At 45.1% G+C, this 68,457-nt stretch overlaps 5 protein-coding genes and 1 long non-coding RNA gene across 13 annotated transcripts in view; all 6 read right to left on the bottom strand.

The window, feature by feature from the left end:
• LOC306817093 overlaps positions 1–2,795 on the bottom strand; it is a 160,747-nt gene extending 157,952 nt beyond the window's left edge. Inside the window, exons 1-4 of one of the 2 annotated variants that reach the window (XR_013777974.1) lie at positions 2,386–2,783; positions 1,496–1,635; positions 1,180–1,253; positions 732–976 (exon numbers count right to left, since the gene is read on the bottom strand). This is a non-coding gene — a long non-coding RNA (uncharacterized lncRNA). Of the gene's footprint in view, positions 1–731; positions 977–1,179; positions 1,254–1,495; positions 1,636–2,385 lie in introns of those variants that run through there. The other variant, XR_013777973.1, reaches the window with a different exon arrangement.
• A 763-nt stretch (positions 2,796–3,558) lies between these two features.
• On the bottom strand, positions 3,559–15,002 carry grb7 (growth factor receptor bound protein 7). 2 transcript variants are annotated; one of them, XM_079333681.1, is made up of 15 exons: positions 14,758–15,002; positions 12,624–12,801; positions 11,924–12,053; positions 10,504–10,660; positions 10,238–10,359; positions 9,583–9,657; positions 9,125–9,262; positions 8,908–9,018; positions 6,551–6,649; positions 6,331–6,414; positions 6,096–6,212; positions 5,816–5,873; positions 5,623–5,710; positions 5,405–5,498; positions 3,559–5,161 (listed from the first exon to the last, which is right to left on the bottom strand). In XM_079333681.1, the coding sequence occupies exons 1-15, from the start codon at positions 14,768–14,770 to the stop codon at positions 5,015–5,017; spliced, it is 1,611 nt and encodes a 536-aa protein (XP_079189807.1). In that variant the 5' UTR covers positions 14,771–15,002; the 3' UTR covers positions 3,559–5,014. The 2 variants fall into 2 exon arrangements, with proteins under 2 accessions (XP_079189807.1, XP_079189808.1); XM_079333682.1 differs by lacking the exon at positions 14,758–15,002 and adding an exon at positions 14,253–14,274.
• A 2,021-nt stretch (positions 15,003–17,023) lies between these two features.
• Positions 17,024–23,439, bottom strand: arf2b (ARF GTPase 2b). 2 transcript variants are annotated; one of them, XM_079372592.1, is made up of 5 exons: positions 23,303–23,439; positions 21,393–21,550; positions 20,508–20,618; positions 18,060–18,184; positions 17,024–17,976 (listed from the first exon to the last, which is right to left on the bottom strand). In XM_079372592.1, the coding sequence occupies exons 2-5, from the start codon at positions 21,538–21,540 to the stop codon at positions 17,815–17,817; spliced, it is 546 nt and encodes a 181-aa protein (XP_079228718.1). In that variant the 5' UTR covers positions 21,541–21,550; positions 23,303–23,439; the 3' UTR covers positions 17,024–17,814. The 2 variants fall into 2 exon arrangements, with proteins under 2 accessions (XP_079228718.1, XP_079228719.1); XM_079372593.1 differs by lacking the exon at positions 23,303–23,439 and adding an exon at positions 22,888–23,168.
• Positions 23,440–24,085: 646 nt separating this feature from the next.
• map3k14b (mitogen-activated protein kinase kinase kinase 14b) lies at positions 24,086–35,264 on the bottom strand. 2 transcript variants are annotated; one of them, XM_079372504.1, is made up of 15 exons: positions 35,079–35,264; positions 32,435–32,721; positions 31,757–31,832; positions 30,780–31,569; positions 29,938–30,072; positions 29,689–29,818; positions 29,486–29,614; positions 28,446–28,550; positions 28,020–28,183; positions 27,772–27,922; positions 26,909–27,472; positions 25,103–25,209; positions 24,906–25,020; positions 24,716–24,816; positions 24,086–24,602 (listed from the first exon to the last, which is right to left on the bottom strand). In XM_079372504.1, the coding sequence occupies exons 1-15, from the start codon at positions 35,261–35,263 to the stop codon at positions 24,438–24,440; spliced, it is 3,204 nt and encodes a 1,067-aa protein (XP_079228630.1). In that variant the 5' UTR covers position 35,264; the 3' UTR covers positions 24,086–24,437. The 2 variants fall into 2 exon arrangements, with proteins under 2 accessions (XP_079228630.1, XP_079228631.1); XM_079372505.1 differs by lacking the exons at positions 24,086–24,602; positions 24,716–24,816; positions 24,906–25,020 and adding an exon at positions 26,197–26,302 and having other exon boundaries at positions 25,137–25,209.
• A 2,557-nt stretch (positions 35,265–37,821) lies between these two features.
• Positions 37,822–47,103, bottom strand: grnb (granulin b). Of its 3 annotated transcripts, XM_079333654.1 has the most exons (17): positions 46,907–47,100; positions 46,573–46,644; positions 45,227–45,367; positions 44,459–44,599; positions 44,088–44,201; positions 43,689–43,830; positions 43,500–43,609; positions 42,672–42,801; positions 42,466–42,557; positions 42,156–42,288; positions 41,791–41,888; positions 41,409–41,642; positions 41,089–41,325; positions 40,354–40,617; positions 40,025–40,258; positions 39,302–39,562; positions 37,822–39,009 (listed from the first exon to the last, which is right to left on the bottom strand). In XM_079333654.1, exons 2-17 carry the CDS (start codon positions 46,573–46,575, stop codon positions 38,863–38,865), a joined length of 2,481 nt encoding a protein of 826 aa, XP_079189780.1. In that variant the 5' UTR covers positions 46,576–46,644; positions 46,907–47,100; the 3' UTR covers positions 37,822–38,862. The 3 variants fall into 3 exon arrangements, with proteins under 3 accessions (XP_079189780.1, XP_079189781.1, XP_079189782.1); XM_079333655.1 differs by lacking the exon at positions 41,409–41,642 and having other exon boundaries at positions 46,907–47,103; XM_079333656.1 differs by lacking the exons at positions 41,089–41,325; positions 41,409–41,642 and having other exon boundaries at positions 46,907–47,101.
• A 295-nt stretch (positions 47,104–47,398) lies between these two features.
• On the bottom strand, positions 47,399–58,319 carry fam171a2b (family with sequence similarity 171 member A2b). Of its 2 annotated transcripts, none has more exons than XM_079333652.1 (8): positions 57,995–58,319; positions 54,455–54,682; positions 54,056–54,148; positions 53,486–53,644; positions 52,376–52,555; positions 52,174–52,287; positions 51,300–51,447; positions 47,399–51,142 (listed from the first exon to the last, which is right to left on the bottom strand). In XM_079333652.1, exons 1-8 carry the CDS (start codon positions 58,089–58,091, stop codon positions 49,648–49,650), a joined length of 2,514 nt encoding a protein of 837 aa, XP_079189778.1. In that variant the 5' UTR covers positions 58,092–58,319; the 3' UTR covers positions 47,399–49,647. The 2 variants fall into 2 exon arrangements, with proteins under 2 accessions (XP_079189778.1, XP_079189779.1); XM_079333653.1 differs by having other exon boundaries at positions 51,321–51,447; positions 57,995–58,317.
• Positions 58,320–68,457: the final 10,138 nt, after the last annotated feature.

The raw sequence follows: 68,457 nt of genomic DNA, 5'->3' as shown, positions 1-68,457 counted from the left end.
TTTAATTGAGCCCATTTTATTTTTAGACTCCACAACAATCACGGCGCCGCACTTTGATCGCTGCCTGAATGTGGGTCGAGTAAACACTCGCCTTTGTTATTGTAATGAAGCTGCAGCCGGAGTGGACGCACTTTCTGATTGACTCTGCTGGACGTCATGGTAAACATATATATCTAATAATAATAATCTATAAACACAAGCATGAAAGCAAAGACAGAGGAACGTGTGCAGACGGATACGAGACTTGAGGGCTCGCCTGCTGACCCGTAAAGATTGAAAAATTGCTTTAGTGGATGTCGTTTTTTGCCTTATGGAGCTCTGCCAAACTGTCATGAATAATAAACAACATAACCAGAGTGCACGCAACATCTCCACAGCCTAACACGGGCTCTTTAGTTGGAGCTGCTGGCACCAGAATTAAACGGAGAAAAGTCCAAATTCACAAGAGAGAAATTAATCTTCTGTTCTAAAATTAATTAGCCTGCGAAGCGTCGTCCCCGATGTCGCCTCTTCCCTCCCTGCAGCAGCTCGAATGATTGTGATGCTCGAACGTATACTTCATTTATCATTCATGTTCCACTTCCTGTTCAAAGGGTCCTTTATGTTTCTGTTAAATATTTAAGATTATTGTTTGTAAATATTCACATTTTTACTCCTATAGCTGAACACTTGTAAATATAAATCTCGACACGTCGACATTTCACGGGATAAATCATCGGGTTTGCTTCCGTTGTGTTGGAAAACCGCAGCGAGCACTTGGTTAGTAAAATCGTCCAATGACAGCACAGGGCTCAAAAGGTCTGGCTCGTGGTCGGTGGTGTCGTGACGCCTGAAGAAACTCTGAACCATTACAACCAATGTGTACGCTTTTTCAAACTCTCGCATAATCTGGAAACTTCCCTCAGAATCAGTAACATCCGTGTGCACATGTTGTCCTTCTGCTTCCTCTTCACTACTTTCCAGGAACTGACGTCGCCTTGACGATGAAGAATGGCTTTGATATTTATATGCAGATTTAAGCAGCAGGTCCGTGTTGTTCAGAAGTTTGTTTCATGAGCACTTATTAAACTTTATTAAGGTTTTTATGGAGCTCAGACACATAAAAGGGAAAAGTTTCACTTCGTAGAGTTTTGTTTTATAAGACTGATAAGTGTTTCATGTTTATAAAAGTGAGTATACCTCCTTGTGTGAATCCAGAAGCGGCGTCCAGGATGCTGCACAGAATGACGGAGGCGTTTCTCGTGACTCTCGTGCTGTTAATGAGAAAGAAAATCTATTCAATAAAGTCTACATTTCATTCAAAACAGACTTCAGCAGTTGCATGAATTTCCCTCGGGATCAATGAAGTATCTATCTATCTATCTATCTATCTATCTATCTATCTATCTATCTATCTATCTCAGCTAAGTGCTATCAAAATAAAAGCATCTAAATATATCAGTGGCTTTTGCATGTTTTTTTTTCATGGTGAAAAGTAAAGAAAAAACTTACTAACCTGACAAGAAGTTAAAGGGAACATTTTCTCCTTTAAGGAGGTTTCAGACTGCACTCCACCACAGAGATACTTGTCCTTCTTTTTTTTCCTGTGAAAGGAAACTGGAGAGCCTGGAGGAAGCCACCGCAACAAGGTGAAAACTATGAAGAAGCATTGAAGAGAAAAGAGCGAGGTCACGATTCACAGCAGGAGAACGAGACGGTTCATGAAATAAAAGGAAGGCTGAAGAGTGTTTAAGTAGGATCACACTCCGCTGAGTGTCTGCCTGAAGCTGATCACATAAAATCACACAGAGACCAGCGATGTGTGTGTGTGTGTGTGTGTGTGTGTGTGTGTGGGGGGGGGGGGGGGGGGGGGGGGCGGGGGCTGGAGAAGTGCATGTACTCTCAATAAATGTCTTTTTTAAGGGACCGGTCCAGCAGAGGTATTATCAGTCACTGTTGGTGTCATGGAAGACTATTCTATTATTATAAAAACAGCTTCTTTCCTGAGTTCCTGGAACTGGCCAAAAGTGGACACTCAAAATACTGCAGGATGTTTTTGCACTTTCTTCAACATCGGCTTCATTATTAAAGACCAGAGGAGGCTGTTTGGTCCAGAACAGAGTCCTGTACCACTCTAGGTGGCAAAACTTAAGAATAGTTTTCGAAAGTGTCCATGTCAGTAGATGATATTTTAGAATGATAGACTGCGTCACAATAACCACTTGAACAGCACCTCTGATACAGATGGGGGGGGTGTTAGGCTCTGGCCTACTTCAGATGCTAAAAATAACTTTAAAAACTCAAAAGAATATTCCAAAAACTCACTGACAAATACAATTAAAATAACATTAAAGACAATGATACTTATCAAACTGTTAGCAACCAACTCGAGAGAATCCAACTTACTCTTAACACCTTTTTGGTTCCTCCTTTCCTTCCTTTGATTACGTCAGGGAGGGGGGGTCAATCATTACTTGAATAGTGAAAACTTTCAGCTTCTTTTTCCTTTCTATTTTGATCATAAGATGTCGAATTTATGATTTAAAAACCGCGCAATTTTAATCGTTTTTTTTTTTTTTTTTTGCCAAACGCTTTCATCCTCGCGCACCTGTTGTGATAACGAACATTCGATTCGTGACGTGGTCGTGTCACGTGACGGACCATTGTTCGAATTATGCCTCGTACACGTGCTCTTCGAAAATATCGTACTTCCTAGTTTGTTTGTTTTTTATTTAGTTTTCTGCCACAAAAAAAATCTTGTAAGCTACATTTTTTATAAACTTCAAGGTAAACTCCCGGATAATGTCTAACTTACAAAAAAAAGTTACCTTTCGGTCGTAGACTTTCATCAGACTCTTTCCTAATTAATTTCTCCTGTTCCAAAAAGTCTCATGAGGACAAATCAACGATGGCAGAAATGTATTGCACTCTTATCAGCTTTCTTTAAGCCTTCCTGACCAGAACGTCTCTATTTATTTATTTTTGGTCGGTCTTTTTTGTACCCTTTAATTCACCTGACGATCGAGACCAAAAAAAACATTGTTTCCATAGCAACCGGCTCTACTAAGAGGAGAGGGGTTTATCCGAGCAGACCGGTGTTTAACGACACACGGTAACATGGAGAGCAGGTCTGCAGAGAGACTCCTGCAGGCAGAGAGAGGATCTGGGATCTGCTCAAACCTCCAGGCTCACTTTCATGTCGACCCACGCCAGCTTTTTTATTTTTCATAATTATTTGAAAGTCATTCTAGTTTGGTGCTGATAATGGATTCATAAGAGACTGGGCTGAATGTCCTCTTCTGAACTTCTGCAGGAAATTTAACAACCAGTTAACACATTTACTGCAAAACTTATGGTCGGGTTCGCTCTGGCTTTTATTTCCAGTGTATAAAACGACCCCACATTAATATGGGACATTTTCTTCAAAAATGTCTGAAATGAGTTGGGAACTGGTGCCTTGCTCAAGGGCAGTACCTCGGCAGTGCTCAGGAAGCAGATACTGATTCACAACCACATATTACTTATTTTAGTCAAGTGAAACTTAATCTTTTCTGGTCAAACGTTCCCAAATAGTTCAGATTCAAAATCAAAGAACATCCACGTTTAATATGAATCAATAGATAATTATTTATTCAGCATATAAAACAATATGAAAAGGGCACAGAACATAGAGTAAGTATAAAACCCTCTGATTTAAAAGAAATGTGGATATGAATGATGTATGACATTATTTGTAAAGACGAGATGACATTTTCAGATCTCACGGATATAAAAAGCTATCAGGAAGTGCAAACATTCAAAGTAAAAGAAAAAAAAAAAAGATAAATATGACTTTAACAAACAGCTATGACAAAAAGGGCTTTATTTCACAGGGGGGGTTCATTAGCTTTTTTGAAAAGAAACAATGAGAATTTCTCGTATTTATGGGAAAAGTGGAAATTGCTGCGTCTAAATTCAAAGTAAACCTACTGAAGAATTCATTCTGCATGTTGGACTGTCAAGAAATAAAACGCACAGCCCTGTAAATCATCACCAAGAAGTCTTAAAAGCGCTTTTTTTCCTGAGCTTTTACATCGTCCTTCCGTCTTCTCTGCCGACTTAAAAACCTTTGCATGGGTCGACAACGTCTTCTCCGTCTCTACACCGACAGCAGGCTTTCAAACACGCAGATAAACCTTTGTTATGTTTGATATTTGGTCCTTTAAATATCACATGATCATGCAGTTCCCCGTCACCATCGTAGTGCAAAAGCAGCCCTGAGAGAGTTCTTTATATTAAAGCTCAGATTAACATACGAGATTGTTTTTAAAGGCACTTAAACATCAAACAGTCTCGAGTGAGGATGTAAACGCTACATGTCTGCAACCTGGGGCATTTTTCATTATGATAATAACACAATTCTCTTCATTAATAACAACCTAACAGGCTGGGGGGGAGGAAACCCTGTAAACTCCTCTGTCTCAGCTTTGACTCACGGCGCCCTCTGGTGGCCACATGCGAGGAGTTCTTCAGTGAAATCTGCAGCAGCCACAATCAAACACGTCCTCCTGCTGCCCCTCATCACAGTGCACTCATGGCCGTGTGAATCTGAATCAAAGAGCACATTAACAGATCCCCAAAGCGCTAAAAAGTCTGTCCAGCATGGACTAATTAAGTCAGCTCCACGGGAGGGGGGGGGGGGGGGGGGGGGGGCGGCGTCGGCTCATTAATTAAAACATAAAAACCAAACCTCTGTCTGGAGCTGCACATGTACTCCGAATAATTAAAACGGCTAAAGAGACGAGGGGCGGACAATATGCTTCATATCTGACTCGCACTTCCCAGGAGTCCACGTCTTCCGGCGTTGATAACATTATCACGCACCTTTGAACCACTCGGGCACAGAGTCCAGTAATTGCTCTTTATCAGAGGCGCTTAATAGATATCAATACAATCCGAGAAGGGGGGGGGGGGGGGCTCGTGCTTCACAGACAGAGACTTGAAGGTCCCGGAGCAGCAGGGCAGAGGTCACACGCGGTGCTGAGTTGCAGAGGCCTCAAAGAGCGACGCAGACGCACGGGTGTTTGAGGCACACGGGGAGGATGCCCTTGTTGATTTGGTGAAACTCCACCAGCTGGAGGAGATCGATGAAGAGCGTCAGGCCGTCATCCATGGTGAAGTACTTCCTGCCTCCGTCTTCACACTGCAGAGGCAAAGAGTCACATCAGTCACGATGTTTGGCGTCACTGTCGTCATCACAGTGTAGCTTTAAAAACGTCAAAGTTAGCAACATGGCTAATTGCTAGTTTCCCCTCATCCTTCTCCCTCCGTCACATTCTTCAAACCCAACGCAGACGGCTGCTCGTCCTGAGTTTGGTTTTTATCCCAGTGTGACGGAGACAAACACAGACTGAAGGGATTTAAGGACAATCAGAGGTAAACTCACGGGGATGACGAGGTAATGTTTGGTCTTCAGCTTAGAACACAAAGAGAGGACGAAGCACTGAGCGTGCTGCTGACTCTCACGGATCAGGAACATCCTGCACCAAAAACAAAAACACACAAACGGAGCTCATTTTTTTCCAAACATGCACTTTCACACAGAAGGATGCTTTTATACAGCGAGACGATTTAAGGAACTGGGTTTGTGGTTCCTCCGCTCACCCGTCCACCAGGCCCTGCTTCTCTATCAGCCTCTGAGCTTCTTTCCTGGACACGCCGCCATGAAACCACGGCTGGCTCTTGTGAATGGCTGCAGAAACACAGACAGGAAACACGGCAGCGTGAAGCGGAGAGTCATTTTAAAAAGAGAACACATAGAGACGAGCTGGATCAGGACCCGTGGTGTTGGACTTACAGGACGGTCTGGCTGCAGCGTTCAGGTTGGGCAGACTGCACCTGAGGGCTTCTCTCCTCTGCATCAGTGAAGGAGAGTGAACACGACAGTCAAAGGTCACAAATCAGAGATATGAGCGTCGCTGCTAGTTCCCCCTTTTTAAAGATTATTTCTGCTTTCGTGCCGCAGACATCAGATTTCTGATCAGGTCCGATTTGAGTCAGACTGCACCTCTACACAAAGTCCTCGTTTCCCCTCATTCACTCTTAAGCTTCCTCGTTAACCCCCCCCCCGTCCTCACCCTCCAAGCTTGTCCCTCCTCCCTCTCCGCACTCTGGGCCTCCGTTGGGTTCTCGATGACCCGTCCGCCCGCCTTCCCCGAGAAGTCCATGGCCACCAGACTGTCCTCGGACTTGGACTGCACACACACACACACACACACACACACACACAGAGAGTGGAACACAAACATGAAAAAACAGCAGGTTTGACAGCAGGTATGTGAGATGACACAACATCACATCTGATGATCTCACTTTTCCATCTGTGAGTTTGGTTTCTTCGAGGCTGCGAGGGGCCGACTTCGACAGCTGGTAGTTACACTGGAGCTGCTTCCCGTACTGACCACACACACACACACACACACGATTAATTGAACAGTTCATTCTTTGACTGCATTATAAAAGAGATATTCTGTCCAAATACAGATGACATCGTCTGTGTCATAAAAACGGTTTGAAGGGATTATTTACGAACCTTGAACAATCTGAAAGCCGACGTCCAACACGTCCGAGTCTGTTCGCTCTCTGCACACAAGATCTTCAGGTCCTGAGTCCGGACGGGGTTTCTGGAAGGCTGAAGAACAAAAAGAACACAAAGTGAGAAAAAAATCTAATAAAAAGGTTTTGGAGACAGATTATTCAAGAGAATTTTTTATCTCTCTCAATCACATGATTTTTTTCTGACCGCCTCTCTCCCAGAACTTCCACCAGATCCGTGTGCGTCCGCTCTGCTTGTTGGGACTATTTTAAACGGCGGATGAAATATTTTTGGCTGCAGGATGCATGTTGGATAGAATAAAAATGTGGTGTAAAGGCGGTCAAGCTACAGAGGGTCATGTGACTCTGTGATGTGTTTTTGAAGCCGTGTGCAGCCAGAACAGTCTCATAATGAATAAATGCACAGAAAGAAATAAATGCACGAATAAGGACTCACGATGTCGTTGACTCGATACACAAATGTGTTTCAATTCATATATAAATACAAAAAAAATATATATATATATATAAAAATAAGATTTGTAAACATTTGTGATGATTAACAAATGTACAAATCTAAAATACATTTTTGGAAGTTGTTACATATATGAACAGTCAAACGCGCATTTGTTGCTCGACATGTTGAAAAATACACGTTTTAATGCCAAAAGACTTTGTATTCTGCTCTAACAAAGACGTATGGTAGGCTATGGCTTATTGATAAATGTATAAATGAATTAATTAGAATTTATTTTAAGTGAAGAAACAAGTATGATTGTTCATTTGAATGTATTTCTTCCAGAAGACTCTCCCTTTCTGAAAGAAAGGGAGAGATGTTGATATGAGCAGAGCCATGACGCTCACAGCTGATTGGTTAAGGACGTTAAATCACAGCAGACAGAGGCGTGTGGTCGGTCACAGTCTGGAGTCTCACGTTAACTTTGTGATTTATAAATAACAGTAAAATAAACAGGAGCTCAACTTTGATCATATATGATTATAAAAACTTCAAGTTGGGCTGAAAAGAAAAGAAAACATGCTGTTAGATGTGTTTCTAAGTAACGCTGGTTACGATAAAAAAAAAAACATGTATTGTTCATCTTACTTGTGAAAATGTGAAAGATAATCCGACACAATCTGTTATCAATACTGCTCCGGTTAATGCAATTAAATGCTGCATAAGATACCAGCATAGTGACTCGCTCTCCATTGATTCTTATACACTCTGCTGCTAGCGTAGAGCGAAGAGACCCATCCAATATGGCGGCGATGTTTCATGCGTTCCAGCACGTAATGAGGCGTCCACATATCTGCAGCTAATTTGCATACCCTGTCCCTGGCTAAACAGATACAGACATTATGATGCAACACAAACAAGAACCAACTGTATAATAAGAGGAGACAGACACAGACTCGCTTCAGCTTCTGTTTGATAGAATATCGCCATCAGAGGTTGTGACGAGGCGTCATGGGGGCGAGATTGGATCAGCGAGATCAGATCGGAGGAGCTCATCACTCTGTGTGTGTGTGTGTGTGTGTGTGTGTGTGTGTGTGTGTGTGTGTGTGTACGTCGACACACGCTGTGCTTCCATTAAAGCTGTGACGCAGTGTGAAGCCACAGACTGGGACTTCATTTGTGCGAGTATCATTATGTGCTAATATTTCTCTCTGCAGCAGACAAGCTGTCTCTGTTTGAAGAACATCGAGTCCACACTCAAAACCTGCTCAGAACAGGCCGTTTCTGTGTCTGTAGCTTTAAATATGTAAATGAGCTGTGTCTGACCACGCCCCCTCTCTGGAAGGGCTCGGGTGTACTCGCTGCTTTCTGGCTCCATGTCCTATTGTTTACGGTGAGAAGGCAGACTCAGAGGGCAGAACAAACACCTAGCTGTGGGAGTGTCACCCACCTGGGGGAGGGGCTACTGCCCTTTGTGATGTCATGAAGGGAACATCTCCAAACGGCCTGTTTGAGCAGGCAGAAGACGGAGAGGATGGACTTTTCTCATCATTGGGAGGTTTGTAGACAGACGAGAGACACGTTAGAGGAACATGTGACCTTTAAGGATTCATTGTTTGTTTTTGCATCATGAAAATCTCATATCAGTGCAGCCATCGCTGTGTGAGAATGATTATTTGAGTATCCAATTACACTCCATTTCTTCGCTGACGTACATTTACTTTGCAGAAAATTACAGGCCAGTTTGTTTCCTCGAGTTTTGGAAAAGTCTGCGTTCAAGTCTGCGTTCATCAATCACACGTACAAGATTTATTACTGCTCCTGACGTACGAACACGTCTGTCACAGAATGAGCTGAATGTTAAAGGGGGGCCGTGGGGCGGGGGGGGGGGACTCTACCTTTATGCAGAAGGTGAAGTCTGCAGGCGCTCCGTACAGTTTACGGCTGTTCACCACCGTGTACACGTTCAACTCGTCCAGATCAGCCACGTACTGCAGGTGTCGAGGCTCCTGTGAAAACATTTAACACAATTAAACATTTAAGGTCCACCGGCCTCTTGTGCTGTTCTCGGCATGGACCTTTTAAAATCTCTAAAAAAATCGACTTGCGTCTGACCTTGGAGGATCCTTTGGTGGAGCAGTAGAGTCCGGATCGTCGAAGGAAAAAGTAGACCTTCTTCCAGGCTTTACGACTCGGCTCTTTAACTTGCAGGAAACCCTGAATCTCTGGACACGTCCCGGACTTCAGCAGGTTCTACGGGAACATGTGCAAAGCATGACTCGCAGTTTGGAGCTAGCAAAAGAATTCGAGTCTCTTTGGTTCATCTGAATCAGGGAGAGGTGCAGCCAAGGAGCCACAGGTCGGACTTCAACGCTTGGAGGACCGTAGCCTCCATAAAAAGGGCTGCAGTCCTCGGGGGGGGGGGCGTGGGTTAGGTTCGACCTGTGGTTCCTTTACTGCGTTCCCAACTTTCCTGCTCTCTCCACTGTCCCATCACAGACGGGGGGGGGGGGAAGAGTCATAAACTGATTGCATCGTATCATGAGTAGGCATGATAAAGATTTATCATTTACCTGAATGAGCTGCGATGATGTCATCCCCTTGCTGACATCAGCACTGTCGGAGATCATGGACTCCGGGAAGAAGAGCTGAGAGAGGAAGAGGAAGAGGAAGGTGAGCGTTCAGATCCCTCAGAGCAGGTAAAGACCGGATCAGAAGCATTCTTCCATTATCTGGATCACGAGGATCAGCTGACCCTTTCATACAAACATACGAAGCCTAAGTAGTCAGGCGTCTTATTCAAACTGAGACCTGAATTAAAGACGGATACGCTCCCATTATGCATGCTGGAAGTTTAATCTTAGCATCTCAAGTAACCTGATGTTTGATAGAATTCACGTCTGTGCCGTCTGGAGGCAGCGTGTGCTCACTGCACAGATAAAAAAAAAACCAGTGGGAGTTCCATCAAAACCAGTTTCTTAGAGTGAGCTGTCATCTTTGCTTAACAGCACAGACGACAGAAAAAAAATCTGATGTAATGAAACACCCGAGGCACAAAGTCAGAGCGTCTGCAACGGCACGCAACCTGCCAATCACTCAGGATCCCAAACCAGCGTGACGTCAGGCTGCACCGATAAAAACCTCCTTCTGCTGCTCCAGGTGTTCTGTGTGTGTCACAAGGAAACGTATCCTGTGTGCAGAGGTAACGTTAGCGTCTCTGCAGCGTACCATTGGTTTCCTGAAGAACTCGTACTTTGCGTAGTTTTTGCGGAAAACAATTCTCGTGTCGCCTTTCAGCGACCAGGTGGCCTGAACCTCCAGCACGACCTCGTGGTCCTCCAGGCATCTCTCTGAGGGGACAGAAAGGAATTTTAGGTCGGATTCAAACCTGGGTAGAAGCCTCCGTACATGAGGTGCACAAACTGACCACTATACCACCAGCATCCAACATGAAATAAGAATGTTAAACAGCCGAGTTGAGATCTGTGCGTTACCCAGGCCGAGGGTGGGGTGCAGCTCCAGCAGGGCCCAGTTCTCCTGGTCGCTGCAGTGCGCCGTCTGCACCAGCAGGTGACACACCTCTCTGGCCGTCGCTCCACGAGAGACCCACACTGACCTGCTGTGGCTGTCCTCTCCGTACACCTTCAGCAGCTGGGGACGGAAACAGAAAGAGGAACAGCGTGAAGAACGAGGAGGAGAAAGCATCCACTCAAGAATTTTATACCAACGAAGATTTACAGGGAGGCAAACTGAAATCACATTTGTGTTTTTAATTGTTGTTCAATGATATCAAATATTACATTATTCTAGTCCAGCTCTTCTTTATAATCCCGCCTGTCTTTGTGAGCTGATAAAGAAACATCTTCTCACAATCTGCTGTTCTTTTCTCTTCCGGTTATCGCACACATAAAGAGATTAGAGAGGCAGCGATGCGTGCGTCGTTCTCGTCTGTCCCTGACGCTGCTGCTGCTGCGTCGCTCTCAGGTTATTCAGCGGTCAGGAGGTTTGTCTGCTGTCTGACACGGCGTCTGGATCCAGCAGCAGCAAGAAAAAGAAAACAAACCTGCCCGACCAGAAACCTGCAGCTGTCAATCAACCAGGCCTGACTGGTTGGACGAGAGTCAGACAGGACGAGCGTCAAGTCAGGGGGAGGAACACTGTGTGTGTGGAAACCTCGAAGTTCAATATCCTGCCCAGGGGGGGGGGAGGGGGGGGGGGGGACTAGAGCACCTCAGGTATTCAAAAAGAACATGCAACACTCAAACACAGTGAAGCACTTCACTTTGTTCTTGCAAACCAAGAACAGAGAAGCAGCTTGCACATCCATTTTCATGAGAGAGGTTCAGAAGAGAGGAGACTTCAGCACATGTGAAGAGGAGCAAGCTGCAACGTTTGGCAGATGGTGGCTGAACTGACACGTTGCTCAAACTAGGATCAATGTTGGAGATGAAACATGGAGAGAGGTTAGAACGCAGAAAGCTTTACAGACCCATGCAGAGCTGGCTAAACACTGAAGCTACAGTGTCCACCACATGCAGAGCTGGCTAAACACTGAAGCTACAGTGTCCACCACGTGCAGAGCTGGCTAAACACTGAAGCTACAGTGTCCACCACATGCAGAGCTGGCTAAACACTGAAGCTACAGTGTCCACCACATGCAGAGCTGTGTGAGAGGAGGGGGCGGAGCCAGACAGCTCTCTGTGATGATTAGAGTTTAGACTGCAGTACCAATTTTAAACACTAGGGGGCAGAGTTACAGACTGCTCCTTTAATGCAGCTGGTCTGATACATGACATCACATTAAATGTCTCCTCTGTGTGCATGATGTTAATTCTTTAATCGTGAGCATCACATTTAGAAATGTTCACGGCCTCCTTATTTGTAACGTCTTAAACTTTAAATGTGTGAACTCACATGTTTGTCACTCGAAGGAGAAGGAAGTGAGCTGATGAGGACCGGAGACTTTGAGGGGCTGCACAGCTCCGGAAACGGGTTTGGTATGGAGGAGGGGACGGAGGAGGAGAACGACTGGAGACCTTTCACCCTGAAACAAAAAGAGTGTGTGATCAGGACGGAGCAGCTCATCGTCCCCGACCAAGACGTCGCTAAAGTCCTGCAAACAGTCAACGCTGCTGCTGCATGGAGGTCTGGGTATAAGGGAAGTTATTAATGACTATAAAGATGCTAATCAACATGTAAACAGCAGCAGCTCTGTCGTCCAGGCTTCCTGTACTCGCTGTGTTTCATGATGTGGACTGAACCCGATGTGTTCTTCATGCAGAGAACACTGCTATCTTTGTGTGGAGCGCAGAACAAACAGAAGGCACCACGTTAAATAAAAGGAACATAAAAGGAAACCACAGCTCGGGATCTGAACACACACACACACACACACACACACACACACACCTGCCCTCTGTGCAATCACAGTTTTATGACTTTGTCTTTAAGGTGGGGAGCAGCAGCCACAACAGAAACCAGCCACTACTTCACACGACACACGAGGCACTGACTCATGTGATGTGTGAAGTTGAGTCAACACGGCCTCCTCCTTCAGAAGCCTGTTGACTCATGTCCGCGTGTGTGTGTGTGTGTGTGTGTGTGTGTGTCGTACCTGTTTGAGGTGATGAGGATGGGCTGGGAGCGGCGGACGGACGACGACGACTTGGCGACCAGCGGAGCCAGAGTGAGGGTGGAGCTTCCCAACAAAGTCTCAGCTCGTCCAGACGTCTCCGTCCTCTCGGAGCCCTCGAACACTTCCGTCCACGGACCGGCCACCTCCATCATGATACCTGGGGGGGAGGGAGAGGGGGGTCAAAGGTCAGACTGAGAGCTCAGGTTACTGCTGCTGTCTCCTCGCCTGCAGCTCTCTGGTCAAATGAACATGCAAATGACCTTCGACCTTTTTGTATTCAGAGGAGGCACAGAGAGGAGCGCCATGTGACAGACAATCCAACCAAAACCTCTTTGCATTTCTGAGAGAGCTGGTTTCTACAGCGCCACAAACCTCCTCCTGCTGCTGCTGCTTGACAGTGTTTACCAGATGAAATTCAATTAATCACGCACACGCCAACACACACACACGCGGCAGCAGGTGTTGACTCGAGGTGTGTGTGTTGAAATTCCGGTTTGTATATTTCCGTGGCTCTGAGCCATGAAGAATCTATTTCGAGTGAGGAAAGTATGACTAAAGCGTGTTGTTTTCTTGTAGCCTTGTGTAACACGATGTCGTCCTTCAATCACAAAAGGTGCGTGCCGCTGCTGTCACAAACACACGGCTCGACGTGTTGCTTTTGGCTCGCGCCGCGCCAATTAAAAAAAACAACAACAAAAAAAAAACCTGCTTCAAAATGTCGACACCTGCAAAGAGTTTCAGACCGACACGAACAACATCAAACTGACTTCCTGTTGATGGAAGCTGCAGTTTGTTTGTTTCATTTTGTGCAGAAGATCCTGCAAAATGAGAAACGTCACCTTTTCAAATACAAACCCGTGCATGCATGCACGCAGTCCTCCGGGGTTTAAAAATCTGTCCTCTGCACCTGTGGGTCATTTTTTTTATATGTGTGTGAACAGGTGTACGTGTGTGTGTAAAGGAGAAAAGAGTTGTGGTGACACGAACAAGAGAACGACAAGAGGACAAAGAGCAGCAAAAACTCGTCATGAGCTCGTTGAAAGAATCGATGTCGATGTTACAGAATCACTTTGGCTGCATCGCTGTGATGACGGGAAACAAAAGGGACCCTTTCAGGTCGGATCAGTACCCTTGGTACCCCAACAGAAGGGTACCAAGAAAGTAGGATGGATCCCTTATTTAACTTTAGACGGAGTTAGTGACACGACCCCGTGCACACAAGATGATGATTTTGATCCCTTCATGTCTTGGATTTGTCTCGGGGTCTCGGTCCGCTCTGGTCTCCGGTAGTCATTGTGGACTTAACTACAACACTAATGTAAATACTGTAGAAACTCTGGACCTCATGTAAATTCATCGCTTACATAATCAAATATTTTATGATGGTGTTTAAGTCAGCGTCGCCTTGTTCATATTTGTCTTTGCTTATTGTTTTTGTTCAGAGAGCACGGTTCACCAAAGTAAAGATTCCTCGAGTGCGTCAGCACACCGAGCCAATAATCCTGAAAAAATGAATAATAATTATATTTACTTGACTGTCGTTTTTATAGAAGCAGGTATGCATGCTTCAAATGATTCATGTATTTTAAAATAAACTAGACAGCCAACCTGTAATGTCATCCAACTTTTTACAATACGAAGCTCTGGGTCAAAGATAAGACTCCTCTGTATGTGGAGCACTACCAACACTTCTCAGAGTGACCACATTGACCCTGTGTGTGTTTGCCCATCACTTTAACCCCACAAATCTAAGGTTGGTAAGTTAGTGTTATTCTTTTCACATATGGAGTCTTTGGAGTCAGAGGATACAGTACAAGTTATGGCAAAAGCTGCACAAATAAAAGAATGGTTATTTCCAGTGGGCAGGTGAGCCCAAATCTGAGCAGGTGTTCGCGCGGCGCCAAACCTCGACGTGAAAAAGAAGGAAATACTTCTCACGTCTTCAAAACAGCTCACTCGACTTTTAATTACACTCAGGAAGTTGTAACGAAAGACGGACACGGATTCGGCTTATTTCGGCTGACTTAATTTATTGATATAAGGTTTAATTTCGCGGTACAAGAAAATAATGTTCAGCCTGCACCTGTTAGCCTGTTAGCATGTTAGCACTTACCTGTCGACTTCATGTAGATCAGCAGCTGTCTGCCATACTGTTAGTCCCGAATAGGGATGATGAGCCTTTTGTTATTGCAAACAATACAGGACACCGAGTCACTATTAATGAGCGCGTGAAGTGTGAGGAGCCAGGTGGGACGGAGGGAGGGCGGGATAATAGCGTCAGGTGTGCGCGCGGAGGCCACGCCCCCTTTCCCTAAAGCTGCTGGTTCGCTGATTTTAAAAGACTGAACGGTACTTAAAACATGATTGAATTCAGCTTCCGGGTTCAAATGAAGGCTACCTTTAATCCACTGGACTTTATAAAAAGTAAAACATACATCTTTACTGACGAGAGAGAGAGAGAGAGAGAGAGAGAGAGAGAGAGAGAGAGAGAGGGAGAGAGAGAGAGAGAGAGAGACAGAGCGAGAGAGAGACAGAGACAGAGCGAGAGAGAGAGACAGAGCGAGAGAGAGACAGGGAGAGAGAGAGAGAGAGAGAGAGAGAGAGAGAGAGATTCAATGCGAGTTAAATATTTACAGACCTGCGGAGCTTCAGAAAAACATGAAACCGAGGTAATTATTTCATGAACCAATCAGCGCTCTCTAAACTAGATTGAATATTTCACCCTCCAACAGCTGCAGGTTTTCACGGAAGGTGGCGACTTTAAACTTTATCACCACTGAACGTCAAACAATCACGTTTTCTCGGCTGGACTGTTCAGATTAAAATCCTGAAACTGTGCTCCGGGTTCTGTTTTCGTGCTGCAGGGGGATCAGGGTGTCACAGGTAAACTGAAGTAGGGGGCGCCTGTGGCCAAGCGGGTATTTCACACATCCGATGTACAGAGAGAGAGAGCCTGTGTTGAAATCCGACCTTTGGCTTCTGGGGGGAAATCTTACTGCTAATAAATTCACGAGACAATAAGAAAAACTCACTATAATTGTCTCCTGATACTAAATAAAGACGCAGAGTTTCTAGAACAATCCAAAAAATGATTTTAGAAATGCAGCATGATATCAGTGAGCTATACACGTCTCCATGGTTACCGTGTGCCCCTCTCATCCTCACATCATATAAACACATGGCTTAAAGCTGGTGAGGAACCTTTGCTTTGTCCATTTGGCGCCCCCTTATGGCTAAAAGTCATTCTAATATTCTTTTTTTTTTTTAACCATGACACAAATCAAACAAACTGAAATGCGAGCTCTTAAAAAAACACGCAGACAAAAAGAAACCGAGCGTTGGATCAAATCATGTTTATTAATGTGTTCAGGAAATCCCCACAGAAACAGTTTACAGGGGAACTTACAGATTTACAATCATTCTTGACAGAAGTGCCAGCTTTAACCCCCACACGGTTCCACACTGAGAACGCCTGCCGAATCACGCAACCAGTTAACTGCACGCCCTCCCCCCCCCCCCCCCCCCCCCCTCCTCCTCCTCCTCGACAAGGCCCGTTACCACCGAGTCCGTCAGCTCGCCGACGAGCCGCTGAAAACGTCGAGAGTGCTCTGCTGTGTTTCGTCTTTTTCAGTCGTGAAGAATGCAGGGCTGTGATGCGTCGTAGTAGCAGCCTGTAAACACCCAGACGTTAAAACTTTAGCTTCCCTCTCGTCCATTCACAGTTAAAGAGCCTTCATATTTGGTGCCAATCCTTCATCCCAACCAGAAACTATTTAGACGTGTGGATGCTTTTTTTTCTTCTTTTTTTTTCTTTTTTTCCTGAAGGAGTAAAACAGCCAACCGTTTTGGGGAGGGGAAGAAAAAAGGAAAACCAAAGCAGATCCTGGAGGACTCTCTACGTCTTGAATACAGGATTTGTCGCACTGCTCGGATGCATTTTGGTTCAGCAGTCAAAATACAAATAGAAATGCTAAAACTAGTTACAGAAAAAACACACATGTAACATCTCTTACAGGAATAACATGTGAAGCTTGTTGAATGTATCGGGACACCTGGGGTCACGTTAACCGTCTTCGATGTCCGAGGAGTGGGAACACTGTCAGGAGGATTTGGATACTGAAGGTGTTTCAGATTTAATCCAGGGAGTGAAACGTTTCAGTCGCAGGTTCTAATTTTTAAAGGTTTCATTTTAAAGATTGTTGGCTTGCCTTGTGCTTCACGGTCTCGCTTAGTTGTTTTTTGTTTTTTTTTAATGGGGGGGGGGGGGGGAGGGGGGGGGGGGACAAAGGTAGTGTTCAGTCAGAATAATCCGTTATAATAAGAATAAAACAAACAGCATGATTTTCAGATGACACCAGAATGAACGAGGATGGACGAAGTTGTTTTTGTGTCTTTTTTTTTTTTCTGTTCTTCTTCTTCTAGTTTTTTTTTTTGATTTGCTTCGACCTGATACAGGTTAAGATGCAAATTTGCTGAATCTCTTACTGGTGGGTTTGAGGTTTTTGAAAATCAAAAAAAAAAAAGGAAAAAAAAAAGGTTAAAATGAACATTTAGCATTCAGTCTACATGAGGTGAACGTTTCTAGTTAACACAGATACACACTACAGGGGAGCGCGGGGGGAGAGGGGGGGGGAGCGTGCACCCTTGCTCTTTCTTTGCCGTATGAAAACCATGCTTCCCTCTGGAGGGTAAGGGTGGGTGGGGAGGGGGGACGGGGGGGGGTGGGGGGGAGGGGAGCCGTGCAAGACTTGGAGTGGGGGCAGGCTGAGTGGGGCGGGGGCTGAGTTTGGTGGATGGAGAGAGGGGCTTGAAAACCAGACTGCTGATTCCACAGGAGGTGTGTAAAAGGCACGCCAGGGTTACTCCCAATCCCAGCCAACATACACAGAGACGCCTTCACACCCACACACACTCGCTGAACACACGAGGAACACGCGCACACACACACGCACGCCCACACGCACACACACAAGCAGCACAGGCTAGAGCCCCGAAGAGTACTGACGAGGGGAGAAAGCGGGAGGAGGGAATGAAGGAAGTTCTTGAAAGAAAGAGCTCGGGTCGAGGTTCGAGAGGTTAGATGGGAGCGAGGGGTTCTGGATCCGGTGCTGCCGCTGTGTTGAAACAGAAAAAATAAACAACAAACAAAAATCAAAACTGGTGGAATGGATCATTTCTGGTTCTTCAGCTGGTTGGAGAGCCAGTCCAGGCCCTCGTACAAGCCGTCCCCGCTGGTGGCGCAGGTGGCCTGGATGTACCAGCTGCGCTGGCGGAGGGCGTGCAAGCCCAACTTGTCTGTGATCTCTGCAGCGTTCATGGCGTTGGGGAGATCCTGGGGAGGAGAAAACAACGTCAGTCGACGTGCACGTTTGATGTCTGACATACAGAAACCTGAGTTTTGATGACGCAGCTCACCTGTTTATTTGCAAAAACGAGCAGCACAGCGTCTCTGAGCTCGTCCTCGGCGAGCATTCTGGACAGCTCCTCCCTCGCCTCGTTCACTCTCTCCCTGTCGTTGCTGTCCACCACGAAGATAAGCCCTGCACACACACACACACATAAACACAGCTCGCCGTTAGGACTTACACGGGAACACACTGCGGTTTATCAGCGTTTAGCTCCAGAGCGGCGTCTCTGATAAATAATTCATTCTGTACAAACCGTTCCGTCTCTTTGACCTAAAATCAGAACGTCTCACTCAGACTGCGGCGCAGGATGAACGCAGCCTCACATGAAAGTCGTCTAAATGAATAAATTCTTAAATACGAGCGCCGAATAACACCGGTACTCAAGAGGCATCGAAGTGCACAAAACTCAAAAAAGAAGAAGAAGACGACCTCCAAACGTTTCCGCCGTTTGCTGCAGGTCTTTGAAGAAATGGTAACAAAATGTCACAATGACGGTTTTCATTATCTTTAAAAGAAAAAAAAAAAAGCGGGGACGCCCAATGTGGCGTCACGTGGTTACACAGATGTAAACAGGACACTTTCTGTGCAGCGAGCGTCGGCTGAGTTTCCTCATCACGAGCTTAACAGGAAGCGCTCCATAACAACTCTGGTCATTTATTTTTACAGCTTTGGAGATTGGCCTCCGACAGTAAAATAGCTCGATGAGCCTTTCGGTTAAAATCTGCAAGAAGCAAAAGAAATAGTGAAGATAAAACGATGCAGTTTGCATTCTCGCGCTCAATCAAGGAAGTGGACGTTATTCTAAACGGCTCCTGTCGCTGCCGTCTGTGCAGCACGGGGCTCGGAGATGTGGAAGTAAGAAGACGCTCGCTGTTGTCAGCAGGACGGACTCGGCCTCATTTAGAGTGAACATCAGAATCATGACGTCTGACAACGTATCTCAGGGCTGCCACTCGCTCCTATAAATGATGAAGAGCAGCATCGAGAAAAGTCGACTGAAGAGTCACAGTGACAAAAACGACGCTGCGTTGTAAAACTTGCATCACAGCGAGAGAAACCTGCTTTGACACGAGCGACAGGCAGCCGTCACCTCTGCAGATCATCACTGTCGGGGTTTTCTATCCTTTCTGGTTTTTTATCGTTGTCAAAATTGAAAAGTGAGATGAAAGAAAAATGATGGCAGTAAGATGTGGGACGGATTTAAAGTCCTCGTTTACGTTGAGCAGACCGGCGTGCGTCGACTCTCCGACTGTTTCTCGTCGCTTACAGTGCAGTAAACATTTGGCTCTGGTTACTGCAGCACGACTCGTCTGCTAAATGACAGACTCTCTGCAGTGAGCAGGACGTCACCAACCTACCGGAGATCAAAACATTGTTAACTGCACTTATCGTCTCTGAAACTGCAGCGAGAACATTTGGCGTTTGGGTTCCAAGCGCAGGTTATTAACGGCGTCTTTCTTAATCATGTTTTTTTTTATTCTCCGGCCTGAATCAGAGGAAGTTTTCACAACTGTTCAACAATGTTCTGACTTCTTTTCTTTTTTAAATCGTTTTGATCACCTGGTCATTCTCAGATTTATTTAAGGAGAAATTAAATCTCCTCAAATCCTCCACGGCGGAGGAAAACCTGGGCGGTTTGGGGGGGGGGGGTTGGGGTGTTTACAGGTCACTAAGTCTGCACATATATAAGAACGAGCATGAAGCACATTTACATTCAGGGGGGAAAAAAGTCCTTCAAAGTGAAATAAGACTCGTTGCTTACGAGATACTGTTGGGCCTTTTTTATTTTATTAATTCTGTATCTTTCCGTCGCAACCAAAAAGGATTCTCACTTCAATTTCACACTTGGTCGCTCAGTGTGTGGAAGTGATGTTTACTGCAGCTGGATGTTCCTCTGTTGCATCCAAGAAGAGAAAAAAAAACGGTAGATTTCTGCAGGTATGAACTCACTTTAAGACAAATGAACATCTAACATGTAACTAAAAGCCATCCTGCAGCGTCCTTTGCATTTTCTGATTAATTCAATATCAGGAAACAGTCGAGGAGTCACACGATACACCCTTTGAGGACTGAACAATGGTGCATGAGTCATTGGGTGACGAGCTTTAAGATCCTTCTTATGCACCAGTGAGGCCTCATATTGGTGTTAAAGGTCACATGATCTCCTCCTCTTCAGTGTAAATCAGTGTCAGAGCTCGTCTTCATCATGTGTGTGAAGTGTGTTGTTGTAAATCCACTCTGATCCTGTATTTGATCATGTCTATAAACCCCTCTATTTCAGCCCTGCTCAGAACAGGCTGTTTCTGTAGCTTTAAATATGTAAATGAGCTGTGTCTGACCACGCCCCCTCTCTGGAAGGGCTCAGGTAAAAGACAGAGGGTAAAGTGTAATTTACATGATGTGTGACCTTTAATATTCACTGACACCAGCAGCTGGGATAAAGTCCCCTCCTCACCTTGAGTGTTCTGGAAGTAGTGGCGCCACAGCGGCCTGATCTTGTCCTGACCGCCCACGTCCCACACTGTGAAGCTGATGTTCTTGTATTCTACAGTTTCAACGTTAAAACCTGGACAGAAGAGGAGAGACACGGATGAGTCACCAGCTGACAGAAACAATTCAAGTTTTGACTAGTGCGTCAACCTCTCGGGTGAAAAAAAACTGAAAAACAAACAGTACGCTCTATTGTGTTCACTTAAACATGCTGTTAGTTCAATGAGAGTTTGAGATCAGGGTCAGATATCAAACCTGTTTTTTTTTTTTTGGATGAGCTAATCGGTCCCACATTGTTTATCTCTGAAGCTATTTGTTTGAATAACTAAGTTCCTGATCTTTATCATGAATGAGCCTCAAGAACTCTCCGAAATCAAAATCACATTATAGACAACATTTAACTCGACTTCCAATGAAAAACAAAGCTGCAATAATTTCAACAGATATGCCGAGTATTGACTGACTCGTCAGTGATAGTCATAGTGTCTGTTCAGCAGTTACTTTGTTTTCCATTTACAGATCACATTGTTTAATAGTTGTGTTTAAGTCACTCGTGATTGCTATCAGTTTGTGATTATCGTAGAACTTCAAATAAAAGCGCATCCCAACGTAAAGCCCAGGCTGGTGGCGCTGCATGCTTTGATTAATAAAAGGCAGGTCTCCATTCGAGGCCCGAGCGATTAATCGCCTGGATGATCACATACAGTGACTGTCAGTGTTGCCTAATTTTATTACAGATACGCTCCAATGTTACTCGATTTTATTCACCAGTCAAACAGCATTTAATCTGAGTTTCAATCCATCTTGATCTCCCATCCCCCCCCACCCCAAAAAATACAGATATAAATACCAATGGTGGGAATGGTGGTGACTATCTCTCCAAGTTTGAGTTTGTATAGGATGGTAGTTTTTCCAGCAGCATCAAGCCCGACCATGAGGATCCTCATCTCTTTTTTGCCAAACAGGCCCTTGAATAAGTTTGCGAATACATTCCCCATGGTGACGAAGCTGTGAAGAGGAAGAGGAAGAAAAACAGGGTTAGGAGGAGAGTCGCGTTTGTAGTGTACACATGTACAGCACGCAAGTTTAACTAAACAATATAAGATGTAATGTTCAAAAATCATCATCACCAAATGAAGAGGGCGCAGTTAAAGGCTTGGTTGGCTGTGTTTAAATTGACTCATCTAGTAATATTATGACAACTCAAAGAGCTCGTCACATTCACAGAAGATTCAACAGAACAACTCTATAGACACGGATACAGCGTGAGCGTTTTACTAAACAGAAGAACTACAACGGCAGTGTTATTGACCATATTTTAAAAATCTTTGCAAAGTAAGTAGCCACATGTCGCACCAAACCCTTCGCACATAGCACGTGCACCAACAACCACTAGGCCACTGATGCCTCCCCAAAGAATTTTTTTGTTTTGTTTTTTTAAATCAAATCCATTATGAACTGTCATATTAGCGTTTTCCCATATAACAATTTCCATCATCTTACCAAATACGTCTCCACATTTGTATTAATGTCAAAGAGCTAAAATCTAATTAACACCCCCAAGAAAATCCCTGACAAATTGGTCAGCACAAAAGATGAATTAATATGTTGTCCTGTGATTAAAACATATGCTCTTTTTTATTATCAGTCAAGCTGACTTTTTGATTATTTTGTGGTTTATATTCTCTCTTTATCCAAATGTTTTATTCTTATATCCAAAATAAGGAGATATCTCATGTGATCTTGTTGCCTCATGATCTGTTGGTGACTCACATTTTAAATGGTACATATCCTGTTCATATAGGTGTATTTATTTTGTTGTTATATTAAATATATAACATGCCTGGATGGCTGTCAATAGTTTATGTATTTCGTGTGTTAAGTTAATAATTAAACATGTAGGTTACAGTGTATGGCTTTAGGTTAGCAGGCAGCCCAAAAACAGCCAACAACATTAGACAATAACTAACACAGTCTTCAATGGAAGTCACATCCCAGCTACTAACTCGTCGATATTTGGGCTGAAATCTTGATTTAACAGCTAAATATCGTGTATGCAGAGTCTGCTCCGATGTTAACCCGGATAAACTGAAGGGCTCAGCCGATAAGAAAGGGGCCTGATCCAGCTGGAAAAAAACTCCATCCTGTGCAGTGTGCACTTTACTGCAGCAGGGATAATGTTACTGTCACAAGACGCTAGCGTGCTAACAACATCTCGACCTTAGCGAAAAAAAAAAAAGGCCGACACTAGTTTTAATGTTAAGCCCCATTCATTCAAACGCAACAGTGAATAAAGAATATGAATTAATTCGGATGGGAAAGTAACGATTCAGGAAGCAGATTACCGCTTTCTTTACTTAGGGCGGATGCTTCGTTAGCATGCTAATCAGTTAGCTTCCGAGTAACCGTCAAAAACGTCGAAAGAAGCGCAGCCGTTAACAACGCTCGGCGACAGGTAGCTGACTCGTGTTATAAAACTGTGAATCACGTCGACAGTCGGGTTGATTTTAACTCAGTATTTCTGAAAAGAAAACAACAAAAAAACGACATTGACAGGTTTCATCTGTCCGTTACAGGAGCTGCGTTAGCGAAGTAGGCTCGCTGCTAGCGGTTAGCTAAATGCCGCGTCACAGTAAAGAGCGAACACCGTGACGTCACGTTTAGCACCGCGGGAAACGACTCGGCCGCGCGCGACAACACTCAGTAAGCACAATTTGATATTTTAGGGTGAAAAAACATCGCGTTTGTGTCGGATATTACCTTTAGAAAGACAGCTTCTCGATCTTTCCGTTATCTTTCACTGTCACTCCAAAATGGCGTCTTGCGCAGCCAGGGAGACACCGGCGTACGGGCACTTCCCACTATCAATTCGGGTCCAATTACAGCACATCTGGTGCCCCTAATAACCCGCCCTCTCTGGCGTGCCATCCAATCACGACGCAAACAGTGTAACTAATATACCGCCCATGCTGACGCGCTGTCCAATCACAGCGTTAGAAGGTTCCTGTTTGCACATAGCACAAAATGTCGAGGAAGTGAACTACACGCAAGTTACGTCACGTTTCAGTTTCCTCACAGCACGGTGTGAAATGTTTGATTGGCCAAAAATTGGAAAAAACAAAAATCTGTCTCTATTTTCCAGAATTGACACTATTTTTGGATCTATTAACTTCTGACAATGAAACAATTAACTTCTGTTAAATACATTATTTATCATCAGGATTTTTTTTTTAATTATTAAGACCCCCATAGACTGCTTTCTTGAGAGAATTAGCACTTCACTGTAGATCTCTGGAGTATATAGAAAAACATATTTCCACAAAAAAAAGTGCACTTCACTGAAATGCTATATATAATTGTACATTTTGTATTTCAAGCTTCAAGTGTGTTCATAGTCTGCAGCAGTATAAAGAGATTTTCATCATTTTGTGTCTTGTGATAAATGGTGTTCTTACTCCACTCACAGTATGAATGAATGATTTAAAAAATACAAGCCGAGTGGGCAAAAAAAACCCAGCTTCTTTGTCTCCGAGGTCATTTTTTATTAATTTATAAAATGTCTGACATTCAAGTATCAAAGTCATCAAGGCACATATTGTACTATGACACATTTTCCATTTTTTCAACAGCATCTCTCATTCAAAGCATTTAACAGCAGCAGAGAAAACATGACACACTCTGGTTTCCAGACCACAGATGGGAAAAAAAAACATGTAGAGAAGTGTTACAATAAAAATTCAAAGAAAACTAAAGATTCATAACAAAAAACAACTCCTTCATATCAGCAGCAGATCATTCTGGCCTACATAAACATGTTAAAAATCAACATAGTCAGGGAAAACTTATTACCCAAATTTAGTGCAAAGTACAAACATAAAGAAAACAAATATTCATGTCATTCTCGAAGCTCCAGTTTGCTGTCTTTGACTCTCCACCTCCAGCGCTGACATCTGTCAGGAGCAGGAACGCAGCGCAGCCACAAACCCGACTCTCTGATTTCTTCTTCAAAGGACACCGTCTTTCTGTCCAGGGTCTCCAAGGTGAAGGCTTTCCCTGAAACCTGGATGACGGATTAGATCATATTATGTGGATTACTGGAGGATGAGAATCAAGACTTGACACTGACTGAAAAGAGCGGCTCGTTTATTTCGGACAGTATGCCTGTAGCATTACCTGATCACTGATTCCAATAGCAACGTGTCCCACTTTGACCTGCCGACGTTCACGGATCCTCAGACACTCGCCCTGCACATTCTCGATCCAGATGTCAACACCTGCACGGAGCATCAGAGCAGTAAATAATGGACACAGACGTGAACAAGCGTTGCATAACACGACGGCGGCGCACAGTTCTGCATCTTACCATCAAAGCAGTGCGAGGAGGGCGGGTTAGCTGAGGCTAACCACTCCATGTGCGCGTCCGTCTGACTGTTACAGGAGGAGAAGACTCCAGAACTCAGATCGTCCGAGGAGTGATCCTGACAAAATGAAGAAACAGTTTTTTTTTTATTTAGTCTCTTTCACTGAATCCACAGTGTGACTGCATTGAATGATTCACACTTTATCTGAGGCATCCAGCTGTGACGAGTCAGAGCAGCTGAAACAGGACGGAGGGTCATCTCGAGGTTCAGGGGACGGGGTCTGGACTACGGTGCCTTTAGCTACATCTAGGGAGAGAAAAACATGTCAGAAATTAACAGCATCCCCTCAAAGGGACAAAACCAGTGATGTTTTTTAAACATTTTAAAAACTTAAACCCATTGATGTCGACATCAGTGAGCACCTATCAAGACTCTTCTGGATGGACAACTCTCGCTGTTTGAGACAGGAGTGGATCCAGGGAATGGTACCGGCAACCTCCCTTCATATTGAATCAATCACCCCCCTAAATCCTGTTAAAATGAGTAACTTGAGCTGTGTTGCAACAGGCAGCGAGCGTTCTAGTTATTTCAATGTAAAACATTTCCTTTTGTGTGACTGCAGACAAACAGACTTTTTTTGTGTGTCTGCCACATACTCCATGGCACCCCTGCATAAGTCAGTGCCCGAGTTTGTGCCACCCCAGTCGATAAAGCCTGAGGAGAAGGGATAAATAACTCCTGACCCCCTTTAATGCGTTTTAAAGGCATTTTTAGCGAGCATCATGTCTCTCTTTTCATCTTTCTGGTTTCAGAAACGTCTTTTCAGCTTTTGCGATATCTTTGACGTTCCCAGTGATCCATCGAGACAGACTGACTTTGAATATGTAAAGACATAAAGTATAGTGTTTAATGTCTGCTAAAGTTTTGCCTGTGACATGTTTGTTTGAAAGGCTGTGACTCTAACTATGCACAGCGTGTTCGTCCCCGCTGGGTGTACATTACAGCTTCTGTATTCTTAACCTCCTAATTTATTCATAACACGCGGGACATATCTGACAGAAGAACAGTGGTTTCAAATCCTCTGGGGCTTACCAAGCAGCCAGTGTTGACTGGTGAAATGAATACAGCAGCCCATAACTCCCAGTTGTGATGTAAATATTTGACTGAAAGAGCGTTCAACTGGTTCAGCATTACGATGACATTGTTTGATTTATGTTGGCGGTTGAGATGAGTCATACATGAAGCCACTCATTCAACAGTATGTTCTGAGTCAAAACAAGGTGCATACTTTACCCACAATGCAACTCAGCCGGCAGCAGTTGTTAGACTCGTGGCTAATATAGCCGAGAGAAGCAGCGAGCTGCACAGCTTTGGAAATCTGACAATAACTCTCTGAAATCTGAAAACACAACATTATTTTTTCTCAGTTTGGTTCGTCTACCTCAGACCGACTCAAAGAGTAAAACTGATGGTTTCTATTTAAAAAACAAAAAGTAAAAAAAAAGTATCCCGATCCTTTGAAATATCTTGAAATGTGCAGCAAAGAGAAAAAGCTCGACACTAACTCAGAAGCCACAAAACCACTGAAACAGCCACATTTCTCACTCAGACATTTGGTGCGTTCCAGTTCATCTTGAAAGTCCGAAACGTCAACCAGTGGCGCTCTCTAAAGTGGAAACACGAGTTTCTGCATCCAGGCCAGTAATACTGCTTCTACAGGAAGTCCGACTGAGCTGATGTGAGAACCCAGCAGGATGTAAACAGGAGAATTCACAAGCAGAGACTGTCTGCATGTGAGCATTTTATCTCCTTGCAGGGCAGTCCTCCGGAATATTTTCTACAAATGTTCCGGATTGCATGTCAGAAAACGGCTTTACAGAAATGTCGCTGAACCAGGTGCATGACAGATATTCAAGACTTGTATAGCAGGTCAACACATTTGTAAACAAATCCTGTTTGACCCCTGCTGAGCAGTTTTCATGACACAGCGTTTTTCATGACTCACCATCTCGAAGGTATTCCAGCTCCGGCTCTGATCCCCATGACTCATCGTTTGTCATTTGGCCTTTTTGCAGCAAAGGGAAAAGGCCTTTGAGAGCACGGAGGTACTCTGAAGTTATAGAAGACTCCCAATCTTCATCATCAGCGTACTCCTCCTCTTCGTCTCCTTCCTCTTCCCAATCCCCCTCATAGTCCCCGTCAGCCTTCAGCCACTTTTCCTGATCATACTCCTCCTCTCCCATGTATATATCCTCATCTGAGTCCGAGCAGGAGTCCCAGTCCTCTTCACCAGCAGCATAATCATCCTGCAGTGTTTTCGGCTGAGAGTCCCAATCTCTCGCGTCTGGAGCAAAGTCGTCGTCTGAGTCACCATGTTTTGAGTCGTTGCTGTCCTCGTCCACTGCCGTGGTTCTCCAAGGACTCACCCAGTACATCCCAGCTGCTGATGGTTTGGTTGGGTTGGCGTGGATCCCAGCTGACAAAGAGCATGACTTCTCCTCGTTCTGCTTCTTGCAGTGAAACAGCTTCTCACAGGCACTCGTAATGGACCAGGGACTCAGACCTCCAACTGTGGAGAAAATATTATTAGAGTGTGCTGAGCTGCAGATTACAGTGATTTATTCACACTCAGTTTGTCTGATCACATGAGTCTGTCTATAGTTCCTGTAAAGAATCAGGGCTGGCTGAATGATTCAATCAGCTGAGGAGTTCTGCAGGGATCATCCCTCGGCCCTCCTTCATTTCAGATAGATCTTTATATTAAGATGGACTGAGCAACACGAATGAACAGACAGTGTATTTATATCGATCTCATAGCACAATAATAATTAATAAAATAAATAATGCTTGTAAATGTATCACGCTGACCAGCTCTGAGGGCCTTGGTGGTTTTCTTCCTGAGCTCCTTTGCTGACGCTCGTCTGTCTGGATCTTTCTGGAGTCCGGCTCTGAACACTTTGGCTGTGAAGTTGTTGCAGTTGGACGGCACCTCCCACAGCGGCGGAGGCTCGTTGACAATCTGAGAAAAAAAAAAAAAAAAACATGTGTGAACACCTTAATGTGTTACACTGTGAAAAAATATGAAGCTTTACAATGACAATAAAGAGGATTGTCACCTGCAGACAAAGTGGGTGGGAGTAGTAGCGTATCCACGGTTGGCAGCCGTTGAGCATGTGCAGGAGCATGCAGCAGCTGCTCCACACGTCAGCTTTGGCACACAGTCGATCCCCTCGTGCCACCTCGGGGGCCATATGGCTCTCCGTACCTGGGAAGGCAGCGCCTGCATGGCAATTCATTACATTTAATTTCTTGTCTTTTACCTCTTTATAACATCACCATCTCTTCCTGTGCTTGACTGCTTCTCAAGCTCAACTCAAGCTGCTGATTTCTCTCAGTAAAAAAAGGACAAATGTCATCATTGTATATGTGTTTGTAGGGTAATAGGGTAACGCTGTCTTCTCTTTATATTATAGAATGTATTCAAGTAACCTGGTGTTTTAATGTCATCAATCAGTTTGTGCTGACTTTATTAGACCACTCACCCCTGAACGCCCTGCTGCTCCAGCCGCTGTCATCGAGAGTCTCTGAGAGACCAAAGTCACAGAGGAATGTGTCCCTGCAGTCTGCAGACAGCAGCACATTGTCAACTGGAATTAAATCAACACACAGGATTTAGAGAGACCGCTTGTTTTCACTGCCTGAAACAGATGAGTGAGAAACCAGGGGGCTGTCGGGGGGGTAGCCTCTGAACAGCCGCCTGAAGGTGACACAAGGTAGCATCCTTAAAAACACTCTTTTTAAAACGACACGATAGGATTAGACGGGATCATTTGATGCTCCGAGAAAACTCTGAAGTTAAAAAAAAAAAGGGGCCTAATTTGGATGAACCCCTCCTCCTCAAACCTCTCAGCAGGGATTACACAGTGTCAGTTCAGGATTAGCTACCGAACACTGAGGATGCTATCTGACTGTAAAACTAGCCAGAGGCTTCACTGAGCTCCTTTTCTTCCAGGATAACATCAAATCATCAGTCACAGGAAAATGTAACCCCAGTGAGGTGAAACGTGGAGAACGCTCGTTCTGAAACGCAAAATGAACATTTTCGGCATGCGAAAGTTTTGCATGCAAACGAGGTATTCTCAGGTAGCTTGTCTTGAGTAAACACACGAGATAACCTGCAGGCGAGGAGAAGCAGGAGGAGGAGTCCAGTCTGAATGTTGTGTTTACAAGCTGCAACCAACAATGCCACTAACTCTCCCTGTCAGCCGCGGGTTCACATCCTTCTGGCTCTGTTTGGGTCTCCACCACCTCCCGTCTCTGTTATGGCTGATATACTGATATCTGATATCTGTAGCCAGACGTCCATTTTATAGCAGGTAATGTTAAGTAGTTTATCTGAGCTGCTTCGGCTGGAAACAACACTGAGAGGGAATGTCGAGGGTTTAAAACCAAAACAAAGAATTGAAAGATGCTAAAGGGAACTACGGAGTTATGACTAAATATTTTGTTGATGCTCAACACTGGAGAATTCCCTCCCTCACACACACACACACACACACACACACACACACACATGTTGTACCTTTGACATCCAGGTGGAGGACCCTTCTGTGGTGCAGGTGTTCTAGCGCCCCCAGTGTCTGATGAAGGTAATGCAGGGCCAAATCTTCAGGGAGCATATCCATCTCTTTTAGCAGCTGAGACAAACACGCTGAGGAGGTTTGGAGAAAACTATTATTTGTTGTTTTATGTGCACTTTAAGTGACGCCGCACCTCAAACTGTACCTGGCTTTAAGTCCATGAAGAGCAGCACATTAAGCCCCTCCCTCACAGCCCCGAACAGCTCGACCACACGAGGAGAGTTCAGAGCGCTCCACGTGCTCACCTCCTCGCTGCTGAAGTGACTCAGAGGGATCTGACATCAACAAAGTGCACAAAAACATCTCAGTAACTCAAACAGCATTTGGCTGCTCGGGACCAGAAGAGTGCTGTTTTTTTGTTTTTAAATCAGTGACTCATCGTTTCTTGGCTCACCCTTTTGGCAGCACATTTGAACCCCGACTTTTTGTCCTGAACGCACAACACGTCACCGTACGAGCCGTTCTGTATGTGATGAAGAACACAGTACTCCTCTCCCTCTCTGTACTGACAGCTGTGGGGCTGAAGTTGCTGTGGGAGACAAAAAGACACGCAGCGACAGAATCAATGAGAACCACTCTGAGAGAAGCTGCACAGCAGTGTAAGGGTTAATAACTCCGTGGAGACGGCATTTACCGAGGGTTAGGGTTCATTTGATGCTGTTGTGTTTCTACTTGAAAGAAAGAAAGAATGAAAAAAGGATCTGCAGACTGTATTAAACGATCCCCGAAACATTTTGACTCATGAAGATCTGTGCGAGCGAATCGCTGCTTTTAGAACAACGTGACGATCCCTTTTTCATTCTTGCCTTCAGTTTGGCCCCTGTGGAAGCTTTTCTTTGCACGTGTGTGTGTGTGTGTGTGTGTGTGTGTGTGTACCCGCAGGGGCGTGCTCGGATGGGCGGCCAGTGGGTGGCATGAGCCCCACCTTAAAAAAAAATGTGATTGGCCACCCCAGGCGCCGCCTCAAAAATCTTAAACTGCGTTGAAACCATCTAAATGCTCTTTGTTTTTTTAAAGGCGATATCACATTATATCTGTGGGCTGAATGGTGGTGCAGCGGTTAGTTCCTGGTTTGAATCCCCGTCTGTCTGTGTGGAGCGTGCATGCGTGGGTTCTCTCCTGCTTCCTCCCACACTCCAAAGACTTCCTGGTTCGGGGACTCTGAATGATCGTAGGTGTGACTGTGGCTTACAATGCACAATGTAGATTAAAAAAAAGAAGATCTAAACGTCTTACATGGTCAAATAAAAGCCCTTCATTTCCTGGTTTTCTGCCTCTCCAGCCCTTCAGAGTCTGTTTGATTAAATCCACAAAGAAAGGTGAAACGGAGAGCTTCGGCATCTGTGTCACTCTGCCTCTGAGGAAATCCAAAACTGTGTCACTATCACTCGTGTCATCAAAATCAAAGGCATTCTGGGAAATATTCTCAGGGCTGGGCGACTCTGTGGAGTCTGACATTCCCAGCAGGCTTTGCACACGCCCTGTGGAGTCAGAATCGCGCTCAGTGTGGGAGTGAGAGTTAAAGCCGGACACGTTCACCAGGTCAAAGGTCAAGTTTGAGCTCAAGCTGTCTGCGGCGTGTGCGACGTCCTCCGCGCCGCAGGACGAGTCAGACTCGCTCTCATGAGTGCAGATGGATTCAGAGTCCGAGCATGCTCCGTGTTCGGTGCTGGTGGACGTGTCCTCCGTGTCCTCCGATGGAGACACGTCCTCTGACACGTCTGCACGTCTGCAGCCTTCCCGCGCACAGAGCCGCTCGTCTCCTCGACGGCAGGAGTCGGTGAACTGAGGAGGCGGCGGGATGATCTCGGGCGCTGACGTCGTTCCGCGCTCTGCCGACTTGAGCCAATCGATCTCCTGCACCCAGAGGCCGCGGATGATCGGAGGTTCTTCCCCGACCTCCTGGATCTGTCTCCCCAACTTCCTGCGCTGTTTCCTCTGGAGGTGGTGGTGCGGGAGTTTGGCGGCCACGTCGACATCTTCATCCTCCGAGTCACTCATGGGAGCAGCTTCCCTGCTAAGAAACCTGCAAACGAGAGGATGATTGTGACATGTTTGATGTGCTAGCAAACAAACAGTTTGAAATAGCTATTTGAAAGCTAACTATATGAAAGACAATTTGAAGGCACATGAGACAGTCTGAGAAGTTCCCTTTGCTCAGTATTTCATTTCTGACACACGAGAGGGAATCTGTGGATTGCACCGACGGCTACCTGTGCTTTTTCAGCGACTGACACCTTGAGTAAGGGCTCTGTGTTTTTGTGGGGCTGAACTCCTGAAAGTCTTCACCTGGGACACAGAAATGAGACAAATTAGAGCAAAACCGTCACCAGAGTCTGCCAAAGACCCTCACCTATAAAAACAGAAAGATGCATGAGGATAAGAGCGCTGTTTCAGGAAGAATATTTTTTTTTTTCAAGTCCAGGATTAAGACGTGTGTTCTACAGGAGCCTGAAGCGGACATGCACGCACACGTTTGCGTCTCGTGATCTTGAGAGAACAACTCATCTCAACATAACCCTTTTTTATTTTTATTTGCTTGAGACAGTGGGGTTCATTTTTCTGTGCATCCAGAACACTAAACAATCATCTGATCACTGAGATAGTCCTGACCACATCATGCTAACGTCGTCTCTCTACCAATAAAAAAACAATAAATCTACAATCCTACAAATGGGGAATCAAAAGCATCTTTTTTCATCCATATTGGATTTGAAGACAAATAATGACTTGTTGCAGTGCACTCAAAGTAATCACACATTTTGCATTATTTTAAGTGCACATCCTGCAGATAAGAGCGAGTTTTATCTTAGTAGACCTAAAAATCCTCCATGCATGCATCAAGCTCTGTTCCTGCTGTCCTCACAGTCCTCACAGTCCTGTCCTCTTACTCTCTGCCTGAGCCACGATGGACACACAGCAGGGATCCTCCTCGGTCTCTCCCCGCCCCTCGGTGACCACGTGTTTGGCCGTGCCGTGCTGCATCACTCGGCTCAGATGGGGGGCGATGGCCTGGACCAGCGAGTCCTTCTCGTCCTCGCAGCCCTCGCAGCAGTCCTCCTCTTTGCCAAGAAACGTGATTTCAGAGCCTCCGGTGACGATGATGAAGGGGGTGTTGGAGTTAAACATGCGCGGTATGGCCATGTCTCTGTCCCTGTCGGTGTGCATCAAGTGACAACTGGAAGAGAAAAGGGGAAAAAAAACTCTCATGTGTATGAACGACGTGAAAACTGTGAAAGAGTTCGAGGAATGAATTTGATTCTATGATCGTTAATTCAAGACAAGTCAGCTAGCTTAATTCTCTGTTCAGGTCCGCGTTAGACTTATTTGATTTGCAAGTCTGTCATCCATCTACCACGACCTTATTGCTCACGTCATTATTGTTAGATTTAGGATGTTTACTGATGCTACAAGCTAACCTAGAAGCTACAGGACACCGACCCTCAGCTAACCTTTAAAGTTAGCATGCTAATATGCTAACATGTTTGCTTTGGTACGAGACGCTAATAAGCATCAAATGGAAACTTGAATCTTTGCATCCCTCCATGAGGGTTCATCATCTGAGAATTATGAATTTCCTTGTTTTATTTTGCTTATAAATCCAGAACACGTTAAGATGCTTTGACTTATAATAAACGTGGACACACTGATGGAGCAAACATCGGAGTGTAAAGACTCGTCCTCTGGTGGCCCTTTAGGTATCAGCCTATCTAACGGAGGTCTTCCTTCCTCTTCTCCGTCTCCCCGCTCTGCTGATCAGCTGATTTGGGGGCGTTCCCTCTTTAAGTAATCATCCAATCAGATTCAGCCACGACCTCTCTCCACCAATCATCCTGCTGCCGTCACACTTTAAATCTGTCTCTCTGTCTTCCACACTCAGTTTGTGATCCTTGTGACCCTCCTCCGCCAAGGTCACCTCCAGCGACAGGAAACAAGGCGCTTTCAAACATCGGTAAATGGACTTGACCTTGTGTAGCGACTGAAGGTCACACACTGAGGGCTGAGGCTGGAACTTATCCCGTCGTACACATTCATACGCCACCGATGAAGACGCAGGAGCAACGTTAAGGAAGACTCTACCCCAAGGCCACGCCGGACACGTGGCTGCAGGAGCCGGGGATCGAACCCTTGACCTTCTGGTTGAAAGACGGCAAACTCTACTACCTGAGTCACATCCGCCCAAACAGAAACATTCAGCTCTTGAAATGTGTTTGATCACCATACTGCATGAATCCAACCAATAGAATTCATCCTGGAGAAGCAGGATTGGCTGCTCATCATCGGGTTTATTTATTTCATGAACCACGGAGACTCTGCGATGTGATGGTGTTTCAATATGAGTCATCCTCTTGATAAAAAAAAAGGAAGTGTGTTTTATTGGTCAGCATTTTAATGCGATGGCATTTGCGTCGGCGGGGCGTGAATGAACGGACACCAGCCCGCTAAAGGTGAGTATAAATAGCACGCTGAGATTTGGCACGCAGCCGCAGAAGCAGCCGCGTGCTTTCCACTGAGGCCGGCCAGCTGTCTGAGTCTCTCTTCCTCAAAACTCGCCATGTTGACATCTAACGCTGGAGGGATCAAAACACACACACACACACACACACACACACACACACACACACACAGATTGACCCACGCTCGTCCTAAAGTTCACACTGAGGTTGTCATGGCAACCCAATATTGAATATTTTCTGGGGGTTTTTTAAACATCAAACTTCAACAGGAAACATGTTTGACAAATTAAAAATAAAAGATCTACAGCGGCTTTTCAGAATAAAGTTTAACCTCTTCAAATTAAAACTAAAAGATCTACAGCTGCTTTTCAGAATAAATTTTGCCCTCTTCAAATTAAAACTAAAAGATCTACAGCTGCTTTTCAGAATAAAGTTCAACCTCTTCAAATTAAAACTGAAATATCTACAGCTGCTTTTCAGAATAAAGTTCAACCTCTTCAAATTAAAACTAAAAGATCTACAGCTGCTTTTCAGAATAAAGTTTAACCTCTTCAAATTAAAACTAAAAGATCTACAGCTGCTTTTCAGAATAAAGTTCAACCTCTTCAAATTAAAACTAAAAGATCTACAGCTGCTTTTCAGAATAAAGTTCAACCTCTTCAAATTAAAAACTGAAAGATCTACAGCTGCTTTTCAGAATAAAGTTCAACCTCTTCAAATTAAAACTAAAAGATCTACAGCTGCTTTTCAGAATAAAGTTCAACCTCTTCAAATTAAAACTAAAAGATCTACAGCTGCTTTTCAGAATAAAGTTCAACCTCTTCAAATTAAAACTAAAAGAGCTACAGCTGCTTTTCAGAATAAAGTTTAACCTCTTCAAACTAAACTGACGGCTTATTTTAGGACCAATTGTTGTCAGGATGTGCAACATACTGATCTTCCAAACAACACGATGCATTTCTACCTTCACTTCCTGTCTGTGCTGATAGAGAGAGCTCCTCCCGTGTAAAACAGGCCGACTGACGCTGTGGATTAAAGTTGCATCCAAGTGAAAGTCGACACCATCAGGACGGGTTACCTGAGGGAGACGATCTGCGGCGGGCGTCCTGTCTCAGGTTCAGGTGAAGTCGCTCTGGTGAGACTTGGAGAAGAAACACAGAAGAAGAAGTTTCCTGCCTCTCTGCTGGTTACATGTCGTGTGTGCCACCGTCTGTAACCTACCGGCTTTCTGCCCCCAGCAGCCTCTGCTGATTGGTCGACCATGTGTGAGTTATGAGTTATGAGATCTTACACCTCAGTCACCCTGCCGCCTGCCCCTCCTCCAAACACCAAACACCCACCTCCCCCCCACACACACACACACACACACACACACAGCAGCCTGTGGACAGATACTGTTCATGCCCTCAGTGACACCTGCAGCCTTCAGACCTTTTAATGTCTTTAAGGCAGAAAGTTCAGGTGATAAATTAGTCTGTTTGAGTGCTCACACACAGCTGCTCCTGGAAATATCAGACAACTTTTTTTTCAGGGGTTTTCTGCAAGTGTGAAACTTTCAATGCCAATAAAAGTATTAGTGCAAGTTAAACAGCTCACATACAGAAACATCGTAGTGTTTGAGTCCCTGAAGAATCAAGCTGTGAGGACGTGTCTACGGATCGTTATATTGGGGATAGAAAGAGGAAAAATAGGAAATTAATTTGTGTGCGTCAACACCTCCGAGGTTAAAGTCGAGTCACACCGCTGCTTCATTTTGACCATGTTCCTTTCAGAGCGTTAAGATGTTGTGTTTCTGCATGAGCAGCTCCACATACACACAAAATCAGACATGCACACACACACAGCGCTGCTCTCCCTCGCTGACTCCACCATCCCATCTCGCCCCTGTAACGCCTCTGAGTCTGAACTACACAAACCAAGTTTCTTTGTGCTGTTAATAAACAGTGACAAACAAAGTGTCTCTGATCTTTGTGGGGGGGGTTTTTCCCCACATTTCTAATCAGATAATAAGAAGTGTGAGTTGTGTAAACTTTGAAAACACACAGATAATGTTCGCTGTTGTTTGTTCAGATGGTGATTGGCAGACGTCCATCCGTCCAGCATCCTCTCCAGCAGCACATTTGTTGCTGAAGTTGACGTCGTCTGGATCTACACATTCCTGTGGGAATTAACCGAATACCAGAAGAGGGAGTGTTAAGTATGTGTGTGTGTGTGTGTGTGTGTGTGTGTGTGTGTGTGTTAGGGTGGAGGTCCCTCTCCTCCCTGGTAACATCTGAACTGGATCAGCTGCTGACCAATAGTGAGGACTTTTTTTGCACACGTCAAAGTCTTTTTGTCACTTCGGTCCTGGGTGCTGTTGGGGGGTCAGGTCTGCTAAACATAGAGCTGAAAATCCTCACCGAGGTTACGCCGCTCCTCCGGGACTCCGCCTCCCACGGAAAACTGACACCTGGACTTCAGTTTGATCAATGAATGAATGATGATCATTCGAGTTCATCAGTTTTTTGTTTTTTTTAAATCTGTGAGGGGTTTGTGTGGTTATGTTGTGAATGTGGCGTAACCTTTGACCTACCAGAAGGTCCTGACTTTATTTCAAAATAAAAGCAGGGTTGAAAGAATAAAACTCTAAATAAAAGCCAAGCAAACAAAAATGTTACATAAAATGTAGAACGTCAACATTTAGAACTCTAACATTACAAAAAAAAAAATTTGGTAATTTATTATTATTGGTAAAAATATACATAATCCGTTAAACAGACCATAAACAGACACTTTCAATTTTAGATAAAGTTCTCACAAATACTAAGATAAATAAAATAAGATATTCTCTTGTGTGCAGGTGAGGCCTGCTGACATTTGAATGTCTCAGGAGAAGACAGTGCTGACCTATAATACACTGAGACTGAAGGTTTATGAAGTAAACAATCGCTCATCCCTCTAAAGGCAGCAGTCTGCATCAAAGGCCTTCACATGAAGTAACCGTCCTTTATGTCCTCGATGAGGGGGGGGGGGGGGCAGGGGGGGGGGGGGGCTCACAGGAACAGAGCGTCTGACCTCATTTAGAGCTGAAGCAGCGTTTCCTCATTGTTCTCCACTCGAGCAGAAGAGAAGAGCCGTCATGTTCGTTTGTGGCCACCAGGGGGCAGACGATGAAATAAAGCTCCCCGATCGCTGCCTGCCAAGTTTGCTGACAGGAAAAGTGGGACACCCCCCCCCCCCCCCCCCCCCCCCCCCACACACACACACACACACACAGCTGTGTCTCCACTCACCACTCTGTGTCGTATTTACTCGGGTCGTCATAATAACTTTCTGATGAATGTGTGTGTGTGTGTGTGTGTGTGTGTGTGTGTGTGTGTGTGTGTGTGTGTGTGTGTGTGTGTGTGTGTGTGTGTGTGTGTGTGTGTGTGTGTGTGTGGAGGGGGAGTAAGAGGATATGGAGGAAGTGAGTGGGCTTGTTGGACATCCTGCCATCTGATAAACTTCAGGGATGACCTCAGTGAATCTAATTATCACAAACACTGAGTGGATATTTAAAGGGACGTTATTTAACTCTTAAACACCCCACACACACCTCCCTCACACAAACACACACACACCCTCATACAAACACAAACACACACACTAAAGTCTGAATCTTAAGACTGAAGAAGGAAAAGGAGAAAGATTTAATGACGACATCCTGAAATGGTGTAGCTTGCTCTCTGTAATCTTTAGAATTTGGACTGCAGTACCAAGTCTAAACACTAGGTGTCCTTTAATGGAATCTTTAGTATTGGAATAACTGCCCAGTTAAAATAGGACATTATTGAGCTCAGAACAACAGCGTCACCTTTTATTGCAAATACAGCCGTTCGTTGTTTCAATACAAAACACATTTAAAGCACGTTGAGCTCCGACTCAGAGAAAGTGCAGCTGAAACTGTTTGATTACAGGAGACGTTTTTAATTGTGGTAAAATCAAGTTTAGCAATAAAACAAAAAAACAAAACAAAAAAAACAACGTAGCATTGAAATTGTAAAACACTGTATGGCTGCTTTACATGACATTTTCCTTCACAGTTTGATAAAACCTTTAAATTAACCACAAATACACTTCATCATAAAACCAGATCAGCTTCACTTTAGAAGAGAAGAGCGGCTTCCTCAAGAAACAACTTCAGTCAATTAGACCCAGTGCTTTTTAGAGAGAGAGAGAGAGAGTAGACCCGGGTCAGGGCGGCCTGTACGTGGAGCTACTACCGTCTGCTTCAAGCCTCCACAACATGAAGCTTTTTAAAGACGTTTTAAGAACAAAACTGCAAAATAAAATAAAAAACAGGGTGTTTTAAAATCTCTTTAATCTGTTTTCTCGAGACAAATTTCACAATTTGTTAAAATGACTTTTCCAATCGTTGCGCCTCAGACTCGTGCTAGCTTCATTGAGTTTCTCTACTGTGAAACTCTTTTAACCTTCATTAACTCACGACCCACGTTGCACATCAGTGGAGAGCACACGGTTAAGAGACGAGACGTCAGAAGGTGGAACTGGATCACAAGATTTTTTTTTTTTTTTTTTTCTCCACATTTTGTTGGCAACAAGAAAAACAGAATAACTCAAAATCAGTCTTGGAAGGATCCTGGCACGGTCGCGTAATTGTAGTGATGATAAATACAGCGTCACATGAAGAGACTCCTGCACGCTCTGCTCAGCTAAAGAGAGGCCGAATGCGTCCGCTCCATTTCAAGGTTTACTCCACACCCCCCCCGCCAAAATAAAATCACGAGTGCAGAAACTTTGTAAATTCATTTCCATAAAGACCGAAGCGAAGTTGGAGTGTAGATGAGTCGATGTGGACCACGCTGAGCTGACTAACTGCAGGATTAAAGTCCGTCTCTGTTAAAGTCTTTCTTGCCGCCCCTGAACGAAGAGTCCCAGGTCAGCGGGGATCGCGGGGTGCAACTCTGAGCCTTCAGGTCGCACGAGAATCCTGCAGGACAGCAGTTCTTTGAGTCCGAGCAGCACACGGCCTGAGGAACAAAAAGAGGAAAAACCACATGAGCCATAAATGTATAAAAAATATATAAAAAGTCAGATGAGCAGCGGAGAGACTCGGACAGGACGAGAGAAATGTCGCTCTCATTTCATCATTCAAATCCCGAGATCTGTGTTGCTGCAAGATTCCCTCCAGGCATGCGAGGAACACAGACGATCACGTGTCATAAATGTTCACATTTCCTGAAGATTCAACCGTTTTAATTCTCAAATCAAATCTGTGCATCCTTCATTAAAACGAGCGTTTAGGAAAAGATGGAGGATGACCTTGGGCGAGGGGCAGCAGGCCCACTCTGTGTCTGAGATCCTGCAGCACGTGTCTCGCCCGGGGCAGTGATACACCCCCGTGGCGTCACATGGTACGTCCGCGTCGTCCTCTGTGGCCGCAGGCTCGGACTGTACCACTCGACTCTGAAGGAGGGCGCTCATGAGGGCGCTCACGTTGCTCTTCTTCTCACACGTCCCGGTGTGCATGTTGCAGGTGTATCCCTGCGGACAGCAGTGCTGGTGGTCGGCACAGCAAACCGCCTGAAGAGCAGAAACCTCAACGTCAATCAAACAGGAGAAGAAGAAGAAGAAACATTTCTCACCTGTTCACCTGCTCACATTAGATTTAGACAGTGATGTCACTATCATTAATCTTAAAGGTCACATGTTCTGTTAAATCCTCTCACTCTAACATGAGTCTCTAGTCTGTCTACAAACCCCCCAATGATGAGAAAAGTCTAAAAATGTGTGCGCAAACAGGCCGTTTGGAGATTTTCCCTTCATGACATCACAAAGGGCAGTAGCCCCTCCCCCAGGTGGGTGACACTCCCACAGCTAGGTGTTTGTTCTGCCCTCTGAGTCTGCCTTCTCACCGTAAACAATAGGATATGGAGCCAGAAAGCAGCGAGTACACCCGAGCCCTTCCAGAGAGGGGGGCGTGGCCAGACACAGCTCATTTACATATTTAAAGCGACAGACACAGAAACGGCTAAAAGCACGGACCTTCACCAGCGGGCAGCAGCCCCACTCTCCGGAGTCCAGCTTGCAGCAGGTCGTTCCTGAAGCGCAGCTGCTCTTGTCGTCACATTTAACGTCCGTGACTGTGGCTGGCTCGGTGAGGGCGCTCACTTTAGTGAACCAGGGGACGACATGAGCGCCCTTAGAGCAGGAGGAGCGGTGAGGCTCACAGGTGTGAGCGCTGGGGCAGCAGTGGTTTCCATCTTTACAGCAGACGGCCTGAAAAAAACAGCAGAGATGACTTCAGAACCCGACACACAGTTTAGCTTATTTGTTCGTGTGTGTGTGTGTGTGCGAGGGCGACAGTCGCCTACGTTTGGCAGAGGACAGCAGCCCCACTTCTGCGTCTTGTCCATGAAGCAGCAGGTCGTGTCCTTCGGGCAGCTGGTCTGGGCGTCACACACGATCCCGACCGGACGACGTGGAGCAGAAACAGCCGGACTGTTCTCCGTGTGCAGAGCCGGGATCTTCTGCAGCCAGGGCAGACTGACGGCTCCGGCTTTATCACACGTCTGCTCCGCTATGTTGCACTTATAGCCTTTTGGGCAGCAGTGCTCACGATCACTGCAGCACACAGCCTGCAAAAAAAAAAAAAAACAGGTTTAAAAATCGCAGGAAATGTCAGATTTTAGAGGAATTAGGAGCCACTGCCTTTTAACTTCTTGAACTTTAAATTTTCGTTAAGATTAGATCATCCTTTATTCGTCTCGCAAGTGGAGACATGTACAGAGTTACAGCAGAAAAAGCCGGATAGCAGAACAAGATCACACAGTGCAAAAAAAAAAAATATATATGCATGTAGAAAAAATATGCATCAAAAAATAATTAAAGAGTAAAATATGCAAAGAATCGGATGCTTTCTGACTCCTTTGTTTAAAGTTTAAATTTGCAATAGCAGCTTGTTTTTCTACTCTGAAAAGATGAAGCACTTTAACATCCTTGACGCCTGTAGCTGCTTCGTATCTCTTTAACTGTTAACAGCCTGAGACGTCACAGCAGCACCCTGCAGAGACCCGTCTGCTCGCACGCACAGCGAAGAGGTCACTGACCTGAGGTAAGGGGCAGCACGCCCACTGTCCAGAGTCTTTCTTACAGCACGTGGTTCCTCCGGGACACATCGTCTGCCTGTCACATTTCTCGTCCCGATCGTCCGAGGTCAGCGCCGACACCTTCTCCACCATCGGGAGGGGCGGCGACAAACCCCACGGGTCGTCGCAGCTCTCCGCCTCCAGGTTGCAGACGGTGCCGTGAGGGCAGCAGTGGACGTGGTCGTCACAGCACACAGCCTGAGAAAGAAAAAAAACACCGGGTTATTGTGTTACCGTCATCGTGAAGCGCACCGCGCTGAGCGACAATAATCTAACATCACCTGAGGCAGAGGACAGCACGCCCAGCCGCCACTCGCCGTCTTGCAGCAGGTGGCTTTTCCCGGACACGATGTGGATTTATCACATCTGCTGTTGTCGGTCGGCAGAGGGAAGGCGGGGACTTTCTCAAGCCAGGGCATGACGGTGCTGCCGGCGGGGTCGTCGCACGTGGAGGCGGCCAGGTTGCAGACGGTGCCGTGAGGACAGCAGTGCAGGTGGTCGTCACAACACACAGCCTGCAGCGAGAAGAAACGACTTCAGGATCATCTGATCGGCAACTTCAAACTAAAACTTCTCTGGTCTGATGAACGCTAGCCTTCATTGTATTGACCCGAGGATGGGTCATTATCATGCATGCGTCTGTGAACATCATCACGTCCGTACCTTTGAGAGCGGACAACACGCCCACTGCCCCTCTGAGGATTTACAGCAGGTGAAGCCGTCAGCACAGGCCACCGAGTCGTTACAGGGAACTGAAACAACTGAAAGACAAACAGAAACTTTATCGTCAGTTTCAAACGGAGCAAAAAGGAAAATAAATAATAAATCCAGCACAAACATCACATTGTCTTCTTCCTATTTATTCTTGGACCAGCTAATTTTCCGTGCAGGCTCTGGCATGAGATCAACTGATAATGCCCTTCTTTCATATTGAATTCAAACTACTTAAAAGGACCAATCAGAGAGCTGCTCTCTTCCTCTGTGATCATGAAGGAAACATGCCGTGTTGCAGCTTCTCTGGCTCTTGCCTTTAGAATTGTCTGCAGCGTTGATCTCGATGATCTCGGTGGCGTCTCTGTGGGGCGACACGCAGGCGCTGTGGACGAGGTCACACTCTGTCCCTGCAGGACAACAGTGGATGTGATCTGAGCAACACACGGCCTGAAGAAAAAAAAAACAAAGACAGACATATTTGAACTTGTGTGAATAAACATGTTTGGGCCACAGTTTCTGAAAAGTGGAGCAGGCAGAAGACAGAAGACATCATTGGGGGGTTTGGAGACAGACTGGAGACACATGTTAGAGGAACATGGAGGACAGGATTTATCCGTTACTCACATCAGGCATCGGACAGCAGCCGTACGAGCCGCTTGTCAGCTGACAGCATGTGGTCTGGTCCGGACACACTGAAGTCTTGTCTGGACAGTCGACTGTCGGAACGATAAAAACACACGCCACGTTTGTTTTTCTAAAATGTTTCAAACTTATTTTCTAATTTTTTTTTTTCTTCTTCTTCTTTCTTTTATCTGCACTTTTCTCCTCACCGTCTTTAGGGGCGGCGGCCATCTTCTTCAGCAGAGGGAGCTGCACCTCGCCAGACTTGCAGACACCACTCTCAAGGTCACATATTGTGTTGCTAGGGCAACAGTGGACGTGATCGCTGCAGCACACGGCCTGCACATGATCAAAAAAAACAAAAACAGGCGCAAACTTGGAGTTAAAGACACTTATTACAAACACATGCATGAATCGACTAAATATTCAGATTTAATTTCATTTAGAGCAACGTCGTGTGAAGTCGAGTTTCTCCTGCGATTAGAGAAGAATACAGTTTGTTGTTTCGGCAGCAGCAGCTGAGAGACAGTTTTCCGGCCTCGTGCTCGCTCTCCATCTCTTCCTCCAACAAAGTCCTCGGTGTTCTCCTCACCTCGTTACAGAGCAGGACACATGAGGGTCTTTATGCCCGAGTGAGCGTGCAGGACGTCGGCGCTGTTAAAACCCGTTGATGCATAAGGTTACTCTCACTTATCATTCAGTCAAGCCGTTATCGATACGGCGTTCGAGGTCGAGGAGGCTGGAGCTGAGCTGTCATTGGGTGAGAAGCGGGGTTACACTGCGGACAGTTCAGAGTCAGCAGGTAAGCTGAGCAGCACGTGATTGGACTGTGGGAGGACGCCGGAGGGAGCCCACGCCATGCACGCCATAAATCCTGGCTGTGAGGCGAGCCCACTAACACGTCGAGTGCACCCAGAACAAACTTTAAGTTATCGTAAAACTACTGCCCAGCTATCAAAAAGGAGGAAATGAAGAAACGATGACCAAATCAGATTTGAACACACGGCTGTTTTGATTGGCTCACAGGTTGACTTCACCTCTTGATATGGGCAGCAGCCGTAGTCTCCGCTGGCCAACAGGCAGCAGGTGTACTGATCGGGGCAGCTGCTTCTTCCACCTGGACAGGTGACGGCAGAGACGGCAGAGGCTGCAGCAGCACATGAAGACAGAAAGCAGGTCAGACGGAGGAGATTATTGGTACTTTCTATCCAGCGGTGCTTCCTCACCTGTGGCGTTGTCCCTCCTCCTGGCAGGTATTTTCTGCAGCATGGGGACGGACTGGAGCGAGGCGGACACGCACCTCGAGTGAGCGACGTCACACTTTGTTCCCTCCGGACAACAGTGGAGTTTATCCTCGCAACACACCGCCTGCAGAGAGAGAGAGAGAGAGAGAGAGAGAGAGAGAGAGAGAGAGAGAGAGACCGTCAGTGTCACGACGAAGCAGCAGGAGCAACCCGGGGTCAAGCGTCTCGCCCGAGGAGACGTCGGACATGACGCTGCAGGAGGCCGGGGATCGAACCCTCCAACTACGAGCAGAAGACTGTGTGACATCATGTCTGTTGACGTGAGAGTGTTTGAGGTTGGCGTTGATGATGCGGAGGTCATTATAGATATATGGACGTCACCTTCACTAACGGACAGCAGCCCCAGGAGCCGTCCAGCAGCTCGCAGCAGGTGGTGTCGTCCGGACACTCCGACGCCTTGTCCGGACACATGACCGCTTTCACCCGCTCCTCGAGCTGAAACATCGCAGACACGTTCCATGAATACCAATGACGCACACGCACACACACACAAAATAATCAGCATGCCGGTGGAAGATTCTCACTTTCTGTCTCACAAATAAAAAGTCAAATTTACAGCAACGTTAAAAGACTCTCATTTGAAAGTTTATTTAACAGACAGAACGTTAATAAACTGATATTTGATTAAAGATTTATTATCGGAGAGAGAACGAGGGAGGAGCTGAGGGTCTGGACGACCGAAGGAAAAATACCTGAGGGACGAGCAGAGCCTGTCTGCTGGGAACTCGTCTGATCCAGGGCAGAGAGACCGTCTTGTTGACACATCTGGAGTGAGCCAGATCACAGATGGTTCCCTGGTAGCAGCAGTGGAGGTGATCGGAGCAACACTCGGCCTGTCGGGGGGGATTCAGAGGATTCAAACTCGGCCTCGTCTCAGCCTCAGACTGGGCGGATTCTGGATTCTAAATCAAGACTGGCTGATGCTTTTCCATCATGACTGTGATTAGAAGGAAAACTTTAAATCATGCAAAATTTGAGTTTTATACCCCGGTTACATCCACGACTTTCTCAGTGTTGCGCTTTAAGTGAGTGACACGCCCCTCCTCGTCTTGCTCTGACCTCGCCTCACTTCTGCCCTCCAGGTCTCGTCTCGCTCTCTGCTATGCCTCGGTCTAAAATGCAAAACTGCTCAAAGCAGAGACCAGCAGGAAACGCCAGATCGGATTCTCCTTCGCCAAACAAATCCTTCGTCCTAAATCAGTCGTGCGGGTCAAAGTGTATCTGTGTGGGATGTTTTTGCTCACGCACACACATCGTCATGTAACTGTGATGTCGGCCTTCATACATGTGTCAGTCATGCATAACGTATTTACCTTGTGCGTGACCGTGACAGCTGTTGCAGTATGTTAGGTATGTGTGGCGTTTGAACTGAAGCCCTCTGTAATGATGCTACAGCGTCTGAACCAGCGGCTGCCTCGTCTGCAGAGAGCTCTTGTGTAAGTGACAGTTTGAAAACTCACATGAGGAAGTGGGCAGCATCCGTACCCTCCCACGGTGTTCTTGCAGCAGGTGTTTTTGTCCTCACACATGCCTCCATCGGGGCAGACGAGCGCCGTGCCGAGGCCCAGCAGAGCCAGGAGCAGGACCGCCGTCTGCACAGTCTGAAACACGAGGAGGGGAGAGGTGAAAAACACCATGTTGATCCTGAACAGGCCTTATCTAATCTTTCAGCTTTCTCTTCAGCTCTCGAGAACAGAGCTGACACAAAGAGGCTGCAGCTGAGCAAACACACGAGCTGATTAACCGGATTTCAACACCAAAACAAAAACGCAGATTCTGAAAAGTCCACGTCCCCTTTATGTTTGTGAACTCGGTTATCTGAGGCTTTTTAAAAAAAAAAAAATCAAAATCCATCCGTGCACAAAGCCCTCAGTCACCTCGTTAATGTTTCACTCAGGTACGAGGAGAGTCACTTTGCAGCGAACTTTTCTGAATCCAGACGAGGTTCAAACGGACGCACGAGGAGATCAAACCGTGACGCTTTTGGTGTTTTGCTGAAAATCTATTACAAAAGGCTTTTTAATCAAGAGTTAATCTCGCTTTCTTTGGGTTTATTTGGAGGTCTGGCAGATTTGCGGAGGCGGCTCATTCCTTCAGGGTTTAACAGACGTTTGTGATACAGGGAGAGGTTGCGACATAAAAAGGGAGGAATTCATCTGTTGTGGGCAAAAAGCAGCAAAAACACAGAGTAACTTTAAAAGCTGTTTGCTGTGTTATACAATTCAGTTGTATTTTTTCTTTTTATTATCAGCTGCTTATTTTAGATTACTAATAAAATATGAAAACTTAGTCAGAGGTTTTTAAATAAATGTGTTTGTTTGTGTGGGCATGCATGTTTATGAATCATTATTATATACACTTTCCTCTTCTTTCAGAGTGACTCATACAAACCTTTTCTCCTCTTTATCCGGATGAATGTTTTTTATGAATTTTTAATTTTCACGTTAGTCGGATTTTCTATCATTCTTGTCATTTTCTTTAAAAAACCTTAATTATGTTTAAATTAAAACAAGTGGTTCGTACACATTTATGTTCACTTCTGTCCTGTGACAGTTCAAACAGGGACCAATTAAAAAAGTACATAAAGACGTGTTTTCTTTAATGAGCATCCAAGTACAAATCTGCAGACTAACTACAGCTTTAATAAAAACAATAAATTAAAATAAAAATGTAGTTTAGAGAAGCAGGAAATAAAAAATACTCAATTAAAAAGTAAAAATAAATTGTGTTGAATGAGTTAATAATTATTCAGCCTGCTTGTATAATAAGGATAAATATTTAATAAATGTTAATGAGAGTATTTTACCATGATCTGCAGGTGGATTGAGCTCTGTTGTTATGAACAAAGAGCACTGTGCTGCATGCTCCTCTTTACAACCTAACAAACAACAAAAACAACATTAGTCACAAAGGCAGGCTGTAAGAAATCATGATAATCTCTTTAAGACACAAAGCAAGACGCGTTTAGAAACATTACAACACTTGACACTAAAAGAAATTAACTTTAAGAGCAGGGTTTGACTGAGAGCTGCGTGCTAGCTGGAAGCTAACTAATACAAATAAGTGAGCTTAGCAAGCTAGGTGGCTAACCGGTTAGTGTTTCTTCTTCGTGGGAAACTCGTGGAGTGGTTTTTTCTTACCTGTCAGGTGTGGCGCAGTCACATCAATGTCTTCGGCTGTAAAGCGGCTTACACAAAAAAAACACCTTCACAGCACACAAGAATGAGATTTCTGTTTTTTCTTTCCTCAAGCTCGCGAGCGATCACATGACACAACTCCCCACGTGACTCAGCAGCTCACATTTAAAGAGACAGTACAGCTGAAGCGGCTGCAGGATGCGTTGGTCACACGCCTGTTATAAGTCATGTATGTATTGGACTGTGTGCACATGTAATTACTGATTATGGATATTTAACAGTGACCTGTTTATATTCTTGTTGACTCGAGTCTGTAATGGAAGCTGCTAAGTTCCTCCAAGGCTGCTTCATTAAATGTCTTCAGTCTTTTTCTGTCCTTTTAACGCTGAAAGAAAAAAATCCACATTCAAGCACAACTAAAGTTGAGTTTCTTACATTTTCCTTTTAATAATTAATATCTTTTGTTCATTTAAAGTAAAACCCACAGATGCCGAATAAGTTTGGGAACAAATGCATTTTTTATTTTTTTCCTCATGTACAGAAAGAATCCATTTACAGTTTACAAACAACTGACCAGGTTCATGAAGCAAATGATTCACTGCACAGGGTGAAGGCCTACAGTTCAATCCTCGTCTACAACCCGACACAGCCGTTTTTACACCAGCAGGACGAATGATTCCTCTCAGGGTGATTCAGTTCAGCTGTGACTGAGCACGCTCTGTCCAAACACAGGTTTTCTCACGTAAAACAAACAAACAAACAAACAAAAAAAAAACAAGCAAGGAAAATCACGATTGCACAACTTAGTTAACTCTGTACCCGGGCCGAAGAAATGTACATTTACAGCAGTGGAAGAGACGTGTCAGTAGGACGTGCTTCATGGCTGTGTCACTCTGCATCACATTCCCAGTTTGTCCTGTAGGCTACACAGGCTTATGAACAGCAAGCAAATGGGTGTAAAGGACCAACAAACCAGCGTGACCTTTTTATACAGCCGAGAAGATTGCACTCTTCGAAACACACCAAGAATGTTCGGTTCTGAATCTGCACGATTATTGATTCACAGTTGCTGATGCGTCGTAGGCAGTGGCGATGCTAGAAACGGCGGGAGCGTGTTGGTCAGTTATGTCATCGTTGTAAACATTTACGACCGGAAGTGGTTTTGTCAGAGCTGGATTAAGAGAGACGTCAGTGTATCTTTGAATTCATTTGGCAACACAATTCAATGCAGTCAGTGCATCATTTTTTTTTTTTTTTTTTTCCGCCAAACATCCAGGATCAGTTCAAAAAAGGTTTCATTAAAAACACCCTATTCTACAGGTTACATGCACGTCGTTATACACATTAAAATCTCATATAGTTCAGCATAGCATTTACAAGTTTGGTGAAAAAGAGGATAGATACAAGAAAGTAAGATAATCAAGGACGTAGAAGCCGCAAGAAAAGTGGTACTTTTTGGCAGGCATGCTCCCCGGAGTGACGCGCGTCGCTGTTACCGCGATGCAGTGTGCTTCTTAGTGCTCGCCGATCTCAACGGCGGATTAGCTAAGGTGACGATTTAACTGCATGTTAAAAAAGGGACCTGCATGCCTATCACTCGATTCTTTGTGAAAGAAGGCACTTACAGGAGAGAAGTGGTGCAGGCCCCCGCCAACAAACAACCCCTGTAGATCTCGGATATCAAACAGATTCAAGTAAAGTGATGGTTCAACGTTTCTTGGCGATTTTGAGGGTTGTCTACGCAGGAGCCCGAAGTAATGTCATAAGGGTTGGGGGGGGAGGGGGGCTTTTGGTGCCTTCTATTTATTTCATACATTCATAGTGTATGCATGCGATCTTTCTGTACCAAATGGTCTTTCAAATGTTTGGGAATCTATTTACACGTCAGGAAATTACAAAGATTCAAGTCTTTGTCTGAACGACGGGAGAAAAAGGCAAGATATGCAGAAAAAATTTGGCAGATATGTAGATCAATCAAGACAGAATGGATTTGCGAGAAACACTTGAAGATGACGCTCAACATTTTTAAGGTCTGAATAAGTGATTTTGAAAACACAAGAACACACAAGTACAGGACAAATCAAGAACATCCCTGAAGGAGCAAAAAAAATCGATGCATTATCCATTCACAGGGGATTCAAGGACAAAAACAGATAATGTTCATCACATATTTAGAGCTCTGGGAACATGTTTTCTTGAAAGAAAACTTATTCTAGATACAGTTAAGGGAACAGGACTAGTCAAGGGAAAACAAGTGCATACCTTCTACCAATGATATGAACCATGGGAGTCCTGGGAAGAAAATCTACTTTACCTAAAAACCTATCGGTGCCATAAAAACTCCATCTACTTCCAAATACTTGGTAAGTACCAATCAATGAATTATCAAAGTATTAATAAGTGCTTTGTTCTTATACTCTGCTCTATAAAATGGCTATTTCCACAGTCAGTAGATGCAACGGCTCAGACGATGGTTCAGTGGTGTGATAGGTGACACGACTCACGATCAACTAGACTTCTAGGTTTCAGTATACGACGGATCTTCTCGGTGGAAACCAGTGAGCTTCACTGACAGTGAGACTACAAAAAGTGCAAAAAAGCACCTCACCAGAAACACGAAGGTCAAACAACAACCTGAAAATGGACCAGTGAAGCATGGTTGTGCTTATCGTGAGATCTCTCCGCGGAAACATCGCCCCCCTTTTTTGGAAAAGATCGTGAAAAAGGTCCAGTGTTCCGACAGCTCACTTCCTGGGGTGGAAGACCATGAGAGGTCTGTCCTCGATCTTCTGCCAGGGGCTCTTCTTGTTCTCCTCTTTGTCATCGGGGTCGTCCTCGGGACTGGTGATGGAGTCGCGACGGTTCTCGCTGTTGCTGCTGCGGCTGCTGTTCACGCGGCTGCGCCCTCTCCGCGGGATGGTGGACCCTCGCGAGGACGGGCCTTCGTCGAGAAGCGGGGTCAGCGAGTTCTCTTCGGGTGAGACCGGGCGTCCCTCGCTGCTGCTGCTGGGATCGCTGTGGTCAGGGTAGGCCAACTTGGAGTACGTCTTCCCGCCACTGCTGCTGACACCGTGGCTCTTCCGTCCGCCCGTCCCCCAGCGCTCGTCTTTGCTCTTCCGGTTGACTCCCGACTTGCGCTCTTGGGACTCGAGAGGTGGTTCAAGGTTGATGTCTCTGCCGCTGTTTGGACCGCTCAAAAACGCGCTAACTCCTCCGCCGCTCAGATCATTCGCCACGTCTATGTAGGAGTGGCGAACATGAGCGTTGTCACGTCCGTCCAGGGAGATGAACCAAGCTCTTGGGTGCTGCTTCACTCCCAGCTCAAGTAGCTTCTTCTCCGTCATCGCCTGCAGCTCGCCGTTCATCTGAGCCATGGTGGAGTCATTGAAGAGCACAGGGATGGTCACAGGTCCACCGGAGGAGTCGGACGCCCAGCTCGGCTCCTCGGAGTCGTCACCTTGGGATCCTCCTTGCTGCTGTTGCTGTCCTTGTTTCTGGGAGTGGTGGTGGTGATGCTGCTGCCCTCCTCCCATCTGTGCTCCATTTTTGTCTTGGTCTTTCTGATCCTTGCCGTCTTTGCCTGAAAACTCGGAGGGTAGACGCATGTAGTGGGCCGGAATGACCAGAGTTGGCACCATGCTCCGGTACATGTTCTCCTTCATCTGGTCGATGGAGCTGCAGAAGATGATCTGACCCGGTTGGGTGTTGAGGGACGTTGGTCTTGCAAGGCTGTCCGCAGCTGCTGCCGAGTACTCAGGAGGTTTGTCGGACTGCTGGTTTGGCACATATCCTTGGAAGCGAGGCGGGGACGGGGGATCGGAGGAATACCCTCGATTGTCGTTGGCGTTGTGGTGTCGATGGTATTCAGACTCTTTTCCCTCCATTTGACTGTAGCTCCGGTTGTAGTCTTCATGCAGCAGGGGGTTGTCCAGGTTGTTGGTCTCCGTGGCCCGTGTTACTTTCATGGCCAAGCTCTCACCACGCTGGGAACCGGAATTATTTTTTCCCTTCGCGTGTCGCAGCATGTGAGCTGGAACGTGTTTGGTCAGGTCCTCCTTTGAGCTCTGGTAGTCTCGCGATGGGGACATTTCAGATTTGTCATTGGAGGCGCCGGGCTCAACGTGTCCTCCACAGATGAGATTCAGACGAGAAGTGGACGTACCCTGGTCCCTCTTCGCACCATTCAGATTGGCGGTGTGGGGTTTTGCTTGCTGTCGACGAGGTTTCAAACACTTCCGCCTGAAAGATCAACAGAAACTGAAGGTCAGATGCAAAGAACACCCGTCATCTACCTGAGGAGTTTCATCTACACGCCTCTTTGGCGCCGAGTTATTTGCAAATATCCAAGCTGAAAATAATTTTCGTTGTGCTTTTTGAAGAAACCTAAAACTGAGACCTTCGTCTACGCTGCCCACACCTGCAGTAGTAGAGCAGCACACAGAGCAGGATGAGCACCAGCAGGGCCAGCGAGCCCAGGATGGAGAGCAGGAACAGGGTGTGGTAGGTGGTGATGTCCCTCAAACCTGGATGAGACAGACCCAATCCTGCAAAAACAAGCAAAGACGGAAACACGTCCAAGAATCACTTTGAAAGTTCTCCCTCCACATTTAGTTTTCACCGACGTTACCAGATGTTTTAAAGCAGCCAAATATCACGAAACAGAAACAATGAATGAAACGTCACTTTTGTTCAAATTGAATTACAATCTTTGAGTGAAGGCAATATGATAGGGTGCATTTCAACCAGCAACCGGTATTTCCAAAACTTTTCGTCCCTTTTTCATAAATGTAGATCCCTAAAAAAAAAAGGCAAAGCTTGAAAAAAAAAAATCCTCAAAATGTTTTATGTGTTGTACAATCTTTGAATCAAAAGAAGGAATAACATAATTAAACAGTTTGAGGTGACTCAAGGTTCATGAACATGAGAAAAAGTTGCCCTTGAGCAAGGCAGTCTCTGTTAGTGCATATCCAGATGTGTGTTTCAGCGTTGAATTTCCTTTCACAGGATTAATAAATTATTATCTTCTTTCTAACTTCTTTCTGGAAAAACACTGATAGAAGCATCAGTGTAGATTATGTTTGGATGCTAACAGCTAAATCTTTCCACGGAGCAAATCCTGAAAGCTGTCACGGCTTAATGCAACAACACCTGGCATCCTGCACCAAACACAGCGTTTCAGACGTTGTCCCCTGAGACACACCGAGCAGGAACATCTGCTGGCACGGCGACACTGAGGACGAAACAGCGGATGCAGGGATGAGTTACGGTACCTGAAGATGTGGGAAAGGCAGCGAGCCAGTATCCCATCTGAGGAACGACGACGTTCCAGACAAACTGCTGGCCGTCCTTTTTGATGTAGCCCGTCCCGTTCCTGACCCACAGTCCTGCACAGATGTTCACCACAGCCGTTTTATATTCTGTAAAGTGTTTTTGTGCAGAACACAGATCCATGTGTGTGTTTGTTTCACTCACCCGTCTTAGGCTGATACAGCCAAGCAGGAACACTCGTGGCAATCCTGTTGCGGGTGTCCGACGGCAGCGGGACTGAGACGTGGATCGGATCCGACACCTGGATTGGGTTGCCATCTTTGTCGAAGAGCTGAATGCTGACCACGGCGAGACCGGTCAAGTCTGTCCATCCTGTCTCTGCACCTGAAGGGAAAAAATTCTCTTTCATTCATTATCAGACATGATTTTCATCACAAAGATCGGACAGTGGGCTCTGTGGAGAGAGACGGAGAGTAGGGAATGAAAGGAGCCACAGGGCCGTCTGCTCAGGAGGATACAGCCTCCATACACGGGGCGCACACTAACCTCAGCCCCGTTTCCACTGAGCGGTCCGGCTCGGTCCGTCTCGGTACGGCATGCATTATGCAGCATTTCCATAGACTAATCCTGGGAAAGATTCCCAAATAACCGATCCGTATCGTCCCACCCTTCCGTTGGGGTGCCAAGAATGTGGAGATGACCCGGAAAGGTGGAGCTAAACACTGCAGTCTGCTGATTGGTTGAAAGAATCCTCACTTCCTGTGTTACAGTTAACGTTTTTCTCCTTTGTTGAATTTATTAGTTAGCAGTTAGCTGTTAGCTGCTATCATATGATGCTATTTACATAGCGGCTATCGGCATCAAACAGGCGGCTATCTTATCAAATAGGGCACGGGATCGGGCTTAATCGAACCAAACCGTACCAAACTGTACTGATCCGTACCGGACTGCTGTGTGGAAACGGGGCTCTCTCGGCTAGCTACTTTAAATGTCCTTCAAGAGTACACGTGAGTAGAAGACGCCATTTGGTCCCAGTTTAGTATCCGTGTTAAAGGGGATTTTCAGAGGATGACATTCCTTGTGTTGTTGGTGTACTATGCAAACAGGGACATTGCTATTTTCAAACAGGAAAGCCCCTCTTTCAACTGTTGACACATATTTGGGATCTCCCTATTGTCTAAAAGGCCGCTGCATGCTGAAGTGTGATGATATCCTTCTAAGAACTGAGGGAACAGGAAACAGCTCGCCTAATGCTCCAGGAAGAGAGCGCAAACATTACACAGGTCCTTTCCCACATTCCCACATTCCGCCCACCTGAGCTGTTGGTTTCTTGGCCCAGGAGAAACGGGAACCCCCCGACCTCATACTGAGTCCTGGCTGTGGTCAGAGCGGCGGACAGCGCCGTGTAGTTTGAGTTTGACGGCAGCTGAAGGGACTTCCTCTGAAGCTGCACCAGCGGCTGGTTACGAGCTCCTGCAGAGAAAACACAAATCAAACTCACACGTCGTAAACACAGGTGTAAACACAAACACACTTGACTTTGGTAAACAACCAGCTCTGAGGAGAACCAGCTTCATTTGTAAGAACTACGACAAAAACACTCTTCTGCAGCTGTTGCTATGGCGATAGGAGAAGCAAATAACACAGGGTCAAATGGATGTATTTTCATGATGCAGGTCGGAGTAGACGTGAGTTGAAGTGTGAACCAGTCCTCACTCTGCTGGTGAGATACGATGATGGAATAAAAATGTGATTTTCCCAAGCACCAAAAAACTGGATTATCCTACATTTACCTCTGTGACAATGACTCTTATTTTTTAATTTTTTTATAAGTGAGCATGCATGTCCAAGCATTAGAAGTTCAGCTCTCTACATGTTCTTTACCTGGTGACCCCGAGAGCACCTGCAGGACGTCATCGTACAGAATCAGAGTTCCAGGCCTCTGAACGAGGAGGTACAGGCTGACCGAGGCGTACACTGCACACAACAAGGACCAGACATTAATATTAAATAGATAGATAGTTTATTGATCCTGAGGGAAATTCAAAGTTCTCCCAGTGTAGAGATAAACATCCAGCAGGAGGGAGAGAAACCAGCAACAAAGTCAGAACACATACTAGCTTAAACCACATAGATATTTTTAAAGGAGCAATATGTAACTCTGCCACCTAGTGTTTAAAGCAGGTACTGCAGTCTAAATTCTAACCAATAAAGCGAGCTGTCTCCCCCACACAGTGAAAGTGCTCTTCATGCTTCATTAACTTTTCGTCCTCTGTGACTTACGGGGTATTCGGCTGGAGTGCCACGGCACGGAGTTGGTGACGTAGTCTCGTTTGGAGGCTGTGATGATCACCCAAGTTCCTGTGCGGTACAGGAAGCTGACCCTCAGGACGCCATCGCTGCCGGCCCTGCTGGACGCCAAGACAGTCTGATTCCCGTGGACGTCCACCTGAGCGTCGGCCAAAGGCGACAGGTCGCTGTTGTCGAACACCTGGATTTTTATTTGCACCTCTGGAAGAGCAAAACGTGTGATCCAGTTTACAAAATAATACTTGACGTTTTTGATCTTTTTGTGCTGACAAATCATAAAAACATGAATCCAACCTCGTCCATTTAATTAATATGTAACATTTAAACTCTTATATACGGCTCAGCTCATCAAGTCATCCTCGGCTCTCGTGCGAGCACATCACCGTCATGCAGCAGCGTCTAAAATGACCTGAACAGGATGAAGCTCTGAATGTTAGCATGATGGGGGACGAGAGGGAGGTGGCTCGGCTGTGCTGGAGGTCAATGCCCGTTAGTCTACACGGTTAAGCTGCGGTCGGGTAGAGAGCCCCGGTATTCTTACGACCTGGCAAACCTGGGACAGCTGAAGGTGGTCATGCTGGGTGACATACTGGTTTGGCACAACTGACACAATAAGGGCTTTTCATTGGCACAGACGTCGTGTTACGTTTAAGAAAAGAGAAACACTGAAAGCAGCACAAATGGTACATTTTAAATTATTAACGTAATTTCACGACATCAGTCTTGGATATCACTGATTGATATAGCTGGACAAGCCGGGGCCGACTTATTCGCTTCCACAACGCACTATCTAAAAGCCCGGCGAGGTATCAGGACTGAAAGAGTCTGAGAGCTGCAGACGCTGCTGAGCACTTTCTTTAACAAACAAACGAATGACTAACTTCCTTAATGTTTTTAGAGCACCATCGTGCACCGGTCCCTCTCAGCACTTTGTGTCCCCTGATGATGATGATGCGGTGCAGACTAATCGTTTCCAGCAGCGCTGGATTAAAAACGATGAGGATGTTTTTTTAGTCATCAGACACTCCCGTCACAAATCCATCGCGTGGCCACGTCTGCCCTTCATCCTCCCGGAACATTTTGTTTCTCATCTCGCCTCTTGATCGGCGTGGATGTGGGTCACGCTGGGGGATGTTTCCATGGATACGCGCTGACTCTCCAAAAGCCGGCTTGTTGTTGCTCAGCTCCCTGTAGCCCGACGAGCTGTCGTCCTCTAAAACCCCCCCGAGCCTCCAGTGACAGGCTAATGGCTGCATTCAGGTTACACCCAGCATGTGTGTGTGTGTGTGTGTGTGTACCTATTGTCTGTTTGTGTAATTGCTTTAAAGCATTACCATAATGGCTTCAATAAAGGCTCCCTTGTGTGTTTTGTGGGGAGGATTTCCTCCATTTGTGCTCCACATTGAACCACTGAGGCTCCATTGACAGAAACACTGAGAGTCACTGTGTCGCATCGAGAGTCTGGGAAATTTGGACCACTCCAAACGCTCGAGTACAGCTGAGAGTCAGTGGAGTGTAAACCCTCGTCCTCCTCTTCTTCCTCCTCTTCTTCTTCTTCTTCTTCGGGCCGAGTCGAGCAGGTTGTTATCGAAGCAGAAGCAGGAAGGTTTTCCCTTTTTCTTTAAATCTAACCATCATTGTCAATTTCCTCCGATAAAAAAAAAAGCTGTGAATTTCAGGAAATGCACGATTGACTGATCCGTTCATGGACTAATTGTTTTGTCAATGAAATAGAACGGCCTCTTCATTCTGCTGCCATGCTAGATTCTTTGGATGCTAATCACTTCAACAACACCTTTGCACAAAACGGCAGGTCTGAAGAAGTGCTGAGCTGTTCAGAAACACACCCCAGGTATCACTTAGGGGAGGTTTTAATCAGTCAGGCAGCCATTTGGGAATAATAATCCATCACAATGAAATTTAAATGAGCTCATACGAACAGAGAAGCTGCAGCTCTGAGACTAAACAAACACCTTGGTTACTGCTAGAGGAGAAGATTTTGAGTTTTAAATGCCTTTATCGTAGAGATAGAGTGGATAGAGTCGGAAATCAGGCACGGAGAGCGAGAGCAAGGGGGGGTGACCTGCGGGAAAGGAGCCACAGATTGGATTTAAACACAGGGCGACCACAGCCTCCGTACATAGGGCAAGCACCCGAACCACAAGACCACGCCCCCCCCCCCCGCCCCCCCCCCCCCACACACACACACACACACCCCGAGAAGTATTAGGATCTTAAAGTGACAAAGACAAAAGCACCGTGTAGAAATCTAAACAATTTGAATGGTGTGAAAAACAGGACCTGCAGAATTCGCAGAAGTATGGAAGCCCTAAGAGGACATACGTCCACAAATGTCACCGTGGTGCGAGACAATCCAAGATCTCAACGTATGCGTCCAGTTATCTCAGGAAAACCTCCGTCGGTTTTCCCCTGATAACTCATTTCAGTCGTTTTGTTCAGATCTCATCATAGCGCTAACTGAGAGCATGCTAACATGCTAACACAACAATCCAGGACCCGGGTGATTGCAGCTCGAGCAGAGGACACGTTAGTCCGCCTCTCGTGCTTCATGGTGCATTCGAATACACCGCTGTTGGAGGCGTGTCTCTGCAGGAGGGCGGAGGCTTCAGTATGCAGGGGGGCGTGGCCAAACAGCAGCTTGTTTTGGTCTTCATGCTGGAGCTCAAGGGCGACACCTGCTGGATCTGAGAAGTCGCACGCTGTTCCTTTAAAGTGCTGTTATGTAAAATGTCCTCGTTCACCCTGTTACATGACGCCCCGTTAATAATGCATCATTTTCTATTTCTGTGTCTAAAATATGAACATTAAAAAGGCAGATGGGGTGGAAAAGTACACGATCTTCAGATGTAAACAACGTGTACATGTGCTGCATACTGATGTGTACTCGAGTAAATGTACTCAGTTACAATGCAGCTCTCTCCGTGCAGATCCAAAATATCTTGAAGCATGAATAATGCACTGTAATTACATAATGTCCTTCAGATGTGCACACCACAACATCAACAGAGGCGAGGCTGTGGACGCTGTTTCAGTCAACATCAGCCTTGTTGTTCTTTGTCTCCTTTTTATGAGCTGCTTTTGATGACTGACACATTTCCAGCAGCTCACTGTAACACTGTTAGTTTTACTGTCAGTGCTATTTAACACACACGGAGGCCTGCAAACAGCAACATAAGGCCCGTTTATACAGAAGACTGTATTGAAGGCCTGGCTCTCAGATCAGTCTCAAACACCACACCGATGCACTGTATGCACGATCACACGTCAAACACAAGCGAGGCCCTCTCTGTAGGTGATCTATATGAAGGAATCCACACAATCAAACTAACATTACGCAGCGGATGAGAGGAGAGAATCTCCCCTCTGTGCGCGTTGTCTTTCAACCGATGTGATATCAAAGCGCAGCGCTGCAAACATGTCGACAAAAGCCATAAAAATGCAACCACTCCCATCTCCTCATTGTGCTGCATCCCCCCCATATGGCGAGCTCACCAACTGCTCCCTGATCTGGAAGAGATTTGGCCAGCGCCTCCCAGAGCGCGCAGATCGAGGCGAAGAGGAGCAAGCGGGGGATGAAGTGGGCCGGCATCCTTGCAGCTACATCTCTAGTCCCTGCTCCATGTCGGCCGTGTGTCCATGTTTCCTCCCAGCCGTGTGTGAGCTCGTCGTCACTCCTCTTCAGACATGGCTCGGCTGAGAACGGAGATGCTCCCGTGTGTGTGTGTGCGCGCGCGCGCGTGTGCGTGTGCGTGTGTGTGTGTGGGCTTTGCCTTGTTTTTATTGTCTGAGGTTGGAGGAGGAGGAAGAAGAAGGGTCCAATGTTTCCCTCTGCTGGGCTCTGCAGGAACTGCAACTCAGCTGCTCTCTCTGGTTCCCAAAACAATCACAGAGAACAACAAGAGAAAAACAAACAAACAACAAGATAAACAAAGGGGAGGAGCTACAAAAAGGGGCGGTGTAATGACAAAATAAAAAAATATGGAATTAAATCTGGAGCCTAGTTTATGCATATAACTCGTTCTGACCTCTCTTTATATGAACAACAAAGAACGTTTTGACAAAATATACCCGTTCAATTTTACGTAATGACGTTAGGGTGACGTCATAATTATAAAAGTTGACCTTTCTGTCTAGCCCCACCCCCTAGCAGGTTGCACAACCCCTTTTTTTTTAACCATCAACTTTGTGTTAAAAAATAATGATGAAAACAATCACAATTTTAAAATAAGTATTAAGATATTGTTGTGGCTCCTAATTTTATGAACTTAAATTAGATATATAATACATACTTGTACTTTTAGTTTCCTTGACAACGGTTGCCGTGACTGCGACTATGATCATTAAATTAAAGGGTCATCCTGAACAAACCTTTCTCCAAACAATTTCTCCTTAAAAAGTCATCACAGGTGAATCGAATTGATTCAGTTAAGTACAATAAGTTTGTCTGATTTGCTGCCGATGAGCCTCTGGCGCCCCCTGCAGGAACACATGGGTGACGTCACTCAGGTTTTGTACAGTGACAGTCTATGAATAAAGCAGATCACTGTGCATCCTGCCTCTGTGTTCCTGCTGCTCCATCACACCTGTGTAAGTGATCTGAGTGTGCACAACCCTGATGTAGAACCATGTTTTGTCTGCACACATCTCAGACCTGGACCCAGGTCCCTCATATGAAACCCGTCCTTAAATGCAATACTTGAGTAGGCCTGAATTCTTCCAGAGTGACGATGCCTGTATGTTTAGTTTGTATACTTTACACACCTCTAAAGGCCTGAATAAGATGTGGACAAGACCTTCATACATCTGAGTGCTACAACGTCGACCACTGATTTTAGTTTAGAGGATAAATCTAAAAAAAAAAAAAAGCTTTAAAAATGGGTTTCTGTTTTTGTTAGTTTGGGCATAAAAAATGTTCCTTGTTGGTGTTTTAGCTTCTGAAGAAGACAAAGTTTGTTCTGGATCAAACTTCTGTTTCTCACATTACAAACTAAAACTTCTGGAGAAACATGCTGTATACTCGCGGCGGATGTCCCCCATCGATCCAGGCTTCGCTCTGACTTCCCTCTCTGCTCAGCAGCAGCAGCAGCAGCTGGTTGTCAGATTCATCATTTTTACTGTTTAATTAAAAAGTCATATTGCAGAAGTATTTCATATTCCTGGCTGCATGGAAGGTTTGTAGATTTATCGCTCAACACAAAAACTCGCTCTGCTGTTTTTCATTCATTACAGAAATACAACCTCCTGCCTGCGTGGCTGCAGGAGATTTTTTTGGATTTAGTTCTTTTAAATATAAAAAAAATAATTTAAAGTTTGAAAACATCTGCTAAACATAAAACGGTTATTTCAGCTGAAGAAAGAATGGACACACCTTGTCACTAAAATGAGTTTGATTTAGGATTGTTGTCACTTTGTTTGCCGGCTGCTGCTGCTGCTTGGTACATAAGATCTAAATCGCCTCTTAGATTTAGTTTTTAAGGATAAATGTGTAAGCTATTAATCAGGAGAAATGTTGACTCAGGCCCCTTCGTGATGCTTTTTATTCTTTAAGTTCGCTAATTCAACCCGTTCTCATGTTCAGCCACATGCAGCCAAAAGATGGCATGAGTTAGAGAGCGACAAGAGACAGCAAACATTTCAGGGGAAAACAGAGGTTAGATGTCAAGTCAGGAAATTATTTCTTTAATCTGGCATTTTAACTACTTTCAGGCACCAAGTATGTGCAGATAATCCAAAGCATGTGAGATAAAGGCCTGGTTCAGGATAAATCAGGGATTTAAAGAGACACTGTTTATGGAGGGAAAAGAAGAAGGCAGAATAATTCACATTTATGTCACTGAGCTTTTTCAAACCAGACTGGGGCTTCACTTCAAGTTTCATGTTGATCATTACTAATGCATTTAAATATCATCCAACTCAATTCATGATTTGAAAGTCGGACTTTTAAGTAAGATGAGAGATGCAGATTTAGAAACAAATGATTAAAAAAAATAAAAAGCAATTTTTTGTCACTAGCTGATGCTGGCTAACAGGTCTTGGCTAACATTTTGGCTAGTTTGATTCTTTTCGATACCACATGTTTGAAACGATAAACGCTAGCCCCGCCATTTATTATCTAAAGTTTGAACATTAATTTTACTTTGGGGGTGAAAAGTTCACATTCAAATTGTAACGATCTGCTCAGATTAAAAACATTCGTTCTATCAGCACGTCAGGCCGCTGAAGCAGATTTCTTTCATATTCGGCGCTCAGGGGCGGGAAAAAATGCAACGGTAATGACACTAATCAAAGATGTCGCTTTGACTTTATTTGATCGTATGAAGTGTATTTTTCCCCCCGATATCTTGAATAAACCATGTGCTTCTTAAAACGAGGCTGATATACAAACGTGTGTATAAACACATCGTGTCACACACAGGTAGCTCCTGGTCAGTCTACCTTGGATAGTTCTGACATTATGGTTAATAATCAAATCCACTATGGAGAAAATGAACAGGATCTTTACCTGCAGAAACACACTGTAGGATGCCCAGGACTTAGATTTAGTTTCTTTAGTGATCAACATGTACTAGTATCATATTCAGGCTCAAATTCTTTTGTGATGACGAGTTTTGACAACGCTAAGCTCCTCACTGTCCGCACCGCTGGCAGTGGACTACATGTTTCTTGGGACAGCCAGTTCTTCAGAAAGAAGTGAAAGTCTATGATCTCCAAACGGCACATTACGTTGTTTGGGAACATAGTGTGTGTTATGATAGCGTGCCAGCACCATGGAAACGATCCCAGTGGAAAACTAGGATCCTTTGTCATGAACGCACTAATCCATTATCTGTGGAGAACACAAGGTTTAAAAAGTCTGTGCGTGTGGCGTCGAGGCTGTGTGTGGGGAAAAATGACATAAAGAAAAGAAAAAACATAAAGACAGGACTCTTAACCACGAGACCACGAGTCAAAGGTCGGGAGTTTGAACCGTGGGCCTCTAAGGGGGGAAAGGAGGCTAACAGGTTTATGTTGCTATATGTTGTTTTTTATTTATTTGTTTGTTTTCATCGAGGATCACTTTGGAAACAAGTGTTCTAAGTAATGTTTGTAAGTGCTGTCCTCTGGGATTATTGATTAATATCGATAAATTGAGTCAGTCATTTCCACCATGTGGGACTCCAAAGCCCCCTCTTAGTATTTACAGTCAATGGGCTAATATCTCTATTAGGCATTCAGCTGTGCATCCAAACAATATCATACTCAGTTAAATCCCAATTTCAGAATCCTTAATCAGAAACCTATGATTAAAGTTGAAAAGTAATCATAAACAACTCTAAGTCCAGTGTCAAACCTGATTTTGTTGGATCACTACAGTACTCTGAGGTTTTCATTAAATATGCCAGTAAAGGTCAAGCACTCTGTCTCTCTGAGAGCACAACTGGCTCCTTTCAGTTAAATTTATCATGTGGAAATGAAGGCCGTTCTACGTCCAGACATCGAACTGTCTCCAGCACATTAATCATATTTCAGTCATAAGGCCGAGAGCACGAGATCAACCGTGAGGAGATCGCCAGAAAACCAGCTCATGAAATAAAAACAGACACAAGACTCAAAATGGATGTATACAGCATATGTTTGGTTGTTACCAAAAAAGGAGGCTAGAGTAAAAAATTAAACAGTAAAAAGTAACTTTAAAGGTCACAAATTGTATTCCTTTTCTAAAAGAGAAAATAAGTGTCCTCGCTCCTCTTCATCATGTGTGTGAAGTGTGTTGTTGTAAATCCACTCTGATCCTGTGTTTGATCATGTCTATAAACCCCTCTATTTCAGCCCTGCTCAGAACAGGCTGTTTCTGTGTCTGTAGCTTTAAATATGTAAATGAGCTGTGTCTGACCACGCCCCCTCTCTGGAAGGGCTCGGGTGGACTCGCTGCTTTCTGGCTCCATGTCCTATTGTTTACGGTGAGAAGGCAGACTCAGAGGGCAGAACAAGCACCTCGCTGTGGGACGAAGTGTTTTTGTCTGTTATTAACAATCTGGCTCAAAAGTCTTCTCGAGGTAAGACAACACATCTTTAGACAATGAGCTCACTGACAGCCACTCAAAAGTCCAAAATTGAATCCATGTATCAGTTGTAATCTCCTTGTTTGTCATCTCCATAATGAAGGAGATCATTAGCAGAGACTCAGCACTGATGGATAACAACCTCGTACTTGAGAACCAGATGGTGAGGGCAGACCTCGGGCTCCAATCTCTCTTGAATCATCTCTTTTTTTTTCATTTCATATTTCTGTCAAAGTCAATTAGCGAGGCCTCCAGGTGCTGCCCTGCTGTGTCTGCACTTTTCAAGCCACATGCATGGAGAGGAATGAACCAGCAGGGGGCAGAGGGGAGCTTGAAAAGTCCCTTCCTGCTGACAGAGACCTTTGTCACTGTGCGCTCGTCATGCTGACTGTAAAGAACACTTGCTGAGTCGAGAGCCTTGCGTGATTAAATGTAGACAAGGTGCACCTCTCCCCTCCCTTACACCTTTAACTCTTACCTGAGCCGATCATCATGGTGTGTGTAGAGCTGCAGCAGGGAGACATGATCGACAGCAGGCTTTGAATCTGGACTCCCACTGTGTGTGTGTGTGTGTGTGTGTGTGTGTGTGTGTGTGTGTGTGTGTGTGTGTGTGTGTGTGTATGTGGCTGATACACACTGAGGGTGTTTCTGCTGTGCTAAATGACAGCTGCTGGCCTTCAAGATTACCAGTCCGAGAACAGAACCGGGACCAAAATCCAGAGCAGCCCACAAAGTCGAATTGTGAAGTTCATCAAAGTGCAAAAGAAAAATGTTGTACCAAGGAAAAAGACACGTTTTATATCGAGTTTTAAACTTTTTTTGCAATTATGGGGAAAATAAAATAATATACCTGTTTCGTTACCGCGGCAACAAAAACACAAAAATCCTAGGCATCCACCACATCCAATACTTTCATGGCAGTAAATTCATCTTTCATTTAAATGACCAAGTGTTGTTAATTCTTTTTTCCCTATCTATTTTTTTTAGTTACTTTTTTACTTCCTATCTCTTCTTTTTTTTTTTTTTGCAGAGCTGAGTTTTAGTCATCACGTGTTCAGGTAGCTGGTCGGCGTTAAAAATACAGATATAAGGATTTTCTGAAATGTCAGTGGAGGATTTGTGGACATTTACACCAGGATGAATGAGTAGGGGGGTCACTTTGGGCTCTTACAGGAAAGGAGAAGTAACAAAATCTGGGCTTGACTCGCTTTTAGTCTCGGAAAGGTCCATCCAATTATTGTCCTCAGGCAGACTGCAAAGGATTGTGGGTTAGAGGTGCAAATAATATGGTTTACAATAAAGAACCTATGACTTTTTCCTTCATCCATTTTTGATCTGTAAAGATTTCATATCTTTGAATCTTCCGATGAGTCATTTTGAAAGTCTGTAATATCACCAAAACAAAAAGTCCTGATGGGAGCAGAACTCCGGGCCTCGCAGGGCCAGCTGGAGAGACGCTGCAGCGTACGTTTAATGGATCTCATATCCAGGAAATAAAATGTTCAAGCCAGGACTTCTTTCGCCTTTCGGTGCCAATTCAGCAGTTCTCCCTGCGGTGAATAAAAGACATCTTAGAGACTCACATCCAGCTCCTCTGACGCCTCAGCGTCCGCAGAAGAAGTGCGGTAGCTTGTTAGGGTTAACCATGATGCACCGCTCCTCTCTCCCCCGTGGACACGTCCTGCATCACTAATGAGGCCGAGCACGTCGAGGGTCCAGGAGCTTTTACACCTTCATGCTTGAACATTTTATCCAACTTCTCCAAAGATACCGACCCCAACGTTAACTTTAAACTAAACTCCACAGACCGAGGTCGTCTAAACATTTTATACTTTGATTCTTTAGATGTCGTTTATATAAAAAACAACATTAGTTTATTTTTTTTTATTAACCAGGAAAGAAAACTCGAGTGTTCTAGACAAAACAAGCAGCAACATAATGATGTTTGGAAATGAAATATTGGTTATATATTTGTTCTTCATTAACAATCATTGCAGGCATTGATTGCACCAATTTGCACAATATTATACTTTATAAGTGTTGACGTAACTCGCTGCCTCTAAACACACACGTCACTTTAACCTGCCATTCACTGCACATCATTTCTTCATTGTCCTGTTTAGTTCACCCTGTTATGTCTTCTGTATATGTCCTCTTCTATTGTTCAAATTATATTTAAGCTTTTGTTCTGTATTGCTGCTGCTGCACCCACTGGGGATCAATAAAGTTTTATCCGATCTTATCTTATCAATACATTGCTGATGTTATTGTTTTAAACGTTGCGGAGCACGCGTCGGCCTCTCTTGTATCATGTCCTGTGCTTGTGTTTTACTCTGTCACTCACCCTGTCTCTCGTTCCAGGTCTGTTGGCTGCGTGCCCGTCCCCCAGTGTGTCTCAGCCTGCTGATTACCTGATGTGTCTCACCTGTGTCTTGTTAACTCCGCCCCCTGTTCAGTCTGTCTTCCCCCTCACTCTGTGCCAGTTCGTCTTGTTAGTTTAGCAGCGTAACCAGCACTTATATCTTCTGTATTCTGATCCTGACCTTGCTAGTTTTTGACCCTGATTCTGCCTGAACTATCTGACTACCTGAGTACTGAACCCAGCCTGATTAAAGGACCTGTTTTTACCTTCCCTGAGTCGAGCGTTTGAGTCTCTGTTCCTGGCCGTGATACGTTCCCAATATTTAGTGTCCAGAACGCCTTCTGATTTTGTTTCTGTGCTAACTTAACGGATGTTTTCTTTATTTTACTTGTCTTATATTTAAGTGTAAATTAGTGTTTGGAGTAGAGCGAGTTTTTCCCTTCATTATCTTCAGTACTATATGAGACGTTCAAATCTCTTCTGTTATTCCCCTGAACTCGTCAGGAGCATCGTGTCTCTCCTGCTTCTTCCTTTCTCTTTCATCCTGTTTCCTTCGCTCTTTTAATCAATCCGTTTTTCAAACTCAGGGTTGATTAAAACTTCTGAGAATAACACTCAAGATGTCCCAAAGGGCCAGCTCAGGGATAAGTTCAATGGATGACACATTTTTCAATCTGCTCCAGCTCGCCGCCTCTCTGTGAGTGAGATATATCACCAGAAGAGCAGATTTCAAGCGCTCAAATGAAGTGATGAAGTGAGCTCAGAGACAAGCGGCTAATCAGGCTCGAGACGATACCTCTGATCCTTTGTTCTTACTTCAATGTATTCTTCAAATGTATATGCATATCATCAGAAGGTATGAAATGCAGGAATAATAATAATAAAACCTTAAAGAGGTTCATCACCTGCAGATTCACCAAGCTGAGTTTAATCGTCTCATCTTTGCCGTTATAAATGCTAAAGAAGTGCTTAAAGTTCAGTTTTCTTCCTACATTTTAAAAATGTCAGACGGCTCAACAAATGCCATCAGACTTTCTTTTTTTGCAGGAAGGCAGCAAACAGGTGAGCTGTCAAACTTCTATGCTCCTGAATTCATTGGCCCCATGTCCACCTGGGTGGAATTAAAGCGCTGCACTTCCCCTCTGTCTCCATGACAACAGTCTGTTGACAACGGCGGCTGCATGACCTGCCAAGGTACGTGGTAAACAAGACAAGATCAGGAGGCGGCAAAACTACAGTGAACATCAACAGCGCCTTTCTAAAAAAGATTCAGGACGGGTAATGAGTGAAATCGAGTCAGAGATGAAAAACAGGTCGAGCTCCATTAAACAAAATATGTGTTAATGTTCAATTAAAAGCCATTATTCACATCGCTATCGTGCCTGCAAATGGGCGTAGTCAACCATCAAAGCACCTCTCTAATTGAGAGCAGAGGTAAATGTGTGACACGACGGCGTCACTGTGTCACATGTCGTGGTTGTCATCATTTTATGAAAATGTCAGAAGGCGGTTCCTTTGACTCCTCGGCTTGCCGTCGTGTTTGAAATAAAACCGGTTTTCCCCCGACAGGAAGTCGGCGTCCCGTTTGTCAACCCTCGTGTGTTTTTATTTGTATCTTCGCTGGCGGCGCCCTGTCCCGTGATGTTCACGCCTTGCTTTTGCTTTTCCACAATACAACTCAGTTAATTGTGTAGATTGTTTCTCTGGATATTAAAGAGGAAAATGCAGCTGAAGCGGCAGTTTTGGGTGTACCGGCCCTTTAAATATTCCAGCAGGAGAGAGACAGGCTTCATTTGAGTGGTTAAACATTTATTCCCTCTACCCCAAATATGCTGTTTGTCTTTTTTAAATGTAGGATTTTCCTCCTTGTCTGTGTGTAATGATGCTTCGACTTCACACGTCTCCATGACAACGGTCGCCGTGTGACCGACTCTGCTCAAACGAACTACAGAGAGAAAAAAAAAAAAAAGGTTCGTCCAAGTTTTAAAGAAGTTCTCCTGCTTTTTTGGGGGGTTAATTTTTAAAACAAGTAATTCACATATAATATTAGAGAGCTTTGGACTTGTGTTTTTGGTGACAACCCTGTGAGATATGTAAAAGGTATTTATTACAGGTATATAAAGGAAGGTCCCTGCACTGACTCTCTGTTTGCAGAAGAAGCAGCTGATACAGAAAGACAAGCAAAGATAAGTCTGGCACTCCGTGATAACGTCCTCCTGAGTGATTGTCAACAACTGTTCATTCGTTGTTTCCACCTGGATTTTAATCTGGGGTAATTAGCAGATTGTAAAACACACACCTGCTTCCTTTTGATGAAGCTTCACTTTAACTATTCAAACTAATAAAAAGTCAGTTATTCTAACCGCAGTGATCATACACACAATGCAAACACAGATGTACCCTTTCTCTCTCTCACACACACACACACACACGCACACACACGCACCCGGCACACTCCTTTGATGTCACGTGACTTCTGAGTCTTGGCGCACGCATTCTGTCAGTAATTGCTGTCTTTATGTTTTCCCTTTCAGACCTGTCACTTCGGTGATCCTCGCTGCCAGTCTTGGCTCTCTTGACTCGCAGGTGCATTGCGGCACATTCTTCCTCACTGACGATGGCTGATTCTTTATAGAGCAGAAAACCTGTCCGGCTGACATTTCTGCATGCTAGCCACCCCGGTGTGTATGCGTGATAATTACACCGTGTACACCACGGTGCCTTTTCACATCTCCTTGAGTGTCTCAGTGCGGCGCCCCGCCGGGGGAGTTTTATTTTTAGCTCCTTGGTCTTTGATTAAAATATGACTCTCCAGGTGACCTTCACACCTGCTGCAGCTCTGCCACTTCCATGGGAACACGACCACTTGATTAATAAAGGCCTGGCAGCAGAAGTGCTGACAAGACAAAAATCAATTCTTCAGGAATTGGTGCGCTGGACCTCACTCAAAAATTCACTATAACAGAGATTACTCAGTACAATCACCATCAGGGAGACACAGTGGTGTTCACTTAACGTCTCCTCGGGGGGCTCGCTCTTATTTTTGTTACAGCTCCTGTATGTCTTATGTCACCGTCTCTTATATTCCAGTATATGGACCGACAAGCATGAAAAGCCTTTTTCTGGTTGTCTATTAAATGTGTTCTTTCTTGGAAAAAGATTCATCCTCAGGTTAAAGCAACTCATAGATGCTAAATTGCCTCCAGTAAGTTTTCAACCTTTCGCTGTGATTGTAAACTCTGACATAACGCCAGAGGTCACCACCTTCCAACTTCCTGTTGGATAAGCATCCCACGATCTGTCGACGCGATGTTTTAGTTTGTAACCTATGTAGGATTCACCAATCACACGCCAGCGTCAGAGAGAAGAGAGCATATATCGAGGGAACGCAATCCGCCACTTGACGTCTAACCCAAACAGTATCAGTGTAGTCTGACGACGATTTGATTATCTCTCCAGGAGAGATGTCTTGCATGTGTGCAGCGGACGGCCTTTTATTAGCTTGACTTCATGTCAGGGAAGCCAAGGCTAAGACTTCTTGGAATGCACGG

The sequence above is a fragment of the Symphodus melops genome (assembly GCF_947650265.1).
Source record: "Symphodus melops genome assembly, chromosome: 21".
NCBI lineage: Eukaryota > Metazoa > Chordata > Actinopteri > Labriformes > Labridae > Symphodus > Symphodus melops.
The sequence above is the reverse complement of the archived record's forward strand: the minus strand, read 5'-3'. Positions and strand labels throughout refer to the sequence as shown.

Coding starts and splice junctions, on each gene's coding strand:
- fam171a2b (XM_079333652.1), bottom strand. CDS start 58,091: ATGCCGGCCCACTTCATCCCCCGCTTGCTCCTCTTCGCCTCGATCTGC. Junction 54,149..54,454: donor GCACTCCAGCCGAATACCCC/GTAAGTCACAGA, acceptor TGTTGTGTGCAG/TGTACGCCTCGGTCAGCCTG. Junction 52,556..53,485: donor CCAAGAAACCAACAGCTCAG/GTGGGCGGAATG, acceptor TTTTCCCTTCAG/GTGCAGAGACAGGATGGACA.
- grb7 (XM_079333681.1), bottom strand. Junction 9,658..10,237: donor AGTTCTTCAGGAAACCAATG/GTACGCTGCAGA, acceptor TTCCTCTCTCAG/CTCTTCTTCCCGGAGTCCAT. Junction 5,874..6,095: donor AGGAGGGACAAGCTTGGAGG/GTGAGGACGGGG, acceptor TCACTGATGCAG/AGGAGAGAAGCCCTCAGGTG.
- arf2b (XM_079372592.1), bottom strand. CDS start 21,540: ATGGGGAATGTATTCGCAAACTTATTCAAGGGCCTGTTTGGCAAAAAA. Junction 20,619..21,392: donor CACCACCATTCCCACCATTG/GTATTTATATCT, acceptor TCTTCTGTCCAG/GTTTTAACGTTGAAACTGTA. Junction 18,185..20,507: donor CTACTTCCAGAACACTCAAG/GTGAGGAGGGGA, acceptor GTGTGTGTGCAG/GGCTTATCTTCGTGGTGGAC.
- map3k14b (XM_079372504.1), bottom strand. CDS start 35,263: ATGGTCGACCAATCAGCAGAGGCTGCTGGGGGCAGAAAGCCGGTAGGT. Junction 29,615..29,688: donor CTTCATGGACTTAAAGCCAG/GTACAGTTTGAG, acceptor AAACCTCCTCAG/CGTGTTTGTCTCAGCTGCTA. Junction 25,021..25,102: donor AGCTGGATGCCTCAGATAAA/GTGTGAATCATT, acceptor TCATTTTGTCAG/GATCACTCCTCGGACGATCT.
- grnb (XM_079333654.1), bottom strand. Junction 41,326..41,408: donor CGTGCTGTCCTCTGCCTCAG/GTGATGTTAGAT, acceptor TTTCTTTCTCAG/GCTGTGTGCTGTGACGACCA. Junction 39,563..40,024: donor GCTGCTGCCCGCTGGTGAAG/GTCCGTGCTTTT, acceptor TCTGCTCTTCAG/GCGGTTTGCTGTGCCGACCA.